Source organism: Bos javanicus, chromosome X (genome assembly GCF_032452875.1).
Source record: "Bos javanicus breed banteng chromosome X, ARS-OSU_banteng_1.0, whole genome shotgun sequence".
NCBI lineage: Eukaryota > Metazoa > Chordata > Mammalia > Artiodactyla > Bovidae > Bos > Bos javanicus.
The window spans coordinates 131,009,729-131,081,817 of NC_083897.1; the positions used below are offsets into that span (position 1 = coordinate 131,009,729).

At 41.3% G+C, this 72,089-nt stretch overlaps 1 non-coding gene and 1 pseudogene across 1 annotated transcript; both read left to right on the forward strand.

Moving 5' to 3' along the window:
- Window positions 1-32,673: 32,673 nt before the first annotated feature.
- On the forward strand, window positions 32,674-49,439 carry LOC133242905 (ARL14 effector protein-like; annotated as a pseudogene).
- TRNAG-UCC (transfer RNA glycine (anticodon UCC)) lies at window positions 43,482-43,554 on the forward strand. Its single transcript has one exon. It is a non-coding gene; the product is annotated as a tRNA-Gly (tRNA).
- Window positions 49,440-72,089: the final 22,650 nt, after the last annotated feature.

Below are 72,089 nucleotides of genomic sequence, written 5' to 3' on the forward strand. Positions count from 1 at the left end.
CCCCCTGGGAGGAGAGGGCCCTGGCTCTAAGAGAAACATTTCACTGGCTTAGTCTTCTCAGCTGTCATAGCACAGGTCTGCACCCCCATGTTATGCTCAGTGCCATTAGGGGTGAACCCATTAGGTCTTTCAAAATAAAAACCAGTTAATCCCATTATTTCCAGTAGTCATGTACAGATGTGAGAGTTGGACTATAAAGGAAGCTGAGCACCAAAGAATCGATGCTTTTGAAATGTGGTGTTGGAGAAGACTCTGGAGAGTTCCTTGGACAGCAAGGAGATCCAACCAGTCCATCCTAATGGAAATCAGTCGTGAATATTCATTGCAAGGACTGATGCTGAAGCTGAAACTCCAATGCTTTGGCCTCCTGATGCAAAGAACTGACTCATTGGAAAAGACCCTGATGCTGGGAAAGATCAAAGGCAGGAGGAGAAGGGGGTGACAGAAGATGAGATGGTTGGATGGACATGAGTTTGAGTAGGCTCCAGGAGTTGCTGATGGACAGGGACGCCTGGTGTGCTGCAGTCCATGGGTCTGCAAAGAGTCAGACACGACTGAGCAACTGAACTGAATCCCATTAGTTGGAACTGTGTATCCAGAAGCCAGCCTATTCCACTCCACACAACAGAGCCCAGGGGGCTCATGGGTGTCAGTTGTACAGTGACATTTACCTACAGGGTCCTTCTGATGTATTGGCACATGGAGCCAGAAAACGGTGAGTCTCCCCCTCCCCTCCACTTTCAGTAGTTCCTACATTGTCACATCAGCCACGTCAATGTTCCACGGAAGTCCTGAGGAGGACAACAGCAGCATCTCATTGCTCACCCACAATCAGACATATCTTACAGTAAGGCCAGTGGTGGTGCTCAGAAAAGGGAGAAAATGTAAGACATCTAACAGGCACAACACAGGGGAGATGATGACCAGAAAGCAAAATACAAGCAGTAAGCACATTCTAAGATAAACCACACCTGCCTGTGAATTTTGTCCTCATCTGCAATACAGTTCAGAAAACTCAACTGTTCAATGATAGAAGAACATGTCTAAAATCACACATACAATGGTCACCTAGTTCTACGTTGGATGTATAAATGACAACTACTCCATTTTGACTTTCAAAATGATTCCCTTCCTCAATGGCCAAAGCAGATGTACAATGCATATCTGAACGTTGACAGAACGGTTGCTCTGGTCAGTAAAATTTAAGTGAAACCATGTGTAAATCAGAATGACTGCCCCCACCTCAATATGTGCAGATTTTTCAATCAGTTCCCCTTTTGATGTCACATCTTCCAAATCAGAAAGCAGTGATGATCAAAATACCCATCCCTTGATGCTGGGGAGCTGGCTCCTACCCCAGGTTCAGATTATGTCCCTCAATGGGAGGTCTCCTCTGTATTTTGCTAGTTATTCATGTTGCAGGAAAATTAATCAGATCTCGTGAGCAGGCTCAGAGGTATGTTGATGAGTAAACACTTTATTTTTATCACTGAGAGCCAATATGTTATCACTTATACCCAACTGTCACACAAGCATGTACATGTGCTTTTAGCAGAAGACTTAAAGCAATGTCGCACGTAATGAGCAGTTACACTCTGTGACAATTTCAGTAGATCATTTTCTTTTCAGAACATCAGGGCAAAAGTATGGCTAACACAATAAACTTCAAAAACACAGACCTCAATTAACAGAACTAGAATTTAACATCCACTAAAACATAATATTCAGAGAAGGCAATGGCAACCCACTCCAGGACTCTTGCCTGGAAAATCCTATGGACAAAGGAGCCTGGTGGGCTGCAGTCCATGGGGTCGCTAAGAGACGGGCACGACTGAGCGACTTCACTTTCACTTTTCACTTTCATCCATTGGAGAAGGAAATGGCAACCCATTCCAGTGTTCTTGCCTGGAGAATCCCAGGGACAGCAAAGCCTGGTGGGCTGCCGTCTATGGGGTTGCACAGAGTCGGACACGACTGAAGTGACTTAGCAGCAGCAGCAAAATATAATATTGCTCTAAAATTACCCTCATCTCCACCAAACAGCCAAATCAAGACTAATTTGCAAAATAAGTCTGGTCAACTGACCATATATGCGCCTCCAAAATGGACAGAGGAGCCTGGTGGGCTACAGTCCATGGGGTCAGAAAGAGTGAGACACGACTAAGCGACTAACACACAGGCATTAGGCCTGCATAATTCCCATGTTACTTTTAGGTAGGGCTTCCCTGATGGCTCAGATGGTAAATAATTTGCACGTAACACAGGAGTTCCCTGGGTCAGGAAGATTCCCTGGAAAAGGGAATGGCAACTCACTCCAGTATTCTTGCCTGGAGATAAATGGAAAGAGGAGCCTGGTGGGCTACAGTCCATTGGGTCACAAAAAGTCAGACACAACTGAGTGACTAAGCACACAGGACACAAAGTGGCTGTGGTGGAACTCTTCAGAAGTCTCAGACCAAATTCCCCAAAAGCCTCTCAAAGCCAGGAAAGCCATGCCAAAACCTGCTCTCACGCTCCACCTCAGTGAACTTCTCTCTTCTAGAGGTCCCCAAAATATCACAATTCCTGCACATGACAGGAGACAGTCTTTCCCATTCATCTGCTAAGGCTGCTCAGAACCCAAGAGTGTCCAGTATCTGGAGGGACCAGGCAGAGAGAAAGAAAAAAGTTTACCAAAGTGCTATAAATCAAAACCAACTTGAGGGGAAAGGCTTCCTTAATCTGAAAAACACAGATCAAAACCAGCAATATTCTAGACAAAACTAGTAAAAGTTATAACCATATTCACCAGTTCACTCAGTAACCAACCCTTTTGTTAGTTTTTTATGAAGCCATTAGGTCTTCCATTAAGATTCTTTAAGTTCTTAGCCAGTTTAGAAATATTAATACAACTTTAAATTTATCAGAGGCCTGTCATTATCAAAAGGTCCTTCCTATTAATCTTCTTGAAGGTGAAGCACTTTTTGCAAAAGCATCAGATAAAACAACAATTGTCTATAAAAGACAAAAGACGTAAAAAGACAAGCCTAAGCACCTGATTACAATGTAAGCAATAAAAAAAAACTTGGCTACAATAACTAGATTTATAACCAATGACATTGTGCAGGAGACAGAGATCAAGACCATCCCCAAGAAAAAGAAATGCAGAAAAGCAAAATGGCTGTCTGAGGAGGCCTTACAAACAGCTATGAAAAGAAGAGAAGTGAAAAGCAAAGGAGAAAAGGAAAGATTTACCCATTTGAATGCAGAGTTCCAAAGAATAGCAAGGAGAGGTAAGATAAGCTTTCCTCAGTGATCAATGCAAAGAAAAAGAGGAAAACAATAGAATGGGAAAGGCTAGAGATCTCTTCAAGAAAATGAGAGATACCAAGGGAACATTTCATGTAAAGATGGGCTCAATAAAGGACAGAATGCTTCCTAACAGAAACAGACGATATTAAGAAGAGGTGGTGAGAATACACAGAAGAACTGTCCAAAAAAGATCTTCATGACACAGATAATCACAGTGGTGTGATCCCGCACCTAGAGCCATACATCCTGGACTGTGAAGTCAAGTGGGCCTTAGGAAGAAACACTACGAACAAAGCTAGTGGTTGTGATGGAATTCCAGTTGAGCTATTTCAAATCCTGAAAGATGATGCCGTGAAAGTGCTGCACTCAATATGCCAGCAAATTTGGAAAACTCAGCAGTGGTCACAGGGCTGGAAAAGGTTAGTTTTCATTCCAATTCCCAAAGAAAGGCAATGCCAAAGAATGCTCGAACTACCACACAATTGCAGTCATTTCACATGCTAGTAAATTAATGCTCAAAATTCTCCAAGCCAGGCTTCAGGAATACATGAACCAGGAACTTCCAGATGTTCAAGCTGGTTTTATAAAAGGGAGAGGAACCAGAAATCAAACTGCCAACATCCACTGGATCATCGAATAAGCAAGACATTTCTAGAAAAACATCTATTTCTGCTATATTGACTATACCAAAGACTTTGACTATGTGGATCACAATAAACTGTGGAAAATTCTGAAAGAGATGGGAACACCAGACCACCTGACCTGTCTCTTGAGAAACCTGTATGCAGGTCAGGAAGCAACAGTTAAAACTGGACATGGAATACACTGGTTCCAAATAGGAAAAGGAGTATGTCAAGGCTGTATATTGTCACCCTGCTTATTTAACTTATATGCAGAGTATATCATGAGAAATGCTGGGCTGGATGAAGCATAAGCTGGAATCAAGATTGCCAGGAGAAATATCAATAACCTCAGATATGCAGATGACACCACTCTTATGGCAGAAAGTGAAGAAGAACTAAAGAGCTTCTTGATGAAAGTAAAAGGGGAGAGCAAAAAGGTTGGATTAAAACTCAACATTCAGAAAACCAAGATCATGGCATCTGGTCCCATCACTTCATGGCAAATAGATGGGGAAACAGTGGAAACAGTGGCTGATTTTATTTGGGGGGGGGGGGCTCCAAAATCACTGCAGATGGTGACTACAGCCATGAAATTAAAAGATGCTTGTTCCTTAGAAGAAAAGTTATGACCAACCTAGACAGCATATTAAAAAGCAGAGACATTACTTTGCCAACAAAGGTCCGTCTAGTCAAGGCTATGGTTTTTCCAGTAGTCATGTATGGATGTAAGAGTTGGACTATAAAGAAAGCTGAGTGCCAAAGAATTGATGCTTTTCAACTGTGGGGTTGGGGAAGACTCTTGAGAGTCCCTTGGACTGCAAGCAGATCCAAACATTTCATCCTAAAAGAGATCAGTCCTGGGTGTTCGTTGGAAGAACTGATGTTGAGGCTGAAACTCCAATACTTTGGCCACCTGATGTGAAGAGCTGACTCATTGGAAAAGACAGTGATGCTGGGAAAGATTGAGGGCAGGAGGAGAAGGGGACAACAGAGGATGTGATGGTTGGATGGCATCACCGTCTCAACGGACATGATTTTGGGTAAACTCTGGGAGTTCGTGATGGACAGGGAGGCCTGGCGTGCTGCAGTACATGGGCTCACAAAGAGTCAGACACGACTGAGAGACTGAACTGAACTGAATAATCTTAACCCTTAAAAACCTTAATGTCTGGCAAAAACCAAGAAGCAAGTAATTATGCATTTCCTGCTTGGAAAACTTAAGCTTTGGTCTTCTCTCCACAGCAGGCAAAGATAGGTACACAGATGCACCCAGCCAATTAATGTTCTAATAGTTTATCCTATTTGAAATGACCCAGATTGTCCAGGAATTCTCTTCATTTGAATTAGTTTAGTTTCAAGTAACCAAAATCTGGAGAGACTACCATAGAGAGACATTCACAAAATATAATTATTCCTAATAGAGTTTACTTGAAAGGTCTTTTTGTTTCCCCTTTACACTTACAGCTCATACAAGATCGAAGTTCCAGAGAGCCCAGGTAGGTTATTTATATCTAAAGGCATCAGAGAAATACCAATTCCTTCTAGAAAGCTAGCTTAATCAATTGCAAGAGGCTCGCTTTGATAAACAGCAGAGCCATTAGAGGCCATTGTTGCCCAGAGGCACCTCCATTGAGCAAGGACAGCAACCACAGGGCCCCACAGGCTAGTAAACAGTCACCTTGGGGTTTCCCAGTAACTTGCAGGGTCACTCCTGGAAATTTTGGGCCCCACAAGTGAGCTGGCACCCCGCAAATTTCCATTCTCTGTCCTGTATTTCCCAACGACTCAGTGCTCACGGGAGTTTCTTCAGTCTCCAAGATGCTGGCCCACCAATTTGGGGGCTGCACCCCTGAACTTGCCCAGCTTCACAACCAAAGAAAGAGATCGGAGTCGGCGACAGAGATGACATGGTTGAATGGCTGGGGGAGCCTACCTGTCTGAAGCAAGGGCCTGGAACAACACCCCACCTTGTGCAGTGACAGACAGTGGGCAGAACATGGCAGCGGGCAGGGCGTGGGGTGTGTGGTGGGGGTGGGGCGTAGTGAGGTGGGCGGGGAGGTTACAGGTTATAAGGGCATTGACTTCAGGTGGGCTCATCAGTCACCAGGGAAGCTAGCAAAGATGCACGCCCCTCATTGCACCTTGGAAGAGAACAGTCACCAGCTGGGGCCTGGGGCAAATGGGTAGGGAGTTCAGACCTCTGCCTGAGATACAGGTGAAGCAGGCCCTGGTTGGGCAGGGGATGGACAGAGAGCAAGGGCACAGCCATCTTGAGGGGCCTGACCATACAGGTGAACAGAGGGCTGGATGCCTCGTGGTTGCCTTGGATTCTACCCACGACCCCCAGTTAGTAGCACTAGGCAAGGATTTAGGAGGAAGCTTTAGAGGCACCACCCACTAGTGCTCCCAAGTTTGTTAGAGCTGGACAGTGTCCTAGAGATCAGTGACAACAGCTGGCTTCTCAGGGCCTATTGACAGATACAAGAACTGACGTGCAGATATGTGAAGTGTCTGAGGTCAGACAGCTGGTGGGGCAGAGCTGGGCCCAGGATCGAGGACATCATTTCTTAAAGCAGTGGTTCTCAACCTTGGCTGCACATTAAAATCGCCTGGGGAGCTTTAATATGTACATTTGCCCAAGCGCCACTCCAGACCAATTAAATCAGAACGTCTCAGAGGTAAGACCTGGCATTTTTTCCCAAAATGCCCCTATGGTACAAGCCTAATCTGCCAATAGTTGACAACTACTGTCCAAAAACAGTATCAGAATCACCTGGAGGACTGATTAAATCGAAGACCACCTGACTCCAACCCCAGAGGGTCTGATACAGTAGGTCTGGGGTGAGGCACAAGAATTTGCATTCCTAACAAACTCCCAAGAGATGCTGATGCTGGTGCTGCTGGTCTGGCCTGGAGACTATCCCTGTGGTCAGTCCCTTTACTGAGTCCCAAAGGCAAAGGCCTGTGGTTGTCACCACTTTTGTGTTTTTTTTTTTTTTTTGGCTGTGCCATGAAGCATGTGGGATTCTAGTTCCATGATCAGGGATTGAATCCATGACCCCTGAGGTGGAAGCAGGAAGTCTTAACCACTGGACTGCCAGGGAAGTCCCCTGTCCCCACTTTTGATACTTACACCTTTTCATGCTGTTCTTGACTTTCTCTCCTAAGGCTAATTTCCATGATCACTTGTTGCAGATTTTGATCTATTTTTACCCATTTATAAAAGGTTGGGGTATGAGTGGAGGTTACACATTGTGTTTGCTCTAAGCACCCCATCATTCTATGAAGTGGAAGAAGAATGACCTTGCTTATTCTGAACACAGTATACCAATTCTAAGACTTCCATCAAGCCGCTCCACACACACACATTTTCCTGAGTTCTGTGTGTGTATATGAATCAGAACATGACAATTTCATTTTCCTGAAAACACTCCATTCCCAACTGATGACTAGGTTCTAGGTTATACCAACCTCAAAGAGTTGAAAGGTCTCCTAGGTGGTTGCCAAGCCAAATACAGAGGCATGGCAACCTCACCATGTTCCTCCAGTGGATGGATTTTCCAGTTCAAGGAATGACAATCTGTCTGTGAGGAATCTTCCCCAGCTACAATTCAAACTGAGAACCTGAGAATGCAACCCCCAGAGCTTTAGACACTGGAGCTATGAATAGAGATGTGGCTAGGGTAGAGGCAAAGGGCAGGATGACTTCTCCCATCCTTGCAATGAGGGCTGTGAGAACTAGAAGATCATGTCCACAGCAAGGGGGTGAAGGGGGTTGGCAACCTTCAGAAGAGGGGGGCTGTCATGGAGAAATGCTCCCAAGCATAAGGAAGAGCCATGGTGGCAGTGACTGGGTCACATGATGCTGGAAGATCATTCCTCCATTTTGGTGCACTGTTAGAACCTCCAGCCCTTGCCTCAGCACCATGAGTAGACAAGACATCCTGTCTTTGAGGACTAGGCCATGTTGGGAAAGACATGGCCTAGGAGCCAGACCCTAGTTCAAAGCCCCTCCTGGACACTTATCATTTGTGAACTTGAAGATGGTCCTACTCCTCTCATCTTTAAAATGGACATAATATTTACACATTTGTTGTAAGTTGTACACAGTACAGTGCCTGGTACATAGTAGGCACTCAGTAAGTGGTACCTTCTATTGCCTCAAAATCAAATGTGGGTTGAGGTTTGGTACACCAGATACCACTCTGACAGATTTTTTCCCCCACATAATTCAGACAGCCTGAAGAACACACATAAATACAGTGTAAAGAATAAAAATAGAACATCTGGAGACAGATTCTAGTTCCAGCTCTGACTGCAACAGACCATGTGACTTGGCAAATCAATTACTTCTGTTCTCTCATCAGTAAAAGGGGGAAATTGTGCCATATGACCTCCAAAGCCTCTTCCCCTCCAACATTACGTAAGTGTCTGTGAGGCCACCAAAATGGCTAAAAACTCACTGTTTAGTGTCTACCATTCCCTGAAGCAGCATTTTCCAGACTTTCTTGATAAGAATCACTGAGGATGCTTTTAAACATACAGATTTCTAGGGCCTTCTGATAAAATATAACTGTCCAAAACAGTAGCCACTAGACATGTGGCACTATCAGCCCTTAAACATAACTAGTCCAAATTTAGATGTCCCATAAGTATAAAATGCACAAAAAAATTTAAAATTTAACATGAAAAAAGATTATAAAACATTTCAATAATGTTTTATTGCTCACATGTAAAATGATAGTATTCTGGATATGTAAGTAAAATATATTGTTTATAAAATATATCATTAAAGTTAATGAAATATACTTAAGTAAAATAGAGGAAAAGAACAGAATGAGAAAGACTAGAGAGCTCTTCAAGAATATTAGAGATACCAAGGGAACATTTCATGCAAGGATGAGCACAATAAAGGACAGAAATAGTATGGACCTATCAGAAGCAGAAGATATTAAGAAGAGGTGGCAAGAATACACAGAAGAACTATACAAAAAAGATCTTAATGATCCAGATAACCACTATGATGTGATCAATCACCTAGAACTAGACATCTTGGAATGCGAAGTCAGGTGGGCCTTAGGAAGCATCACTATGAACAAAGCTAGTGAAGGTGATGGAATTGCATCTGAGCTATTTCAAATCCTAAATGATGCTGTGAAAGTGCTACACTCAATATGCCAGCAAATTTGGGAAACTCAGCAGTGGCCACAGGACTGGAAAAGGTCAGTTTTCATTCCAATCTCAAAGAAAGGCAATGCCAAAGAATTTTCAAACTACCGCACAATTGTACTCTTTTCACATGCCGGCAAAGTAACGCTCAAAACTCTCCAAGCTAGGCTTCAACAGTACGTGAACCAAGAACTTCCATATGTTCAAGCTGGATTCAGAAAAGGCAGAGGAACCAGAGATCAAATTGCCAACATCCATTGTATCATAGAAAAGGCAGGGAATTCCAGAAAAATATCTACTGGAATCAAAATTGCCAAGAGAAACATCAATAACCTCAGATATGCAGATGACACCACCCTTATGGCAGAAAGTGAAGAAGAACTAAAGAGCCACTTGATGAAAGTGAAAGAGGAGAGCAAAAAGGTTGGATTAAAACTCAACATTCAGAAAACCAAGATCATGGCATCTGGTCCCATCACTTCATGGCAAATAGATGGGGAAACAGTGGAAACAGTGGCTGATTTTATTTGGGGGGGGCTCCAAATCACTGAAGATGGTGACTGCAGCCATGAGATTAAAGATACTCACTCCTTGGAAGAAAACTTATGACCAACCTAGACAGCATATTAAAAAGCAGAGACATTACTTTGCTGACAAAAGTCCATCTAGTCAAAGCTATGGTTTTTCCAGTGGTCATGTATGGATGTGAGAGTTGGACCAGAAAGAAAGCCAAGCGCCAAAGAATTGATGCTTTTGAATTATGGTGTTGGAGAAGACTCTGGAGAGTCCCTTGGATTGTAAGGTGATCAAACCAGTCAGTCCTAAAGGAAATCAGTCTGGAACATTCATTGGAAGGACTGATGCTGAAGATGAAGCTCCAATACTTTGGCCACTTGATTCGAAGAGTCGACTCATTAGAAAACACCCTGATGCTGGGAAATATAGAAGGCAGGAGGAGAAGAGGATGACAGAGGATGAGATGGTTGGACGGCATTATTGCCTCAATGGACATGAGTTTGGGCAAGCTCCGAAGTTGGTGACAGACAGGGAAGTCTGGCATGCTGCAGTCCATGGGGTCACAAAGAGTTGGACATGACTGAGTTACTGAACTGAACTGAAGTAAAATAGTCTATTTTAAATACATTAAAAATATATTAAAATTAAATATGTTCTTTAAATAATACAAATGTATGATTAAAATTAATTTCACATGTCTCTCTTTATTTTTTAATATGTGATAAGTAGAAAATTTAAAATCATGTATGTGGCTTGCATAATATTTCTGTTGGATAGCACTGCCCCAGAGGTAAGAATTAAGAATATATACTCAAGTTGACATAATCTTTAGTTTTAACACTTGCCCCAGGTCACTACTAGGAAAACACTCAGCGAACCAAAACAAACCTCACAGCTTTCATTAGAAACTCATAGACATTAGATGGTTGAAGAAATTATTTTGGAACAGGATCAAACTGGCTAAACCTCACCTTTTCCCCCTATGATTTTAAGAACACTGCTAGTGCCCTGATTTGGCACAGAAATTCCTATTTATAGATTCCTGATAATGGAGGAGAGTCAGGCTGAAGGGGTTAGAAAAAGGTGGCTTTTGCTCTTTCTATGGTCTTACTGCTCCTGGCTGTTGCAAGGAGCTTTCTTTAGGCCAACAGGACGTGGTCTTTGAATATGTATCTGGTTAAAGCTAGGTGGCAGCAGTACCATAAGATGGCAGGATGAGAAGCCCATCTCAGTTCAGTTCAGTCGCTCAGTCGTGTCCAACTCTTTGCGACCCCATGAATCGCAGCACGCCAGGCCTCCCTGTCCATCACGAAATCCTGGAGTTCACTCAGACTCACGTCCATCAAGTCAGTGATGCCATCCAGCCATCTCATCCTCTGTTGTCCCTTTCTCCTCCTGCCCCCAGTCCCTCCCAGCATCAGAGTCTTTTCCAATGAGTCAACTCTTCGCATGAGGTGGTCAAAGTACTGCAGTTTCAGCTTTAGCATCAATCCTTCCAAAGAACACCCAGGACTGATCTCCGTCAGAATGGACTGGTTGGATCTCCTTGCAGTCCAAGGGACTCTCAAGAGCCTTCTCCAACACCACAGTTCAAAAGCATCAATTCTTCAGCACTCAGCTTTCTTCACAGTCCAACTCTCACATCCATACATGACCACTGGAAAAACCATAGCCTTGACTAGACGGACCTTTGTTGGCAAAGTAATGTCTCTGCTTTTCAATATGCTATCTAGGTTGGTCATAACTTTTCTTCCAAGGAGCAAGAATCTTTTAATTTCATGGCTGCAGTCACCATCTGCAGTGATTTTGGAGCCCAAAAAAATAAAGTCTGACACTGTTTCCCCATCTATTTCCCATGAAGTGATGGGACCAGATGCCATGATCTGAGTTTTCTGAATGTTGAGTTTTAAGCCAACTTTTTTACTCTCCTCTTTCACCTTCATCAAGAGGCTTTTTAGTTCCTCTTCACTTTCTGCCATAAGGGTGGTGTCATCTGCATATCTGAGGTTATTGATATTTCTCCCAGCAATCTTGATTCCAGCTTGTGCTTCTTCCAGCCCAGTGTTTCTCATGATGTACTCTGCATATAAGTTAAATAAGCAGGGTGGCAATATACAGCCTTGACGTATTCCTTTTCCTATTTGGAACCAGTCTGTTGTTCCATGTCCAGTTCTAACTGTTGTTTCCTGACCTGCATACAGATTTCTCAAGAGGCAGGTCAGGTGGTCTGGTATTCCCATCTCTTTCAGAATTTTCCACAGTTTATTGTGATCCACACAGTCAAAGGCTTTTGCATAGTCAATAAAGCAGAAATAGATGTTTTTCTGGAACTCTCTTGCTTTTTCCATGATCCAGCAGATGTTGGCAATTTGATCTCTGGTTCCTCTGCCTTTTCGAAAACCAGCTTGAACAACTGGAATTTCACGGTTCACGTATTGCTGAAGACTGGCTTGGAGAATTTTGAGCATTACTTCATTAGCGTGTGAGATGAGTGCAATTGTGTGGTAGTTTGAGCATTCTTTGGCATTGCCCTTCTTTGGGATTGGAATGAAAACTGACCTTTTCCAGTCCTGTGGCCACTGCTGAGTTTTCCAAATTTGCTGGCATATTGAGTGCAGCACTTTCACAGCATCATCTTTAGGACATTATAAAAAAAGAAGTCTCACATCTCCAAACTTTGACCACGAGCTCTTGTCAGCCATGGCTCAGTGCCTAGAAGTCTGGCCACTAAGCAGATAAAGTAGAGACACAAAAGTCATGCAATACTGAAGCCCCACCAGAGCTTGGCAGGAAACTCCTATTTCTTCCTTTCCAGGTGAAGCAAAATACGGTTCTTTCCCACTCCCAGATGACTGGGTCACCTGGTTCAGCACAGTAGTCTTGTTCCCAACTACACCAGGTTCCCAGCTTGTCGTGGAGGAATCTGAGGGGTGCTGTCACATTTCTCCTGCTGCCTGCCATAGGCAGAGTCAAAAGAGCACTCTGACAAGTCTCCACTTCACTCTGCTTTCAGCTGCTTTGTTGCTGGAGGATGTATTAATCAAGGTCTCACTTTATCCTGATTTTGTTTCATTTGATTTCAAGGTGAACTTTTAACACTGTGAGTAACTGAACTCCTCCCCCTACCCTGCCCTGGCTCTGCCTAAAAAAATGACTGGAGGACAAATAAAGATATTTCTAAACACCAAAACTCTGGGACTTCCCTGGTGGTCCAGTAGCTAAGACTCTGTGCTCCCAATGCAGGGGGCTTAGGTTCCATCCCTGGTCAGGGAACTAGATCCCACATGCTGCAACTAAGGCCCAGCACAGCCAAATAAATAAGTATTTTTAAAATCTTTTGAACTGTGGTGTTCAAGAAGACTCTTGAGAGTCTCTTGGACTGCAAGGAAATCAACCCTGAATATTGATTGGAAGGACTAATGCTGAAGCTGAAGTTCCAATACTTTGGCCACCTGATATGAAGAGCCAACTCACTGGAAAAGACCCTGATGCTGGGAAAGACTGAAGGCAGAAGAAGGGGACGACAGAGGATGAGATGGCTAGATGCAATCACTGACTCGATGGACATGAGTTTGAGTGAACTCAGAGAGGTGATGGACAGAGAAGCCTGGCATGCTGCAGTCCATGGGGTTGCAAAAAGTCAGACATGACTGAGTGACTGAATGAGTGAGTCAGCGAGTGAAAGTCACTCAGTTGTGTCTGACTCTTTGCGACCCCATGGGCTATACAGTCCATGGAATTCTCTAGGCCAGAATACTGAAGCAGGTAGTCTTTCCCTTCTCCAGGGGATCTTCCCAAGACTGAACTGAACTGAAAAGTATATGGAGTATCAGAAACCAATAGAAGTCCCCATAAAATTCTATACTGTGTATAGAATGTATTGAATATACTCTATAGCAATAAAAGTGATCTCACATGGAAGGTTAGGGATATAAGAAGATGTGCAAATAAAGTAGTAAATATGTGGGTAATCTAAAACATACTAGAGTACAAAAACAATAATGTCTTATATGGTTTAAAAATAGAACAATAATATCAATAACAATAGCACATAAATTAAGTAGAGGGTGATTAAAGTCAAAATACTCTAAAGTTCTTGTGTTTTAAAACAGACATCTTAATTTAAATATTAATGCTATTTTCAAATATCAAAATTTACACAGTGACTATTAAAGCAATAGAAGTTTTATGAAAATAGGCCAACTGCTTGACAAAATAGGTCCAAAACCATAAAAGGGCCAAAACACAATGGAAATGTATTTAGTGCTCATGTGACAGTACTGGGCAGGCAAACAAGGTCTTTGGAGTGGTTCTTCCTCCACAGAGATCTACTCTCTGTTGTTTTCCACTGGTGTATACCACATCCTCCTAATGACTATAGATTTCAAACAGTTCTTGATAAAGGCAAGATGATTTCCTCCATTTACTTCTTCTTCATTAGGAGTGTCTTGGCTATTCTTGCTTCTCTGATCATTAACAAATATTTTAATCAGTTTGTAACGCTCCACAAGCAACATCTTTTTGGGATTTTCATTGGAATTGTATCCACTTATGTATCAACATCTTTACAATACTGAATTTGCTTCTCTATGTTTAGAGAAGTATTTAGACCTCCCTTGCTTATTTATAATGCAGAATTTTTACTTTCTCACTGAGGTCTGACATATCTTTCATCATGTTTATTTTATACTGTGTTATGCTTTTAGGAACTATTATTGTTTAATTTTTTTTGATTCTTGTATATAAATGCAATTGCTTTTTGTATGTTGATTTTTTTCATATACAGAAAAACTACTAAATTCCCTTATTAACTGTAGATTTTTTGGAGTTTTCTGTGTAGATCCTAACATCATCTGTGAATGATAAATTTTGAGATTTTTCTTTTCAATTCTTATAACTTTTGTTTCTCTCTTCTTTTTCTTACTGCACTGGCTAAGCTATGCCAGTGAGAGTAGCCACTTTTTGTTGCTCCTAATCTTAAAGGAAATATTTTCAATGTTTTACTATTAATTATGATATTTTCTGTGTATTTTTGGTAGAAAGTGTCTCAGATGGTAAAGAATTTGCCTGCAATGCAGCAGACTTGGGTTTGATCCCCAGATCGGGAAGTTCCCCTGGAGAAGGGAATGGCAACCCACTCCAGTACTCTTGCCTGGAGAACTCCATGGACAGAGGAGCCTGGTGGGCTACAGTCCATAGGGTTGAAAAGAGTCAGACAGGACTGAGTGACGAACACTTTCACTTTCCATATAAAGTAAATTTCTTTCTACTCTTAATAATGCTAAGAATTTTTTAAATTAATGGATATTGTCCTCAACAAATGCTTTTCTGCAACTACTGAGATTACCATATGCCTTTTTTTAAACCATATGGCTTTTTGTTTAACCATATGCCTTTTCTTCTTATTTTAGTTTTATGGAGAATTGTATTAACTGATTTTCTAATCCATGAAACCCTGCAGTATTGAGGAAAACTCATCTTTGTCAATTTTCATATGCTGATAAGATTTTTTTTAAGATTTTTGTACCTATGTAAGATAACTAGGCCTGTAATGTTCCTTTGTCATATTTTCTCTTGGTCAAGTTTTAATATCAAAGTTACGCTAACTTCATAAACTGGGTTGGCAAGTATTCCCTCTCTTACTATAATCTAGAGTAGTTTGTGCATGATTACCATTGATTGTTCCTTGACTATTTAGTAGAATTAACTTGTAAAATAAAGAGCTGAGTAATCAACTTAAGTAATGAGAAAAGAAAAGAATATACCAAAAGAAGGTAAAAAGAAGAAAGACTAAATATAATAGCAAAATGATTAAGCTAAAAATGAAAAATAGGGACTTTTGACAAAGCCAAAATTTAGTTCCTTGAAAAAACTAATAAAATAGACAAACATGCAGCAAGAAGGCAGATAAAAATGGCAAGAATGAGCCATAATAGGAGTGTAATCATAGATGATATGGAATTTTAAAAGGTTTAACAAAAGGATATTATACATTACTTTAAGGTGATAAATTTTTAATGTTGAAAAGGACAAAATTTTAGAAATATTTAATTTACCAAACCTGACCCAAGAAGAAATAGAAAACCTGAGGGGTCTCATAACCATTAAATGAGTTGAATCATCAGTCAAATTTTTCCACAAACAAAACACACCAGGTCCAGATGGTTTTCCATATGGGAAAAATTAAAATAAATTCTGGATGGATTAAAAAGTTAAATGCAAAAGGTGATATCCAAAATCTCTTAGGAGATATTATAGAAAACATCTAAATATCTGTATGACTTGAGAATAGAAACAGATTTCTTAAATAAGACCAAAATGACATTAAGATCAATATTTTTATTCAATAAAAGATACTTTTTAAAAAACAATAAAACAAAAGCCACAAACTCTTTTAAGAAGATATTTGCAACATAAGTAACAGGGAAACAAAAGGCTAGTATTCAGAATATACGAAGTTCTGGATGTAGATAAGAAATAAGACAAAGAACTAACCAAAAAAATGGGCAAAAGACCTGATCAGGCATTTCATAGAATATAAATTTTCAGTTAACATGAAAAGATTGCTTGGCTTCATTAACAATAGAGCAATGCAAAATTAAAACCACAATGTGATACTCACACACCACCCTAATAAACAATAAATTGTTAATCTTCATAAATTACATTTGATAATAATACTTTAAAAAATATTTAATATGCAATAAAACACACTTTATATGAGAGAAAAGATAAAACTGGAGGCTCAAATCAGAAGTGAAACATTCAACTAATGACAATTAGAGAAAGAGAACAGACAAAATATTCCCTCAGAGGAAATTATCAAGGAAATTCCACAAGGAATAAAGGATGTGAGTTTCTAGATTGAAAGAACATGGCAAGGCATATAAATACAAAATTTCAGAACACTTGGGTACAGAGAATGCTTCAAAAATATATTTAAAGTATTAGAAAACAGATGGCCTCAGACAACAATACTGAAGGCTAGAAGACAGTAGAAAAACATCTTCAAATTTCTGAGGGGAAATGTTGTCCAATTTACAATGCTGTATAGACAAACACCACCTGACCTGCCTCTTGAGAAACCTACATGCAGGTCAGGAAGCAACAGTTAGAACTGGACATGGAACAACAGACTGGTTCCAAATAGGAAAAGGAATACGTCAAGGCTGTATATTGTCACCCTGCTTATTTAACTTATATGCAGAGTGCATCATGAAAAACACTGGGCTGGATGAAGCACAAGCTGGAGTCAAGATTGCTGGGAGAAATATCAATAACCTCAGATATGCAGATGACACCACCCTTATGGCAGAAAGTGAAGAACTAAAAAGCCTCTTGATGAGTGAAAGAGGAAGTGAAAAAGTTGGCTTAAAGCTCACCAGTCAGAAAACTAAGATCATGGCATCTGGTCCCATCACTTTATGGGAAATAGATGGGGAAATAGTGGAAACAGTGTCAGACTTTATTTTGGGGGGCTCCAAAATCACTGCAGATGGTGACTGCAGCCATGAAATTAAAAGACGCTTACTCCTTGGAAGGAAACTTATGAGCAACCTAGATAGCATATTAAAAATCAGAGACATTACTTTGCCAACAAAGGTCTATCTAGTCAAGGTTATGGTTTTTCCAGTGGTCATGTATGGATGTGAGAGTTGGACCTTAAAGAGGGCTGAGCAATGAAGAATTGATGCTTTTGAACTGTGGTGTTGCAGAAGACTCTTGAGAGTCCCTTGGACTGCAAGGAGGTCTAACTAGTCCATCCTAAAGGAGATCAGTCCTGGGTGTTCATTGGAAGGACTGATGCTAAAGCTGAAACTCCAATACTTAGGCCACCTCATGCGAAGAGTTAACTTATTGGAAAAGACTCTGATGCTGGGAGGGATTGGGAGCAGGAGGAGAAGGGGACGACAGAGGATGAGATGGCTAGATGGCATCACTGACTCGATGGACATGAGTTTGAGTGAACTCCAGGAGTTGGTGGACAGGAAGGCCTGGCATACTGCGATTCATGGGGTCGCAAAGAGTTGGACATGACAGAGTGACTGAACTGAACTGAATTGTTCTGTTAGACAGACAAATGATCACCTGAATATGATGCTAGAATAAAAACACTTTTAGATCCATTAAAGCAGAAGTTGCTCAGTCATGTCCAACTTCTTGTGACCCCATGGACTGTACAGTCCATGGAATTCTCCAGGCCAGAATACTGGAGTGGGTAGCCTTGCCCGTCTGCAGGGGATCTTCCTGACCCAGGAACTGAACCGGGGTCTCCAGCATTGCAGGCAGATTCGTTACCAACTGAGCTATCAGAAAAACCCCACTTTTCCATAGGCGAGCTATAAAAAGACTTGACTTTCAGAGTTTACCTGTTCAAGAAACTACTGCAGGATGTGTTTCATCAAAAGGAGGGATGAAACCATGAAGAAGATGTAGGATCCAGAAATAAGAAATCCAACACAGGCCAGAGGAGGTGAAGAAGGGTCCTGAGGGCAGCCCTCAGGGCCTAGGGAACAAATAGTAAAGATTGGAGTGATGCCTCCAAGAGAAAATGGAACTGGTGCACTATTTAATGTGTAAAACCACATTGAAAAGATTTTGAAAGTTTTCTTAGAGAGCTTAGAGATGAACTGATGAGAGACACATTCCAGATGTACAAGCTGGATTTAGAAAAGGCAGAGAGGAACCAGAGATCACATTGCCAATATCATAGAAAAAGCAAGGGAATTGTAAAGAAACATCTACTTCATTGACAACAAAAAAGCTTTTGACTGTGTGGATCAAAACAAACTATGGAAAATTCTTAAAGAGATGGAAATACCAGACCACCTTACCCGCTTCCTGAGAAACCTGTATGCAGGCCAAGAAGCAATAGTTAGAACTGGACATGGAACAACAGACTGGTTCAAAATTGGGAAAGGAGTACAACAATGCTGTATATTGTCACCCTGCTTATTTAACTTCTACACAGAACACATCATGCGAAATGCCAGGCTAGATGATTCACAAGCTGGAGTCAAGATTGCCAGGAGAAATATCAACAACCTCAGATATGGAGATAATACTGCTCTAATGGCAGAAAGTGAAGAGGAACTAAAGAGCCTCTTGATGAGGGTGAAAGAGGAGACCGAAAAAGTTGGCTTCAGACTCAACCTTAAAAAAACAAAGATCATGGCATCTGGTCCCATCACTTTGTGGCAAATAAATGGGGGAAAAGTGGAACAATGATAGATGTTTTATTTTCTTGGGCTCCCAAAAAGTCACTATGGATGGTGACTGCAGCCATGAAATTAAAAGAGGCTTGCTCCTTGGAAGGAAAGCTATGACAAACCTAGACACTCAAACAGTATTAAAACGCAAAGACATCACTTTGCCAACAAAGGTCCATACAGTGAAAGCTATGGTTTTTCCAGTAGTCATGTACAGATGTGAGAGTCGAACTATAAAGACGGCTGAGCGCAGAAGAATGGATGCTTTTGAACTGTGGTGCTGGAGAAGACTCTTGAGAGTCCCTTGGACTGCAAGATCAAACCAGTCAATCCTAAAGGAAATCAACTCAATATTCATTGGAAGGACTAATGCTGAAGCTCCAATACAATGCGAAGAGCCAACTCATTGAAAAGACCCTGATGCTGGGAAAGATTGAAAGAAGGAGGAGAAGGGGACGACAGAGGATAAAATGGTTGGATGGTATCATCAACTCAATGTTAATGAATTGAACAAACTCTGGGAGATAACGAAGGATGGGGAAGCCTGGAGTGCTGCAGTCCATGGGGTCACAGAGGGTCAGACATGACTTAGTGATGGAACAACAACAACAACAATATTTTAAAAGCAACCAACAAAACAGGTGATTAGTAACTTAGGAAAAACCAAAGTTTGGATATAGAATGTGATCATATCTACTGTCTACTATGAACAATATTTACATAGTTGAAATAATATAAACACTGCATATTAATTTAACCAAATACATGCTATTAATATATTGGGGGTGGAGGGAAGAAAAAGTATATGTTTAAGGAATTGTTTGAGGTAGCTAAATCCTATTCTTCCATAGTAGCTAACCAAGATATAATTCTAAAACTGAAAACTTAAGAAATAGAAGTAACAACATTCTATACAGGGATATAGAAAGAATTTCCAGAAGTAGGTAAAAGATTTGAAAGTAGTTGCCTTTGAGAAGCAGAAAGAGGAAATTGAGAGGAAGGGGCAGGTGACTGTAGTCTTTCAGTTTAACTAGTCATGTGATCACATTTTTGAGAACAACATATTTACAATAAAAATTAAATAAAAAAACAAATGCTACATTATCTGCTTTGATAAGATTTTGAATTAACCAGTTGTGTGCAGCTGTCAAAACTCAATGAATGCATACTTTAAGATTTACATATTTCACTGCATATACATTTTACATCAAAAGAAAAACTGATAAACAAAGCCTAAAATTCTAATGACATGCATAAGGACATCTGTAATTTACTTCAAAATCCTTCCGAGAAAAAAGATGGATTAATGAATGGATAGAAGGATGGATAAATATATAATAAAACAAGTACAGTAAAATGTTGACAGTAGATCCTTGGAGGTAGGTATATAGAGGTTTACTGTAAAATTCTTTCCATTTTGCTGTGTGTTTGAAAAGTTTTATAATAAACGTTTGGAACAAATAAAAACAAATTGAGCATGAAAATTCAAGAGAGAACGTTCTGTCTGGTGTACCAGCTAGGTAAGCTTTAATTTTAAAATGCCACTTGCTTTCCAGAAGCATTCTGTAGCCATTTGACCCACAGATGACTGGTCAAATCAAAGAGGGCAGTGACACGTGAAGACGAGGGCAGACTGATATTTCTTTTGGCACTTTTACCAGTTTCTCTACAGGGTACGTATGTTGTGCAACAATGAATATTTAATCCCTCTTAACAAGATTTGTCCTCTGGTTATAAATATCCCTGTTGTCACATGCTCACCTATTTCTTAGCTCCAATTGAATTGTAAACTCATCCAAGCTATAGTCTATAACGTCCAGAATCACACACCCAGTGGTTCATCAATATCAGTTTTACTCTAATATACCACAGAGAAAAAGTAGCTCCCTGGAATAACAGATTAAGGAACAAATAAGCCAGAATGTCTGGGGAATAGAGTCATACAATTTTCATTACAATGACTCTTAGGGCTTGGATCCAGTCTCATTGTGGAGAAACTAAGTGTAAGAGAGATTAAGTGACATATCCAGAGTGATATAGCTATTTAGTGTGATTATCTTTGGGTATTTTCTTCTTTATGTCCATTTAAACTATTAAATAAGTCTATGGGATATGGCACACATATACTTGAATAAACAGCCACCCTTTCCCCAAAGAGCACTTGATTAAAAAAAAAAAAAAAGAACAAAACTATGGGACAGGACTTAAGAGATGGTTACTGAGCCAAACCTGGGTTTGCTTGCCTGACTTGCAGCAAAATCAATCTACTGACATGGGGTTGGGTGAAGGAAAGGACAGTGTTTATTGCAGGGCCAAGCAAGGAGAATGGGTAGCTCATGCTCAAAAGACCTGAACCCCCTGATGGCTTTCAGGGAAGGGTTTTTAAAGGCAACATTATTAGGTTTGAAGGTTGTAGGGTGCATGATCAGCTCGTGGACATTCTTCGAATTGGTTGTGGTGAGGTCACTGGGTGGTATATTGGAAGTTAACATCATCAACCTTCTGGTTCCTACCAATCTGGGGTCTACATGCTTGTGGTCAGCATGCAGTTACTTTCTGACACTTGGTAGGGTTTTAGTATCCTCAAAAACAATTCAAGGTATGGCTCAGGATATTATCTATAACCCTTAAGGAGGAACTAAAGGTCTTCGATTTTATTTTATTGTTAAACTACTGTAATTTTGTCTTGCTTGACTGCTACTGTTGTTTCTGTATTTTCTCACTTCTCTGATTAAATATACTCTTTGGAATGTGGAGAAGGTCTAAGAGGCTAAATCCTTTTTACAAACAAGAGGTAGGAGACATGGAGGGTATGTTGCCAGGAAGGCCCCACAGAGTCTGGCTCAGTTTCAAGACCACAAGTTCCTATCCAGTCAGTTTGTAGGGTGAAGTGGGAGCAGGAGGATGTTAAGTGAGTGAAAAGTGTCTGTGGTAAAATTAGTGATACACACTACCTTGTGGATGAAGCCCAAGCATGTTACACTGAGAAGCCAAACACAAAAAGGTCACATATTATATGATTCCCATTTATATGAAATATCCAAAACAGGCAAATCCATAGAGACAGAAAGCAGACTCATGGTTGCCAGGGGCTGGGCAGAAGGCAAATGAGGAGTAACTGCTTACTGGATATGGGTTTTATTTTGAGGTAAATAAAATGCTTTGGACCTAAATGTAAATGAGTATATTATGAATGTACCAAATGCTACTGAATTGTTCCCTTCAGAATGGTTAATTTTATATTATGTACATTTCACTTCAATAAAGAAAATACACGTTGAATGAGAGCAAAAGCAAACATAGCAACATGTTAACAACTGGTGGATCTAGGTACCGGCCATCAGGAATTCATCGTACTTACTCTAGCAACATTTCTGTTAGGTTTAAAATTTTTCAAAAGAAAAAGTTAATAAAATATCTCTAGAAAACAAAGAAATCATTTACTGATATTGCAAAATTGAGGTCACCAATTGCAATCTAAAATTCATACAGTTTCATATCTATCATTTGATCACTGGCATGTCAAAAATAGGAACAACTCTTACTTCATTGGCTGGTAAGTTTTCTAACAATGAAAATTACTTTCCAGGGGAGTCACAAGCCAACACTCTTTAACTTCAGAACCTATTAACATGCAGATTTCTGAACATTAGCACCTAAAAATACATGCATTGGGTCCTTTTGAACAGGTGGTAGTAAGATGTGGTTTAGCTGAAGGGTCTGAGCTTTGGAAATTACATGTGTATATTCTGGCTTTGTCACCCGCAGATGAGTCTTACCAATCCACTGATGGATAAAAGCAAAAGGGTGCAAGGTGATGGAGAGTTTCACAGGAGTAACACTAGGGGCACAAGTGACCATTTTGACCCTTGCACAGAGTGTCCTGAAACTCAAGCAGTGATATAGCAAAGATGATACCCCATCCTGTAACCTCATAACAACCAGAAAATGGCATGTCTGCCTCTAATGCACAGTGGGTCCAACGGAGTTAATGCCTCCCTGGTTTCTTACAGGTCCAACACCTAATTCTAAATTCCCCATTCAACCATGTCTGAGGCCTGAGACAACAGATCAAGCCTGTCTACACAGGGCGAGAGGCTACTTGCTTCTCTGACCAAGATGTAGACACACAAAAAAGTACATAAGGATGTGAAAGGTTATATCGTAATGTGATCATGCTTTACACTACTGAAGCTGTGCATTTAAAAATAGTTAAGATGGTGGACTTAATGTTATGTGTTTTCTACCATAATAATTTAAAAATACATAAGACCCAAGTTTTAGTTTTCACACAGCAGACATGAGAATGGCTTCCTTTGTGTCCAAAATGAAGGTACACTGCCAATCTTTAAAGCCTGATGCAACTTAACACACTTCAGATGAAATACAATCTGTTCCTATGGAGGAAAAAAAATAACCTAGAAAAACACTCAAGCCTCTGCACAAATCTATGTTCAGTAATAAAAATGGACATAAGAACAGGTTAATGGCAGAAGAACATTAAAAATAGAAAAGAACTATTGATTTGAAGGTGTTACCTCAAGAGATAAGTACCAATAAATACTGTAGAGTAGCTGTCTCCATATATCAGATGATGATATGAAGGGATCCATTCCCGTTTAGGGTTTACTCATTGCTTCTGAGATGCAATTTATTGTTTATCTTGACACTGCTTTGGGATTTACCAAATCACTAAAGGGAATGGGAAGTTCAGTTCATAAATATAACCTTTGTAGGATGACAAATACAACGATGTTCCACTTCAATAACTGAGTTTTCATTTTTTCCTGCAAAATTTTAAATTTTCCCAGAATTTTGATCATGCCTATAAAAACAAATCTATGTTCAATCAACAGGGCCTCTTCATTCATACTTTAACACCCAAGGGGTAATAGTTTCAAAAGACTAAAATGCTATTCTTCTCTAAGTATTATCTATATTGCAGTGAGTATTGTCTAAAGATTTGGTAGAAGCCTTCACTGGAGGGATTTCAAGTATGGAAACAGATGAAGGAGGAAATATCTGGAGTGGTGGATCCTGCCAGGTAAGTAGAGGCCAGCTCTGACTTTCATTCTATTTCTCTTTTTTCCTTCCTTTCACCTTATGCCCAGAAGTTTGTGTAAGTAGACCTTTTCTTGATATAAAAACAATGTTTAATTTTGGACCTAATAACACTTCAGAATAAATGCAGGGAGTTCCCTGGTGGTTCAGTAGTTAGAACTTCAAGCTCTCACTGCCAAGGGCCTGTGTTTGATCCTGCTCAGGGAACTAAAATCCCACAAGTGACACAGTGCAGACAAAAAGCAAAGAAGAATCCAAGTTTTCACAGAAGTCAGAATTTGGGAGAGCATGTTTTCCAAATATGCTTACATAGGCATTACTTTTTCATTCATCAGTTCAGGGCTAACCTTGTTGTGGACGTTTGAAAAGATGGACACAAATTCTCTGACACTCCTCCCATAAATCGGCAGGGTCTAATTCTCCCCTTCTACTGCCTTGAACCTGGGCTAGCCTTATTTGGAAGAAATAGAATTTAGGAGAAGTGATGCTACGTGACTTCCAAGGCCTGGCAGCTTCTGCTTAGTTCTCTCTGAATACCTGCTCTCTGGATAGCTCTCTCTTGGGACCCAGCCACCATGTTCTAAGAAGCCCAGGACACGTGCAGAGGCCAGGTGTAGGTACTCCGGTGGACAACCCAAACTGCAGTCCTACCTGACAGCCGGATTAGCTGCCAGGCTTGTGCAAGCCATCATGGATGTCCAGTGCAGCTGAGATTCTGATGACTGTAGGCACAGCAGACACTTGACTGCAACTGTGTGAGATACCCCAGTGAGACCTGCTCAGCTGAAACTTCCTTGAATGTCTGACCCACACATTGGTGAGCAAGGTTAAATTTTAGTATATATAAATTTACCCTGAATTTGGGGGTAATTTATTATACAGCAGTAGATAGCTCAACAAAAGAAAATAACAGAATATGAAACTTTATAGCAACAGAAATTTTCAAGCAAGAAAATAAAATTAAGATAATTTGGCCATGACATAGCCCATTTATTTTTATTTTTTTCTCATTTAAACATGAGCATTTAAAAGTTAAGAGATATGTGTTTTCATGTTGCTCACAGTAGAAAGACATAGATTCAGAAATGTAATTTTAACAATTAAAACTATAGATGTAGTCATGTAATCAAAATATATTGTCAGACACTGTACTAGAGATCAGCACAAATTCTGTCCTCAAGGAACAAACAGTCTAGTGGGATAAATGGCATGTTAAAAAAATTTCAATGAGTTTCATGTGTATAAAATCCTTACAATATCTTCTGGCACATCCTAAGTGTCATGTACCTGCAAACAAACTAAATAAATATACATTCACTTATTTATTCGACAAATACTTATCACCTTCTACATGGCAGGCCCCATGTGAGGTGCTCAATCTTCAGAAAACTCAACATTAAGAAAACTAAGATCATGGCATCTGATCCCATCACTTCATGGCAAATGGATGGGGAAAGAGTGACAGATTTTTTTGGGGGTGGCCTCCAAAATCACTGCAGATGGTGACTGCAGCCATGAAATTAAAGGTGCTTGATCGTTGGAAGAAAGTTATGACCAACCTAGAAAGCATATTAAAAAGCAGAGACATTACTTTCCCAACAAAGGTCCGTCTAGTCAAAGCTACGGTTTTTCCACTAGTCAAGTATGGATGTGAGAGTTGGACTGTAAAGAAAGCTGAGCCCCGAAGAATTGATGCTTTTGAACTGTGGCGCTGGAGAAGATGCTTGAGAGTCCCTGGGACTGCAAGGAGATCCAACCAGTCCATCCTAAAGGAAATCAGTCCTGAATATGCAGTCCTCAATAAGGACTGATGCTGAAGCTGAAACTCTAATACTTTGGCCACCTGATGCAAAGAACTGACTCATTGGAAAAGACCCTGATGCTGGGAAACATTGAAGGTGGGACGAGAAGGGGACAACAGAGGATGAGATGGTTGGATTGTATCACTGGCTCAATGGACAGGAGTTTGAGTAAACTTCGGGAGTTGGTGATGGACAGGGAGGCCTGACATGCTGCAATGCATGGGGTCACAAAGAGTTGGACTTGACTGAGCTACTAAACTGAACTGAACATGGCAGGGCCCGTGTGAAGTGTTAGAGAAAGAGTGCTGAATAAAGAGTTTACATTCAGAGGACAGGACAGATACTGAACATTCAACAAGCAGGGGTATCCCGGAAGCATTCCTGGGATGCTTGGGAAGCCAGAGAAGGCTGCTGATCCCAGGAAGGCCAAAGGCTAGGCTAGACCAGGCCAAGGCTAGAGAGATTTAGCAGCACGTCTGATAGCCAAATAACAAGAAGAGAAAAGTAGTTTACCCCAAGCCCAAATGGAAATCTAATATGTAAAGTGAAATTTGGGAGAGTCCTGAAGGCCAGTGAGGCAATCAAGATCTGTTCCACAAATTCCACACTGGATCAGAAGGAAAGTCCAAGTGCAGAGACAAGCACTGGACTGCATGCATTGGACCACACATGAGAGCTCAAGAAGACAATGTTGTTGGAATAGACGACTGGGAGCAGGGCTCAAGCCTCTGGTACTCTGGCACTAGAAATAGAGTAGAACACCCATTGCACAAACAGGTCTGGACCAAGATATGTTGCAGCTGAGGCAACCTAAGAATTACATATGTGCTTCTGATGCTGTCCTTCCAATCTTAATGCAACAGTTTCTTACTGAGGGAGTAGAACTGGCATCAGGATGGTTTTTGTCATTTCTACTGTCTACTTCACTAAAGTAGGACTGATTTGTAAGTTGATGGTTATAGAAGTAGTCACACATGTAGATCTGAGTTAAATGGTACCATATTCCTGATTTCCATTAGAAATGGTATTACCTTTACAGATTGGTGCTCAGAGCAATTATACACTTGGTCTGTCTTTTAACTTGGCTCTGAGCCTGAAGGATCCCAGAATACGAGTGTCTGCTAATTGCCCTGGTGTGAATGGCCAAGGGCTGGTGTGTGTGTATGTGCATATAAATAAAAGTGTATCTGTGTGTTATATTTTGTATGTATGTGTGCATGTGTGTGTGTATGTGCATGCATGTGTCCCTCCTCCTGAACAAGGTGGATTCTACCAGGGTTAGAAGTATGTCAGTAGTATTGAATCATCTAAATTTTATCACTTGAGAGTTTAGAACTCAACACTTTTTATATAGCCTTTTCCCTTTTTCTTCAAACCCCAGAGCTTGGATTCAGGAGTCTGCAAGCATGGAGTCCACCCAAAGATGGGCACAATAAAGGATAAACATGGTAGAGACCGAGTAGATGCTGAAGAGATCAAGAAGAGATGGAAAGAATACACGGAAGAATGGTATAAAAAAGATCTTAATGAACCGGATCACTACAATGGTGTGGTTAGTCACCCAAACCCAGACATTCTGGAGTGCGAAGCCAAGTGGGCCTTAAGAAGCACTGCTGTTAATAAAGCTAGTGGATGCGATGGAATTCCAAAAGAACTATTCAAATATCTAAAGGAGGATGCCATCAAAATGTTGCATTCATTATGTCAACAAATCTGGAAGACCCAGCAGTGGCCATATGACTGGAAATGGTCAATCCTCAACCCAATTCCCAAGAAAGGTGGTACTAAAGAATGTTCTAACCATCAGACAATTGCACTCATTTCCCATGCTAGTAAGGTCATGCTTAAAATCTTGCATGCTAGGCTTCAGAATTAGGTGAATCACAAACTTCCAGATGTCCAAGCTGGGTTTAGAAAAACAAGAGGAACTAGAGATCGAATTGCCAACATTTGCTGGAGTATATAAAATGCAAGGGAATTTCAGAAAAATAGCTATCTCTGTTTCATCAGCTACACAAAAGCGTTTGACTGTATGAGTGAAGTGAGTGAGTGAAGTTGCTCAGTCGTGTCCGACTCTTTGCGACCCCATGGACTATAGCCCACCAGGCTCCTCCGTCCATGGGATTTTCCAGGCAAGAATACTGGAGTGGGTTGCCATTTCCTTCTCCAGGGGATCTTCCCAACCCAGGGATCGAACCCATGTCTCCTGAATTGCAGGCAGACGCTTTAACCTCTGAGCCATCTGGGAAGCCCTGATGTATAGATCATGTATAGATCATTTGACTGTATAGATCATGACAAACTATGGAAAGCTCTTAGAGAGATGGGAATACCAGACCATCTTACCTGTCTCTTGAGAAACCTGTATGCAGGTCAAGAAGCAACAGTTAAAACCCTGTATGGAACAACTGATTGGTTTAAGATTGAGAAAGGAGTATGACAGGGCTGTCTGTTGTCACTCTGTCTAACCTATATGCAGAGCACATCAGGAGAAATGCCAGGCTGGATGAAATGCCAGTCTGAATCAAGATAGGCAGGAGAAACATCAACAGCCTCAGATATGCAGATGATATCACTCTAATGGCAGAAAGCAAAGAGGAACTAAAGAGCCTCTTGATGAGGGTGAGGGAGGAGAGTGAAAGAGCGGGCTTAAAACTAAATATTCAGAAAACTAAGGTCATGCCTTCCAGCCCAATTACTGCATGGCCAATAGAGGGGGAAAAGGTGGAAGTAGTGACAGATTTCCTCTTCTTGGGCTCCAAAATCACTGCCGATAGTGACTGCAGCCATGAATTCAGAAGACAATTGCTTCTTGGCAGGAAAGCAATGAAAAACTTAGTGCGTTGAAAAGCAGAGACATTACTCTGCCAACAGAGGTCCATATAGTCAGGGCTATGGTCTTCCCAGTCATCATGTATGGTTGTGAGATTGGAACGCCGGAGAATTAATGCCTTCGAACTGTGGAGCTGGAGAAGACTCCTGAAAGTCCCTTGGACAGCAAGGGGTCGAACCAGTCAATCTTAAGGGAGATTAAGCCTGAATATTCACTGGAAGGATTGATGCTGAAGCTGAAGCTCCAGTATTTTGGTCATCTGATGCAAACAGAAAACTCATTGGAAAAGTCCCTGATGCTGGGAAAGATCGAGGGCAGGAGAAGAGGGTGTCAGAGGATGAGATGCCTGAAGGGCATCACTGATGCACTGAACGTGAACTTGGGCAAACTCCAGAAGATGGTGAGGGACAGGGAGGCCTGGCATGCTGCAGTCCGTGGGGTCACAAAGAGTGGGATATGACTGGGCAACTGAACTACAAACATGGTAAAGCCATGCCTGTGATCCTTAATGGCTGTAAGACCCTGGGCAGGTTCTCAACCCCATTAAATGGTAGTTTCCTGGGCTTTAAAATGGGGATAATAATATTTCGCTCCTAAGATTGTTGTGAAGAAAAATAGCATACTGAAAGCATTGAATGTGATTCCTGGATCATCATAAGCACTAAGTACAAGCTCTTATGGTTAGAATTGTAGGTACTAAACAAGGGCTAGAAACATCCAGATACCACCCAAACTAGGGTTTATACTCATTTCCCAACATTACGGCGTGCCTTATAAATAGTTAAAATACTAAACAAACTGTAGATATAACTAAAGCAACCCACTTAAAATGGTTCATCATTTGCCACTTCAGAAGGTACTCAAAAGCTAGGTAATTCTCTTCCAGACAAACAAAAGGCCTTTCCTCACCTTAATATAGGTAGAATGATTTTGTGAACACAAGCTGATCTGGCTTAAAAATCCAAGCATTCTTTATCTCTTCATAAATTAACAATTCAAAACAAAATTTTTAAAGAACAAACTTCCATTTTGCTAAAAACCAGAGTCCATTAATGGATGCCTCTAAACTTAGCAAGCTCTCCAGCCATCTGATCGGTGGGTTTTTGTTGTCTCCCTCAAATGCACACTGATGGCCAGGCCTCAGCAGCATCAGATGGAATGAGATGCAGCTAGCCAACAGTCCAGGACCACCTTCTTCCTGGGCTAGATTTTAACACTGCTATGCTGCTAAGTCGCTTCAGTCATGTCAAACTCTGTGCGACCCCATGGACTGCAGCCTACCAGGCTTCTCCGTCCATGGGATTCTCCAGGCAAGAACACTGGAGTGGGTTGCCATTTCCTTCTCCAGTGCATGAAAGTGAAAGTGAAGTCGCTCAGTCATGTCTGACTCTTTGCAACCCCATGGACTGCAGCCTACCAGGCTCCTCCATCCATGGGATTTTCCAGGCAAGAGTACTGGAGTGGGGTGCCATTGCCTTCTCCATTAACACTGCTATAGTGGACTTTTAACACATTAATTAACGATGAAAAAGGAAGGGATAAGAGTGCTATATTCTGACATCAATAGTTTCAAACAGCTTAATGAGACTGTTTGGAAGGCATACTAGGATGTCTTCCAAAACTGATGAGCTCAACCATTGACGGGAGTAACTGAAGAAAACATTCAGCACAGTTTGATTCAACAGTTCTTTTCTGAACTTCCCATGAATCCTGAAACTGAAGCTCATTTGGAGTTTATTTATACCATGTTTACAGAGATCCTGAAACATGAAAAAGAACAGCTCCTTATCACCTACTGCTCCATCTGTTCATCTATTCATCCATCACTCTATTCATCCATTCATCCATCACCCATCCATCCATCCAGCTGCCACACAAATACTTACTGAATGTTTTTCCTCTCATGGAGCTTACCAAAAATGATGAGATATAATATGCAGCTATTATTCTAGAGATAACAATAAATAAAATAAATTGGGGGTGAAGGAATACAGTGCAGTATATGTGTGCAAATTTAAATAGGAGACAAGGGATGGTCTCAGTAAGTAGGCAATATTTGGGCAACGCCTGAAGGAGGTGAGGGAATAAACCATGCATATGTCTGAAAGAAGAATGTTCCATACAGAGAAACAGCATGTACAAAGCTGAGTGTGTACTTTGTGAGATGGAGAAATACCAAGGAGGCCTAACATAGCACAATTCCACTGGTCTATGAGACCAGAAAGCCCTGGTATTTTCCCACACTGTGTTATCCTGGGTTCCCTGGAAAACAGAGCCTGAAGAAAGGTTTAAATGCTAAAGCTTTCATGGGAGGTATAATCCATGGTAGCTAAAGTGAGGAGAAAAGAGGGAGATTCAAATACAAGGTGAGGGGCTTCCCTGGTGGTCCATTGGCTAAGACTCCACACTCCCAAAGCAGGGGGCCTGGGTTCAGTCCCTGGTCTGGGAACTAGATCCTACATGCCGCAAAGAAGAGTTCACACGCCACAACTAAAGATCCCATGAGCCACAACAAAGACTCCGAGCAGCCAAATAAATGAATCAATATTCAAATACAAGATGATGTCCTATGATACTGGTCACTGCTTCCCAACAAACTTTCCATCAAACTTTATGAGAGAAACCGCTGATTCTCTCAGGTGTGTCCACCTGGTACCAAGATAAAAAGAAAGAACTGTGCCCCATTACAGCCCATCAGAGAGGGAACGCATAGGAAACTTAGCTGCTGACTCTCTGCTGTCTCCTGTCTACACTGATTAGAGTTTGTCCCGCGGGCATTAACTTCCCTGAACTTCTACATAGAAAATCATAAGACTTGCGCACTTTATTCTGTGTAAAAATAAAGGTAAATTTCTCTTGAATACTAACAAATGCCAAATAGTCTGTTGCTTCAGCCTAGGTCCCAAAGAGAAGATGATGTGTGGCAGGACTAGTGAAATAAACCTTTGTTGATATACGCCACTGAAATTTTAGAGTCAATTTTTGTTGCAGCATAACCTAGCATATCCTGATTGACACAAGGATTCACTGCCCCATTAGCACATTAATGACATGAGGTTTTCAGTAAAGACATCTACTTAATGTTATTTAATCCAGTATTCTCAAACGGTTTTGATTATTGACTATTCTTTCCACAGAGCACCTTAATATAATGGAAGTAGTTTGACAAAACATCATCTGTATAATCTTCTCTAAGGAGATTGGGCAACACACCCTACTCTGGAATAATTAAAATATTCCCAGATCTTGACAGCTTGGGTATGAATGATGTCACATTTTTATGCCCAAACTGGACTTCCCGGGTGACATAGTGGGAAAGAACCCATCTGTCAATGCAGGTACACTGGTTCAATCCCTCCCGGTCCGTATGCCCTGGAGCAACTAAGCCGGTGCACCACAACTACTCAGCCCACGTGCCCTAGAGCCAGTGCTCTGCAAGAGAAGCCACTGCAGTGAGAAGCCCCGGCTCTCCCCAACTAGAGAAAGCCCCTGAGCAGCAACAAAAATCCAGCACAACCAAAAACTAAATAAAATTTAAAAAACACACACATTTATGCCCAAATTAGGGATTCCTAGCCCAAGACTACTGTTCTGCTGCATCCCACAGGCAAGCAAGGCCTGACTCGCCTAGTTTCACCACCAAAGAAAGGGCCCTAAGTCAGCGACAGAGACGAAGACATCATGGTTTACCCGATGGAGCACCCTGCCTGTCTCAAGCAAGGTCCTGGAACAACATCCCATCGTGTGCAACGCTGGAGCAAGCAGGCAGGACGGACACGTTGGCAGGTTTCACTCCTGGGGCTGGGGGAAGCCAGGATTACCAACTGTACGGGAATTGACCTCAGGTGATCCTGCCAGGCAGACGCCCTGGAGAAGGAAATGGCTATGCTCGTCTGGAGAATGCTTGGCAGGCTACAGTCAAAGACTGGGACATGGCTGAACATGCACGCATGCAGTAACGCAGGCACCCACGCACACAGGCACCCATGCACGCACGGACTCAGGCACCCGCTTACGCATGCATGCGGCCAACCACGCAGCTATGCACTCACGCACGCAGGCACGCACACACGCACGCACGCATGCACGCAAGCACATACGTAGACACGCACCCATGCACGCACTCGGGCACCTGCACATGCACGCGGACGCCCACGCAAGCACACATGCGCACATCACTCACGCACACATGCGCGCACGCACTACGCATGCATGCGCACATAAGAACTCATACTCATGGCACCCAAGTCTACCAATGGGCAGAAATGGCTGATCGCGGAAAGCAGTGGAGGGGCCGACTCCTCATCAGCCGTTTGGTAAGCTATAGTTAGCTGGGCTGTGGGGCAAGGAGGTGGGATGGTTTGTACTGCACATAGGGTGTAGGTGGAGTAGGCACTAGTCAGGGGAGAGACAGAGAGCAAGAACATAACCATTTTGAGTGGCTTGCTCTTCCAACTGCCACTAGAAATTCCTTGATGCCCCTGGTACTTCACAGGGCAAGTATCTTACAGGTAGTTAGGAAAACGCTTGCCCATGTTCTTCTGAGCTGTGTTTGTTGTCACGTACCTATTGGTACTTCGTGGTTGCCAGGTAGGCACCTATTTCTATTTCTCTTCTATGACTTGCCATTCTCCAGCACTCACTTTAAGGTCCTGTAGCCCCAGTGCTATGTGATGGTCTCAGGAAGAGTAGGTCTGGGGAGCATAACCCTCCTCGCCCTTTTTTACTTTATCTTGAGAAATTTTCTTTTCATGTTGTATCTCCTCTGCACAATAATCACGTAACCCCTTCTTGGGCCCAACATGTCAGAACCTCTGATGAACACAGCACCTTCAGCCATTAGGCACTGACCCCTCCCTCTAGGGGGCCCCAGAATTCTCATCAGATCAGGCACAGGGCAGACACCAGGTTAAGAATTTGTCTTCCGTCACCCCTCTATCCAGAGATCTTTCCTCTTTTGCCTGCCAGATGAAAGGGACCTTAAATCAACTCAGGTAAGGCCAGGACAGGCTTCCCTTATGGCTCAGTGGTAAAGAATCTGCCTGCCAATGCAGGAGATGCAAGAGACACAGGTTCGATCCCTGGCTTGGAAAGATCTCCTGGAGAAGGAAATGGTAACCCACTCCAGTATTTTTGCCTGGTAAATTCCATAGGCAGAGGAGCTTGGCGGGCTAAAGTCCATGGGGTCGCAAAGAGTTGGACACTTCTCCTCCTCCCTCCGTCCCTCATCACTTCTCACCGGAAGTCTTTCTTTCCCACAAGGGCTTAGTGGGACTAAGGAAAACTAAGGGTAAATCCAGCATGGCTTCTGTGGTGGGAGAGGTGATGAGGAGAGGGACAGGGGAATAAATCTGATCCTGAAAATAGATTGAAATTTAAAATGCAACTGGAAATAAGACCTGGAGCAAATTCACTAAATGATTGATGACTAAACTTAGTAATTAAGTCAACCTAGTTTCTTTATATATGACTTTCCCCCTGGGAATAATCAGCAGAAATCTAAGAAAAGTATTTGCCAAAGTTATCTTATATTTAATTATCCATAATTCTGTGCAGTGCACAGAGGAAGAAAAAGAAAACCTGGTAAGATGGCCAGGTTCATGTCTTGCCTGATAATAGAGGTGAATTTTATGGCTGTTTTGATTATAATTTTGAGCTAGAATCAAAAGTTCTTCTCTGTAGAACTTATCAGAAAGAACCGGCTGACAGCATCTATAGTGATAAAAGATTTTGTAGGCATAATTTTTAGGCAAACAGAAGGTAGCGCTTTCACTGGTAAAGCATTGCCTTTGTGACAGTTAATGAAGTCTTTCTCTCCAAGGCAGAAGCGGGATAAACAGGCCATGGTGGCTTGGGCTCTACCCCTCAAATATAAAGGGGTGGCTGATGAGTCGCTTACACAGATGAGCAGGAGTAGTGAGAATTCCTACTGTGAGCTGGTCCACCTGCTTCCAGTGACTCTCTCCTCAGAGGGGATTGCCCTTAGGCAGAGTGTCATGTGGAGTCAGTCACTTCTTACCCGAAACCTCAGTTTCTTCATTCTTGAAGATTTCTACAAAAGAAAGCTATTTCCACACCCTCGTGAGTGCTCCAGGAGATGCAAAGGGAGTGAGCCAGGGACCCTTTGTTTTGATACCGCCTACCAACCATCAGAGATCAGATCAGATCATTCACTCAGTTGTGTCCGACTCTTTGCGACCCCATGAATCGCGGCACACCAGGCTTCCCTGTCCATCACCAACTCCTGGAGTTCACCCAGACTCACGTCCATTGAGTCAGTGATGCCATCCAGACATCTCATCCTCTGTTGTCCCCTTCTCCTCCTGCCCACAATCCCTCCCAGCATCAGAGTCCTTTCCAATGAGTTAACTCTTCACATGAGGTTGCCAAAGTACTGGAGTTTCAGCTTTAGCATCATTCCTTCCAAAGAAATCCCAGGGCTTATCTCCTTCAGAATGGACTGGTTGGGTCTCCTTGCAGTCCAAGGGACTCCCAAGAGTCTTCTCCAACACCACAGTTCAAAAGCATCAATTCTTCAGCTCTCAGCCTTCTTCACAGTCCAACTCTCACATCCATACATGACCACAGGAAAAACCATAGCCTTGACTAGATGGACCTTTGTTGGCAAAGTAATGTCTCTGCCTTTGAAATGCTATCTAGGTTGGTCATAACTTTCCTTCCAAGGAGTAAGCGTCTTTTAATTTCATGGCTGCAGTCACCATCTGCAGTGATTTTGGAGCCCAGAAAAATAAAGTCTGACACTGTTTCCACTGTTTTCCCATGTATTTCCCATGAAGTGATGGGACCGGATGCCATGATGTTCATTTTCTGAATGTTGAGCTTTAAGCCAACTTTTTCACTCTCCACTTTCACTTTCATCAAGAGGCTTTTTAGTTCTTCTTCACTTTCTGCCATAAGGGTGGTGTCATCTGCATATCTGAGGTTATTGATATTTCTCCTGGCAATCTTAATTCCAGCTTGTGTTTCTTCCAGTCCAGTGTTTCTCATGATGTACTCTGCATGTAAGTTAAATAAACAGGGCGACAAAATAAACGGCCTTGACTAACTCCTTTTCCTATTTCGAACCAGTCTGTTGTTCCATGTCCAGTTCTAACTGTTGCTTCCTGACCTGCATACAAATTTATCAAGAGGCAGGTCAGGTGGTCTGGTATTCCTATCTCTTTGAGAATTTTCCACAGTTTATTGTGATCCACACAGTCAAAGGCTTTGGCATAGTCAATAAAGCAGAAATAGATGTTTTTCTGGAACTCTCTTGCTTTTTCAATGATCCAGCGGATGTTGGCAATTTGATCTCTGGTTCCTCTGCCTTTTCTAAAACCAGCTTGAACATCAGGAAGTTCACGGTTCACGTATTGCTGAAGCCTGGCTTGGAGAATTTTGAGCATTACTTTACTAGCGTGTGAGATGAGTGCAATTGTGTGGTAGTTTGAGCATTCTTTGGCATTGCCTTTCTTTGGGATTAGAATGAAAACTGACCTTTTCCAGTCCTGTGGCCACTGCTGAGTTTTCCAAATTTGCTGGCATATTGAGTGCAGCACTTTCACAGCATCATCTTTCAGGATTTGGAATAGCTCAACTGGAATTCCATCACCTCCACTAGCTTTGTTCGTAGTGATGCTTCCCAAGGCCCACTTGAATTCACATTCCAGGATGTCTGGCTCTAGGTCAGTGATCACACCATCGTGATTATCTGGGTCATGAAGATCTTTTTTGTATAGTTCTTCTGTGTATTCTTGCCACCTCTTCTTAATATCTTCTGCTTCTGTTAGGTCCATACCGTTTCTGTCCTTTATCGAGCCCATCTTTGCATGAAATGTTCCTTTGATATCTCTGATTTTCTTGAAGAGATCTCTAGTCTTTCCCATTCTGTTGTTTTCCTCTATTTCTTTGCATTGATCGCTGAAGAAGGCTTTCTTACCTCTTCTTGCTATTCTTTGGAACTCTGCATTCAGATGTTTATATCTTTCCTTTTCTCCTTTGCTTTTCACTTCTCTTCTTTTCACAGCTATTTGTAAGGCCTCCCCAGACAGCCACTTTGCTCTTTTGCATTTCTTTTCCATGGGGATGGTCTTGATCCCTATCTCCTGTACAATGTCACAAACCTCAGTCCATAGTTCATCAGGCATTCTATCAGATCGAGGCCCTTAAATCTATTTCTCACTTCCACTGTATAATAATAAGGGATTTGATTTAGGTCATACCTGAATGGTCTAGTGGTTTTCCATACTTTCTTCAATTTCAGTCTGAATTTGGCAATAAGGAGTTCATGGTCTGAGCCACAGTCAGCTCCTGGTCTTGTTTTTGGTGACTGTATAGAGCTTCTCCATCTTTGGCTGCAAAGAATATAATCAATCTGATTTCAGTGTTGACCATCTGGTGATGTCCATATGTAGAGTCTTTTCGTGTGTTGTTGGAAGAGGGTGTTTGTTATGACCAGTGCATTTTCTTGGCAAAACTCTATTAGTCTTTGCCCTGCTTCATTCTGTATTCCAAGGCCAAATTTGCCTGTTACTTCAGGTGTTTCTTGACTTCCTACTTTTGCATTCCAGTCCCCTATAATGAAAAGGACATCTTTTTTGTGTGTTAGTTCTAAAAGGTCTTGTAGGTCTTCATAGAACTGTTCAACTTCAGCTTCTTCAGCATTACTGTTTGGGGCATAGACTTGGATTACTGTGATATTGAATGGTTTGCCTTGGAAACGAACAGAGATCATTCTGTCATTTTTGAGATTGCATTGAAGTACCGCATTTCGGACTCTTTTGTTGACCATGATGGCTATTCCATTTCTTCTGAGGGATTCCTGTCCGCAGTAGTAGATACAATGGTCATCTGAGTTAAATTCAGCCATTCCAGTCCATTTCAGTTCGCTGATTCCTAGAATGTCGACATTCACTCTTACCATCTCTTGTTTGACCACTTTCAATTTGCCTTGATTCATGGACCTGACATTCCAGGTTCCTATGCAATATTGCTCTTTACAGCATTGGACCTTGCTTCTATCACCAGTCACATCCACAAATGGGTATTCTTTTTGCTTTGGCTCCATCCCTTCATTCTTTCTGGAGTTATTTCTCCACTGATCTCCAGTAGCAAATTGGGCTCCTACTGACCTGGGGAGTTTCTCTTTCAGTATCCTATCATTTTGCCTTTTCATACTGTTCATGGGGTTCTCAAGGCAAGAATACTGAAGTGGTTTGCCATTCCCTTCTCCAGTGGACCACATTCTGTCGGATCTCTCCACCATGATCTGCCCATCTTGGGTTGCCCCACGGGCATGGCTTAGTTTCATTGAGTTAGAAAAGGCTGTGGTCCTAGTGTGATTAGATTGACTAGTTTTCTGTGAGTATGGTTTCAGTACCTTCATACAACTCTCATTAGTTACCCTGCCTTTGAACTCCTGTCTGGAGGCAAACACACTGAACCCGTTCCATATACCTGACCCAGTTGAACATTTTCTCTTGTTATTATTAAATCATCAGGTTGGCATTTGTGATAAAAAGCAGGAAAGTGGGGGAAGAACTAGAGATAGCAGAAACTTACTCTTTGATTGCCTGGAATGACTACTTTCCTTAAATATACATTGTTTATTTGAAAATATTTAATGAAATCTATCTCTAGGTAATATTTGATCACAGGTAGTACCCTTGCAAAGTTTTTATTGATAGATAGTGTACATACAGAAGAGTGCATGTAACCTAAATGTAAAGCTCCCTGAACTTTCAGAACTTTAAACATGCTGTGGCCAATAACCAGATCAATAAAGAGGACTTGGGATTTCCCTAGCAGTCCAGTGATTAGGACTCCGTGTTTCTACTGCAGGGGGCATGGTTTCAATCCCTGATCTGGGAACTAGATCCCACAAGCCACATAGCCCAAATAAGTAAATAAATCTTTACCCACAACCCCAGAAGCCCCCTCCCGCAAATATTCATTCCAGACACACCTTCACCCCCTTGGGGTAACCAATAGCCTGACCCCTAATAGCAGAGATTCCTTTTGCCTGCCTCTGTACTCTATATAAATAGAGACATATAGCCTCTGCTCTTTTTTCCTGACTTCTCTCAGTCAGCATTCTGTTTGTGAGAGCCTTCCTTATTACTCTGTGTAGTGATACATTGTTTCTTCTCATTGCTGCACAGCGGTATAAATACACTAGAATGTGTTTATCCGCTTTCCTGTTGATGGACCTTTGGGTAGTTTCCAGTTCAGTGCTGTTGCAAACACCCAAATTCATGTCCTTTCATCAACACACGTATGCTCTGCTTTGGGATATGTACCCAGGAATTACTGGGTCATAGGGTAAGCAGGTGTTCAGCTTTAGTAGGTATCAACTGTTAGCAAACAGTTTCTTTGTGGTTGTACCAGTTTGCACTTCCACTAGCAGTGACGAGACTACTGGTTGCTCTACAGCCTCTCCTAAAACGTACTCAGATCACTCCCCTACCTACTAAGGGATGTGGTATTTCTAGTGGCTCAAAATCCAGATTCTGGAACTAGACTTTCTGGGTTCAAATTCCAGCTTTATCCTTTAATAAGTGTGTGACCTTAGACGCCTTACTTAATTTTTCTGTGCCTCAGTTTTTTTCTTCTGTAGAATGAGGACAATAACTAGATCATCTACCTCGTAGAGTTAAGGATTAAATGAGTTAATGCATGTAGAACACTAAGGATAGTGCCTGGCACATAGACAATACTCCATAAGTCTTAGATATTACTTTCATTCAAATGCATCGAAAAAAATCAGTTGCCACCAGTGCAGTAAGAGAGTTGTGTATCTTACTGTAAAAGAAATAGAAAGTTTCCAACATACCCAGGGAGGCAGTCAGATAAGTGCCACAAGGGGTCTCTGTATGCAGGAGCAAGATAGCATGCATGTCTGAATCTCGGGCTATGCCAGTCACAGCTAATCCTTGGGAACTTGTATGTGCAAATTAAACTAGAATGTCAGTGCTCCAAAATATTCATAGGAGAGTATGAACCATGTATACAATCACTATAAATGATAGTCTGGGCTTTATTTATTTGGCCAATGAAGCCACTGACATCTCTCCTCTTTAAGTTAACAGATAACAGTTTTAGTGAATTCTTTACAAACTCTATAAATGTTTACAGTCTAGCCCTTGGCAAACTCCACTTTAGGAATTAACATAGGTGTGTATTTCAGTAAATAACTATAGATTCAGTAAATATTCCACAGAGGAAAGAGAAATGGTAAAGGAGAGTAAAGGTAAATGATGATAGGAGAGTAGGTAGGAAGTTCAAAGACATGCAAAGCTGACACTCCAGTCTCCATGAGTGAGTCATTGGCTAGAATTGGCTTTTAATGTTAAATATCAGCAAATCAGCAAATACATTTTTTGTGTCCATCTTCTAGCTTTTGTTGTTGTTGTTGAGTCGCTCCGTCGTGTCTCTTTGCAAGCCCGTGGACTGTAGCCCACCAGGCTCCTCTGTCCATGGGATTCTCCAGGCAAGAATACTGGAGTGGATTGCCATGCCCTCCTCCAGGGGATCTTCCCCACCCAGGGATGGAACCCACATGTCCTGCATTAGCAGGTGGATTCTTTACCACTGAGCCACCAGGGAAGCCCATCTTCTATTACAGCTTGCACTGTGTTTGGCCACTCAGTTGTGTCCAACTCTTTGCGACCCCAGGGACTGTAGCCCACTAACTCCTCTATCCATGGAATACTCCAGACAAGAACACTGCAGTGGGTTACCACACTCTGCTCCAGGGGATCTTCTCAGCCCAGGGATTGAACCCAGGTCTCTGGCATCACAGGCAGATTCTTTACCATCTGAGCCACTAGTGTAGCTTAGTGGGTCGCAACTCTGGCTGCCTGTTAGAGTCACCTGGGGGGACTTCCCTGGTGGTCCAATGGTTGGGACTCTACACTTCCACTGTAGATGGGTGTGGAGGAGTGACCAGGGTTTGTTCCCTGATCTGGGAACTAGTATCCTGCACACTACTCAGTGTAGTCAAAGAAAATAGAATTACCTGGGGAACTTTAAAAAATTCACATCCGCCCCCCCCCCAAAAAAAAGAAACAAACATGCTCAGCTTCTCACCCAGAAATGTCGATTGAGTTTGTTTGTCAGCACGGCCCAGATTTTTTTTTTTCCCTCAAGGTCTCCAAGTGATTCTAATGGGCAGCCAGAGATGGGAAATATTTCCTTCTCAGTGTCACTGCAACAATCCTGGCGGTGCTTTCTGAATGGCTGTCTCTTGCAGTGGGGTCACAGGGAGGATCCTGAGTAATTTCTGTGGAGTCTGTCTGGTTTAGTCAAGAAAAGCTCAAAACACTGGCTCAACTGGCTTTTATCTGGTACATTTTCTCTCCTACCTATAACCTCAGAATATTCCAATCTATTTTAAGCCTTCCTGTGGTTTCTAAAGCACAATACTTTCCGAACTGAAGACTTACCATTTCAAATCTCATGGGCTATGATTCAATCCAGAGCAGAACTAAACAGAACTTAAGTATCCCAATTAGGAATTGGATTGAAAAAAGACCCGGGAAAGTGCCCTTCATAAAAGAGTGAAAATGTGCTTTATGTGCTGGTCGTTGCTATCACCTGTGGTTTCAACTGCAGGAAAAATAGGAAAAAGCCATGGAACAATCATTGTATTGGGTCGGCCAAAAAGTTCATTCAGGTTTTTCCATGAAATGTCACAGGAAACCCAAATGAACTTTTTGGCCAATGCAATATTTGAATGTGGGTACATGTGAATTTGAGTTTCTGGCTCAGCCACTTGTTAGCTATGAGTCCTTGCCTTCTCTGAGCAGATGTTTCATGAAAGATGGAAGCATTAGCAGATCTCAGAAGGAAATTTTATAGATTAAAGGAGCTAATGTTAGTGGTACTTGGCAAGGAGTGAGTCCCAAGTAAATGGCAGTTACCCTCATGTGTTATTTGGCTAAGGCTATGATGCTGCTGAATAGCAAACACCCCACCCCTAAATCTTAGTGGTTGACTAAGATACCATTGATGTTCTTACTCATGTGTCTGTGGGTCACTTATGGCAGCTCCGCTTAAGGCTGTGAATCAGATTGAGATCTGTTCATATGTGTCTCATTTTGCAGTCAGCAGCTTTCTGGGGTATGCACTTCTCATGGCAGATGACAGAAATACACGAAGAACTTGGCAGAAATTTGCAATGCCCTTTAATATCACACCGCAGAACTCATTAATGATCACTTGTGCCCATTTTCCCTTAGCCCGAGCAAGTCATATGGCGAATTTCAAGGTCAATGGGATGGAGAAGTATAATCTACCTCATGAAACTATGGCACAATACAGAGAATAGAAAGAAAAATTATGAACAAATAATACATTCTTCCACACTTCCCTTCTGCAGAGTGTCAACAGAGGAGACAAGAAGGGTGGGTAAGGAGGAAAGAAATAAATAGTTGGATCCCGTAGGAACTCTACCTTGTGCCTCATTTGTAAGCGCTTGTCTGGCCTCCTTTGTAGAACTGCTCCAGCACTCGTTGCAGGCACAGAAACGCAGTTCTGTGGGCGTGGCAGCTTTCTGGATCCTCCCCCACTCCAGGTATTTGTGATGAGGGACACACTACTCAGAGACAGTCTAGAATTCACCAGAAGCCTTCTTACATTCTGCTTGCAGGAACACATCTAATTTTATTTAGGAAGACAAACAGAAGCAAGAGCTGGTGAAATTCAGCAAAACAGACTATACTATATACCAGTTGTCAAAATAACCAGATCTTTGTCTAAATTCAACCCATTCTCTTTACCCTTTCAACATCTTTTTAATGTATGGGCACTGTCTCTTATGATTTGCTCCAAATGACATCATCTCTTCTCCACTATATAATAAACCACTGAAGTGGTTCAGTCGCGTCTGACTCTTTGCGACCCCGTGAACTGTAGCCTACCAGGCTCCTCCATCCATTGGATTCTCCAGGCAAGAGTACTAGAGTGGGTTGCCATTTCCTTCTGCAGGAGATCTTCCCGGCCCAGGGATCGAACCCGGGTCTCCCGCATTGCAGGCAGATGCTTTAACCTCTGAGCCACCAGGGAAGACCCCAGTATATAATGGTGGTAGGCTAAGAGTCCTTCATTTGAATTCTAATATTTCATTTGTATTTCAAATCTAGGTGAATAGGCAGCCCCACCTCTATTTAACCAGAGGGTTCTGGCCAAATATGTAGTGTGGTTGTAGACAGTTACCAGATACACCCTCGTATATTCACTAATTTCAGGAGGAGTATAGTGAATTAATCAAAGGTGTTTAACTGTCATAACTGAGGATCACTCAGAATGTATCTCAAGATATCAAACTGTATGAAAGTCATCTCCCTAAAGATCTTTGTTGAAGGATATTTAGCAACAGCTGTGCGAGCAAACGATGGCAAGCAGAGCTGGGCTCTGTTACAATCTTAGAAGGGTTACACAACCAGCCTTCTCCAGGTGTGGTCCCTGGAAAACCAACATCAGAATCACCAGGGCTGTTTGTTAAAAATACAGAGTCACAGGCAACCCCCCAGACTTAATGAATTGGAATTTCTGGGTGCAGGACCTAAGAATTTCCATTTCTGTATACATCAAGGCTTTTGTATAACCTCAAATATAGACAAAGTTCCCATACATCTTTGATTCCCAGTATCAGTTATGGAAAATGTGAAGTGTTTCTAATGGCAAATTAATCATTCTCACTGTTAAACGAAAAGGATCTCTTTCTTTATTACTATTACTGAAGGTTTTTTTAAAAGACTAAATTTGTTGAAACTTTCAGCCAGGGTACTACTGTAATAAGATTTCTTTTGCCACCTTTGCTTTTTTTTTTTTAACATAATTTGAACATTTGAAACTATTTTTCATTAAGACTATTTCAGTAATAACCATTTTCCTTCCATTTTCTCAAATACCACTGGCCTACAAAACTTGTATAAACATTTTTAGATGAAAGTTAAGAGACACAATTATTGGGACTTCCGTGGTGGTCCAGTGGCTAAGACTCTGCACTTCCAATGCAGGGGGCCCAGGTTCGCTCCCTGGTCAGGGAATTAGATCCCACATGTTGCAACTAAGACCCAATGCAGCCAAATAAAATTTAAAATAATAATAAAAAATTTTTAAAAAGACACAATTATTGGGAAGGACAGGAGATTTTATTCGTATGTTCCATTTAACACATTTTCCCCCTAATGAATAGATGATAAGCTGTCTTTTTATGGTGTTTTAGGTAAAAGGACTGTCTGCGGTGAAAGTAGTGTAACCACCTAAATAAGGATTATCTTTCATCTTCCACTTAGTAAGTATATTTTAATATTTTTAATCTGTGTGCATGGGATAATAAAAAGCATCAACTGATTCAATAAGTGAATTAAACAAAAAGACAGTTTTGAGAGCTGAGAGAAGTATAAAAAACATCAACCAAGAACAAGTCTAATGGACTCCTCTCTCCCTTTTCTACCTTCTTTCACCTCCTATTATTACATGCAAGTTTAAGGGGTTCATCTTAATGGCTTCCTGCTTCCAACTATGTGGAAAGCGAATTGGAATCATTTGGAATATTCTGAAACCTTACTGTAATCGTGAACACAAAGATGCAAAAACATGTTGAAACATCTGTTTTCCAGATTAAGAGTATCACCCAGATAGTTGGGGAAACAAAGTCTTCCATTATCTCACCTTTAATCCAATTAGCAAATACATGTCATTCTAAAAGATTCTGGTAACCATTGCTCAGAGGGAGAACAATCCAGAAAAGAAACACAAAAAGGATATTTTCAGCACCATGAAATTTAAGGACTAACAGAACTATGGTAAGAAAGATAATGATAAAGCTCATGCATTTAAGACGTTTATGTGGTTGGGCTCAGAGTTTTTTCACTTTGTTTTATGACAAGTAAATAAATTGAGTGACAAGAAGAAAATAATGTTACCTTCAAAGTGATTTCAACAGAAAAAATATTTCCCTGTGAAAATACCAAGATCTTTCCTGACCAACAGGATTGGAATGCCAAGGGTTCAAATGCATTCACTGAGCATTTATTTCTATTTTGAATTTTCCTAAACTGTTTGCCTCAACATATTCTCCCAACATTTTTGAGAGAGGTCAAGGGTTTAAGAGGCCCTGGGGTTTAAGCTAACAATTCTGGTTCACAAACATATCTCATGTTAAAGGTTGAGTGTGCTATAGCTGAACATAAAATGGCCACATCTCTTCAGCTGCCTGGTGATTTTACTTGCAGTATCCAGCACATTGGGCTATTACAGTGTTTCTGCAGTAAAAGGTCTCATTGTAACCTGATTCTGTTTTCTTTTAATAACTGTTTATATTCTAAAAATAAAAGGAATATCAGTGGAACAACATTGGAACATTCAGACAGGCAACAAACTCTGCTTTTACTACAAAGGTATTGAGAATCAGTTTTGTGTTTGGTTCACAGCTATTCATAACTAAACGTTGAATTTCTCCACCACAGTCTTGATGCCTGTTTCTAAAACAAATATTGTGCCTTAAAATTGGCCTACACAGATATTTTGCTTAACTGAAGAGTGAAAGATTTTTACCCCAATTTATTCATATTTGTAAAGGCCACTGCTTGAAGGACTCTGGACTTGTGTATGCATTGTGACTGCAATAAATAGGGCACAAGTCCTAGCATATATGATAGACTCCAGATCAATATTTGTTGAATGAATGAAAAAAAAATAGTGGCTTTAGACTGAATTATGGTGGCAAATTTGCACATGCACACACACACACACTCTTTTTTTTTTACCATTATGGGGATGAACTGGAATTCTTTAAGATGTAAAGCTTAGTTCTGGAAAAGGGAATGGCAACCCACTCCAATATTCTTGCCTGGAAAATGGAATGAGGAGCCTGGAGGGCTATAGTCCATGGGGTTGCAAAGAGTTGGACACAACTGAGTGACTGAGCACCTCACTAAACTGGCGGGGGCAGTGCAGAAAAAAGATTTAAAGCTTAGTTCTAAATAGGGATGCCTCTATTGATATTTGATTATTACGAACCCCACCCCCATCCCCCATAGGGTTCTCTGAATCTGAACTGGAGCACCTTTCCCTGTCCTTGCAGTGAGCTGCAGACACTTGATCTCTCCAGTGGAGATTGACAACCTTTGCGGGCAGAAACCTGGTCTTATATCATCTTTGAAGTTCTCACTGCACCTAATTGAGGGCATACCCATAGAGAAGGTACTATTAGTATCCCCATTTTCAGATGAGGAAACTGAGGTTAAGCAACTGAAGTCATCTTAAGTTAAAGTCAAATAGTTAGTGGTGAAGACAGTGCTAGTGTCTGATCCCTGGCAGTGTGATGCCTGAGGCGCCTCTGCCTAGGGTAATGTATCAGAAAGGTAGCTGCTACCCTTTTTTTCCCCCAAAAAAAGTAAGGTAAGTAGTCAACTATGAAATTACAACTCAAAGAATAAGAGTAATGAAAAAATTAAATGTTCTAGACCTGCCAAGACATTGGAGTAACTTAGAAACTATGAAACTGTATTATTTCTGTCCTGGGTATTTACTCAACAAGATCCTGGCAAATAAATCCAATTCAAGAGACAGATTCAGGGGAATCAGTTGCTTTTCCCTCTCTGTAGACACTACATCGTTCAAGTGACAAGGAAGACCTAAAAGGGAACCTGTTGTGTGAAATTAGTAGTATGGATCAAACAGAGTGTAGCCAGTCCTCTGGAATTGCCTGAAACTCTCCAGTGAGAAGCAAAAGGAATTTTTCTCTAGTATGGTGATCTTCTCACAGCTGATGTCCCATCCTCTGTCTCTCTTCCTTCTGGCCAGTTTGCTTCTTGAAGCTAGGCAGAAATCCTTAAAGAAATGGGCGTCCTCTGCCTCTCTGCTTTAAATTATCAGTAGTTTGGGAAGCTTTGTGGAGTCTGCAGGACATGGGCCAATTAGGAGAGAAAGAGAGGGATGGGGGCAGTGGTGAGGGAAGAGACATACACACGGAGACAGTGAGACATGGAGAGAGGTGAAACGACACTGAAAGTCCTTGAGAATGTACTGACTTTAGAAAGCCTTTTAAAAACCAATCACTAATTCAATATGATGAATTACCTTAAAGTAGCTTGTGAGTGTTTCCTGAGAAGAATTGGAGGTCACTTCAAGCGAAATAAATAAACCACAGCTAATGTGCTGACATTTTAAAGAGAAAAGGCAATTGCTAAAAATGACCATCCAATTTCCGTTACTTACTACAGTCATTAGAAACAAGGAATATGTTTATTGATCTGAAGTCGTTTAAACAGTATTTTCTTTGTTCAAACCAATTTAGCTGGAGGAAAAGTCAAGAGTTTGCCTTCTGTGGGGGCAGTGGGGGGGACATAGTGGAGAGAAAGAGATTCTTTACATAAAAACCTGTTGTTTTTCTATCCTAGGGCCACTCAGATAAGAATAACTGGGTTTCTATTAAAGCAAAGCAATTTTTGACCCTGATCAAGCAATTTTTGCCCTTGATCACTACTGGTTTAGCTCTAGGCCCTTGAGACTCAAAATAGGCTTGGAATTAGCAATATCAGTATAATCTGGGCATACATTAGAAAGGTAGACTCTGGCCCCACCCCAGTCCTAACTGAATCATAATCTAGTTTTTAACAAGATGTTTCATGATTCATATGCACAGTAATGTTTGAGAAGTACTAGTCTAGACAAGGGAGAAAGCAATGGCACCCCACTCCAGTACTCTTGCCTGGAAAATCCCATGGACAGAGGAGCCTGGTTAGCTGCAGTCCATGGGGTCGTTAGGAGTTGGACATGACTGAGCGACTTCACTTTCACTTTTCACTTTCATGCATTGGAGAAGGAAATGGCAACCCACCCCAGTGTTCTTGCCTGGAGAATCCCAGGGACAGGGAAGCCTAGTGGGCTGCCGTCTATGGGGTTGCACAGAGTCGGACACAACTGAAGCAACTTAGCAGCAGTCTAGACAAACATGAATGGTTATTTAAACATTTGATAGACAAAAGAGATGGTTAAATAAAGGAGGAAATACTATCTGATAAAAGCACTTTTGTCCCGATTTGTTGGTGTTGATAAACTTGCTCCTATCCACTTAAGCCAGGTTTGAAGTAAAAACTTAATAGGCCCATTCTGAAATGACTTTTAACAGCTCCAGTGTCCTCATGGTTGACTGAGCTCCCACAAATGGTTGCTGACTTTGTTTGTGTCCCCAGGTGAGCAGAAATGAGTGAACAAGCAGAAAAGAGCAGTTCCGTGCGAGAGAGACCTGCACGTCAAAGTTCTCCTGAGAAACCAAGTGAGAAGGAACTGAAGCAAAAGAAGCGGGTGGAGCGACAGTTAAAACGGTTGTCATTTCAAAATCCCGGGCCTCAGGTAGCCAACTTTAATCCTGAAATAAGGCAGCAGATAAAGAAAAGGCAAATGGCAAAGAAGAATGAGTTTGTTTCTGTAAGACTCGAAGGCAACAAGTATGACAAAAAGGGCAGGCTCACCTTCACCTGTGTGACTGCCTTGATGAAGGCTGCCTGGGTTGCTTCTACGCATACCCCAAGCGTAACTCCACCAAGTGCGGGCCCATTTGCCGCTGCAACCGCCGCTGGGCCTACAACACCATAGTCAATGAGAATGGGGAGGTCATCAGCAAGATGCCATTCGACCTCTCCGAATAGGACCAGCCCTCCAGGCTGATCAATTTTCTCTGCTTTGCAATTAAACCAGCCTCTTTCTTCTGGATGAATTTTAGGACTGGGGGAAAAAAGTTTTAAAAATATAGTTTAGACTAGTGTTCTCTGAAGCCATAGAACCCTGTGTAATGCACTGTCCTTTAACCTTCCTGCTGTGATGACTCAGATTCCTCCCCTGGTATCCAGCAACTCCATTGCTACTCTGCTCTCAGATTAAAAATCCCTTTCCTCTTTGCTGGTACCTTAGGAGATGGAGTTTTAGGATTTTTAGAATTCTGTAGCTGAGAGCTTGTCTTGACATAGAACATACGTTTATAATAGCTAGTTACCATTAGGATCTTACACTTTATCAATTCTAAATCAGAATTGCTATTTGGATTGACTTGGCACTACATACTCATAGTCTCATTTTTTAGTGTTACTGTTTTAACAATACTAAAATGAAACTTGTTTGTTTTTTTTTTTTAAAGCCTTTAATAGGCCCCATGGCCACGTGGCCCAACATATGAGCACAAAAGCAGAGATTCAATTTAAGTAATATCTAAAATGCCAACTGGAAGCAGACTTCAAAGAAGAAATTTTAATCTAATTATTACATAGAAATCATTTTAAAGCTTTTTATTTTTGGTGGCTAAGGTTACCAGCCACACAGAACTGGCCAAGGTGGTACAAAATTCCTAAGGCCTAAGTTGCATTTGGTCTTGGAGGTATAAGATTTAAGGCAATTCAGCTAGAGTTTCTGCTGACCTCAGTGAAGATACCATCTCAGAAGACTGATTTGAAACATCTGGGCCAGGTTTGGCAGCTATTGTGCAAAACTGTTTTTAGGGAAAATCTCTATGAAAATGTTCACACCCACAGCGTCATTGGGAAGGTTTCTCTTCAGTTATCTTTGATACCAAGTTTTATTCAGATGATCTGCAAGAAGAAAATTGTTTTTTCCACTTTTCCATGTTTACTTCTCATGAACATTTAATTACTTCTTCCGAAGCTTTGGATTCGGCACAAAGAGACTTTCCACTGAACACAGTTGTGCAGGCACTGGCTGAGGCTGCAGACGTAATGGGCTAAAAATAGACCGAAGGCCCCTATCTCCATCCCACCAAATGGCTATGTATGTTTACCCACTAGAAAATATTCACCTGAGACCACTTTTGCCTCTGACTAACTCACCCAATATCTCTGTGTGGCAAATTCATTAATAAAAAGCATTTAATTTTCCTTACTTTGATGTTTTTGTGTGTGAGAAAGTGTGTGTGATTTAGACCCAAGAGGAAAAAAAAAACTTTTCCCCCCTTCCCTGAAGCAAATCCATGTTTTGTTGTTTGGCAAACACCAATCACTTTCCATCAGAAATTCCTGATAATAGTGATATTAGGTTGGTGCAAAAGTTTTCCCTCATCTGCCATATTCACCTGACCTCTTGCCAATTGCCCTCCACTTCTTCAAGCATCTTGATAACTTTTTGTGGGGAAAGGCTTCAACAACTAGCAGGAGGCAGAAAATGCTTTCCAAGAATTTAATCAAATCCTGAAGCACAGATTTTTTTTAATTCATTTATTTTTAAATTTATTTTTTAATTAATAATTGCTTTACAGAATTTTGTTGTTTTCTATCAAACATCAACATGAATCAGCCATAACTATACGTATGTCCCCTCCCTCTTGAACCTCCCTCTCATCTTCCTCCCCATCCCACCCCTCTAGGTTGGTACAGAGACCCTGTTTGAGATCCCTGAGATATACAGCAAATTCCCTTCGGCTATCTGTTTCACATATGGTAATGTAAGTTTCCATGTTACTCTCGCCATACATCTCACCCTCTCCTGCCTTCTCCCCATGTCCATGAGTCTGTTCTCTCTGTCTGTTTCTCCATTGCTGCCCTGCAAACAAGTTCTTTGGTACCATCTTTCTAGATTCCATATATATGCATTAGCATACGACATTTATCTTTCTCTTTCTGACTTACTTCACTCTATAATAGGATCTAGGTTCATCCACCTCATTGGAACTGACTCAAATGTGTTCCTTTCTATGGCTGAGTAATATTCCATTGTTTATGTGTACCACAACTTCTTTATCCATTCATCTGTCAATGGACATCTAGGTTGCTTCCATGTCCTAGCTGTTGTAAATAGTGCTGCAGTGAATATTGGGGTACATGTGTCTTTTTCAATTTTGGTTTCCTCAGCGTATATGCCTAGGAGTGAGATTGCTGGGTTATATGGTGGTTTTATTCCTAGTTTTTTAAGGAATCACCATACCATCTTCCATAGTGACTGTATCAATTTACATTCCCACCAACAGTGCAAGTGTTTATCCACACCCTCTCCTGTGTGTAGACATTTTGATGAGGGCCATTCTGACTGGTGTGAGGTGATACTTCACTGTAGTTTTGTTTTGCATTTCTCTAATAATGAGTGATATTGAGCATATTTTCATGTCTTTCTTAGCCATCTGTATGACTACTTTGGAGAAATGTCTGTTTAGATCTTTTTCCCACATTGTAATTGGGTTGTTTTTCTGGTATTGATTTGTATAAGCTGCTTGTATGTTTTGGAAATTAATCCTTTGTCAGTTAATTGATTTGCTATTATTTTCTCCTGTTCTGAGGGTTGTCTTTTCACCTTTCTTATAGTTTCCTTTGCTCTGAAAAAGCTTTTAAGTTTAATCAGGTCCCACTTGTTTACTTTTGTTTTTATTTCCATTACTCTAGGAGGTGGGTCATAGAGGATCTTGCTTTGATTTATGATATCGAGTGTTCTGCCTATGTTTTCCTCTAAGAGTTTTATAGTTTCTGGTCTTACATTTAGATCTTTAATCCGTATTGAGTAGGGGACTGGAATGCAAAAGTAGGAAGTCAAGAAACACCTGAAGTAACAGGCAAATTTGGCCTTGGAATATGGAATGAAGCAGGGCAAAGACTAATAGAGTTTTGCCAAGAAAATGCACTGGTCATAGCAAACACCCTCTTCCAACAACACAAGAGAAGACTCTACACATGGACATCACCAGATGGTCAACACCAAAATCAGATTGATTGTATTCTTTGCAGCCAAAGATGGAGAAGCTCTATACAGTCAACAAAAACAATACCAGGAGCTGACTGTGGCTCAGACCATGAACTCCTTATTGCCAAATTCAGACTTAAATTGAAGAAAGTATGGAAAACCACTAGACCATTCAGGTATGACCTAAATCAAATCTCTTAAGATTATACAGTAGAAGTGAGAAATAGATTTAAGGGCCTAGATCTGATAGATGGAGTGCCTGATGAACTATGGAATGAGGTTTGTGACATTGTACAGGAGACAGGGATCAAGACCATCCCCATGGAAAAGAAATACAAAAGAGCAAAGTGGCTGTCTGGGGAGGCCTTACAAATAGCTGTGAAAAGAAGAGAAGCAAAAAGCAAAGGAGAAAAAGATATAAGCATCTGAATGCAGAGTTCCAAAGAATAGCAGGGAGAGATAAGAAAGCCTTCCTCAGCGATCAATGCAAAGAAATAGAGGAAAACAACAGAATGGGAAAGACTAGAGCTCTCTTCAAGAAAATGAGAGATACCAAGGGAATATTTCATGCAAAGATGGGCTCGATAAAGGACAGAAACAGTATGGACCTAACAGAAGCAGAAGCTATTAAGAAGAGGTGGCAAGAATACACAGAAGAACTGTACAAAAAGATCTTCATGATCCAGATAATCATGATGGTGTAATCACTGACCTAGAGCCAGACATCCTGGAATGTGAATTCAAGTGGGCCTTGGGAAGCATCACTACGAACAAAGCTAGTGGAGGTGATGGAATTCCAGTTGAGCTATTTCAAATCCTGAAAGATGATGCTGTGAAAGTGCTGCACTCAATATGCCAGCAAATTTGGAAAACTCAGCAGTGGCCACAGGACTGGAAAAGGTCAGTTTTCATTCCAGTCCCAAAGAAAGGCAATGCCAAAGGATGCTCAAACTACTGCACAATTGCACTCATCTCACACGCTAGTAAAGTAATACTCAAAATTCTCCAAGCCAGGCTTCAGCAATACATGAACTGTGAACTTCCATATGTTCAAGCTGGTTTTAGAAAAGGCAGAGGAACCAGAGATCAAATTGCCAACATCTGCTGGATCATCGAAAAAGCAAGAGAGTTTCAGAAAAACATCTATTTCTGCTTTATTGACTATGCCAAAGCCTTTGACTGTGTGGATCACAATAAACTGTGGAAAATTCTGAAAGAGATGGGAATACCAGACCACCTGACCTGCCTCTTGATAAACCTGTATGCAGGTCAGGAAGCAACAGTTAGAACTGGACATAGAACAACAGACTGGTTCCAAATAGGAAAAGCAGTACATCAAGGCTATATATTGTCACCTTGCTTATTTAACTTATATGCAGAGTACATCATGAGAAACGCTGGACTGGAAGAAACACAAGCTGGAATCAAGATTGCTGGGAGAAATATCAGTCACCTCAGATATGCAGATGACACCACCCTTATGGAAGAAAGTGAAGAAGAACTAAAAAGCCTCTTGATGAAAGTGAAAGTGGAGAGTGAAAAAGTTGGCTTAAAGCTCAACATTCAGAAAATGAACATCATGGCATCTGGTCCCATCACTTAATGGGAAATAGATGGGGAAACAGTGGAAACAGTGTCAGACTTTATTTTTCTGGGCTCCAAAATCACTGCAGATGGTGACTGCAGCCATGAAATTAAAAGACGCTTACTCCTTGGAAGGAAAGTTATGACCAACCTAGATAGCATATTCAAAAGCAGAGACATTACTTTGCCAACAAAGGTCCGTCTAGTCAAGGCTATGGTTTTTCCTGTGGTCATGTATGGATGTGAGAGTTGGACTATGAAGAAGGCTGAGAGCTGAAGAATTGATGCTTTTGAACTGTGGTGTTGAAGAAGACTCCTGAGAGTCCCTTGGACTGCAAGGAGATCCAACCAGTCCATTCTAAAGGAGATCAGCCCTGGGATTTCTTTGGAAGGAATGATGCTAAAGCTGAAACTGCAGTACTTTGGCCACCTCATGCGAAGAGTTGACTCATTGGAAAAGACTGTGATGCTGGGAGGGATTGGAAGTAGAAGGAGAAGGGTCCGACAGAGGATGAGATGTCTGGATGGCATCCCTGACTCAATGGACGTGAGTCTGGGTGAACTCCAGGAGTTGGTGATGGACAGGGAGGCCTGGCGTGCTGCGATTCATGGGGTCACAAAGAGTCGGACATGACTGAGCGACTGAACTGAACTGAACTGATGGTGTTAAGAAGTGTTCTAATTTCATTCTTTTACATGTAGCTGTCCAGTTTTCCCATCACCTGTTGGGAGCTGTGTTAGGCATTACTGACAAAATGGAGGCACGGCCCCAACCCCCTCTCCTAATCTCGCAGGCATGGCCCTGGGATGAAGGAGTTAGGCTTATGATTTTGACTTGTTGTTTCCTTTCTTCGGTTCAGTTGGTTGGAAAGAATGTTAAGGTGCTTGAGAGAAGCATGAGAAAACACAAAGCCTTCTACAGTTGTGCCCAGAAAATAATCTATAAAATAACCATTGACATTTGTTCAAGGATCTTTACAAAGAATGTCCCAGAATGAGCACATAGGCCGCAGCTTGAGGCCTTGGGAAGGATTGTTGTCTGAGACCTGTTTGTGAGGAAAATACTTATGGCAAAAGAAGATTGCTGAGTTTAGGGTTTAGGAATAACTAAGAATAGCTAGAAGGCTTTTTAGGAGATAGTGATCTTAAGATGCTAGGGGCAAACAGGATTTAGAAAGATAAGAAATAAACTGAGGAATGTAGCATGAGTTACAATGTCATCACAAGTTAAGTACAGTAAATCTGGGTGGGGGAAACTAAAAACTTCAAACCTCTTGACCTAATGCTTTCGTCAAAGTATAAAAGAGAACCTGAAGCTTAAAATAAAGATGTAGTCCCGTACTTGGAGTCAGAGGCTACATCAAGATGTAGTTCCGTACTATGTGTACTATGAGTCAGAGGCTACATCATCGTCCGCCGACACCGCTCACCCCTTCAGGCTGATTCCCTGGCTGCTGGAGCTGGACTCCAGCAATCACCGCTTATTGAAGAGGTTGTCTTTGCCCCATTGTATATTCTTGCCTCCTGTCTTGTTCCATTGGTCTATATTTCTGTTTTTGCGAAGCACAGATTTTTATGCTACAGGAATAAATAAACATTTCTCGTTGGCAAAAATCTGTTGATTGTACTGGTTCCTATTTTGATTCATAAAGATGTGTTTGAGTCTAGTTATAATGATTTAAAAGTCGTGGTCTGAAACTGCAATTATGTTTGCAGCAACGTAATACTTTGCTTGTTTTTACAGGTCATCTTAGACCAATAGTTTAAATAAAATGGGCTATCAGAATTAGTAGTTTTTCTTTTTAATGCTCAAACTGGTATCTAGCTTTGCTGAATTGGTGAAGATGGGCTTGAGAAGTACAAACTGAACTTTCATTCTAATCAAAGAACAATATTGTGCTTCAAAGATAGGAACCCAGGGACTTCCCTGGCAGTCCAGTGGTTAAGACTCTGTGCTTCCAGCACAGAGGATGTGAGTTCAATCCCTGGTCAGGGAACTAAGATTCCACATGCTGTGCAGCCAAAAAAAGATTTGTTTTTATTTAAAAAAAGATGGGAAACAAAGCTTACTCAAAGCAATTCATCTGAACCTACCTGGAATCTTCGCAGTGCAAAAGTATTTGTTATCCCTGTCCATTTACCTGATGAAGTGCCCTTTGCATTTGAAAAGCAAAGAGGTAATAGTGTTACCATGTTCACAAAACTATGAGAGAAAGGTTGATAAACAATTTATAACCACTTTCACAGCAAAGAATACATTTGTCTGAGCATTTGGAGGCTGCTATTTGCAGTCAGTTAACAATTCCCAAGGTGTGGTAGGTAACCCTCCAGGATGGTCCCCAGTGATCCTCTGATATTTTGTAATGCTTTTCCCTGAAGTGGTGGCTGAACTTAGTGACTTGGTTCTAATGAACAGAATAAGGCCCAAGTGATGGTGACTGGAGACTTGGTCATAAAGGGCAATGTGGCCTTTCTTTTGCATCATCATGATCATCTGCTCTAGAGCAGGCCGGCTGCCCTGTGTGAGCACCCTATGAGGAAGCCAACATGACAAAGAATTGGCAACTCTGGCCAACAACCTCATGAGTATTTTTAGAAGGGGGTCTTCTTGCCTCATCAAGCTTTGAATGACTGTAGTCCTAGCTGACACCTTGACTGCAACCTTGTGAGAGACCTTGAGCCAGAACCACCCAGCCACGCTGCTTCCTGACTTTTCCCTCACAGAAACTGTGAGATAAGACATGGTCATTGTTTTAAGATGCTAATGTCTGGGGTAATTTGCTATGCAGCAATGGCTAGCTAACACAGAGGGGTATTATGCTTCTTCTAGGTTTATGCCTTTATTTGTTCAGCAGGTATTTATTGAGAAACTACCACATGCCAGGCATTGTGTTTATGGGATTCTCCAGACGAGAGTCTTGGAGTGGGTTGCCATTCCCTTCTCAAAGGCAATGTGTATGTAGAGGTTAATCATCTACTGAGCATAAGAAACATATTTAAGGGACCCCTGGTTTCTGGGCACTATATGCATAGCATACAGCAAAAAATTTTACCCTTGGAAAACTGTGGTGGTTATCTTTGGAAATACCATCTACCACCTAGAGTTACTACTATACATTTGCTATTTATATATTAATGGCCCAACAAATATTTATAGATTGAATACTTCTCTGTGAATTGTGCTCACCTGTTGAAACTAGAGATGACACTATAAACCTCTGTCCCTACTATGTCCCCTCAAAATTTGTGTATTGAAATCTAACTCCCAAGGTGATGGTAGTAGGAGGTGGGACCTTTGGGAGGTGATTAGGTCATTAGGGTAAAGCCCTGAGGAATGAATCTCTTATAGAAGAGACCCAAGAGACCTCCCTTACTTCTGTGAGGACTGTTAGGCCAGTATAATCTTTCTAGCATGCTATATATATATATATCAAATACCAGTCATTTCAGCAATGAAAAAGTATCTCTAACATATTTATTGACATCCTCTGGGTATAGATTTAGATAATGTCATTTGTAGTGCTTAAACTTCTCTGGAATGTGGGTTCAAATGCTATCTAACCACCTCTAAGGATTAATCTAAGGATTGATTAATCTAAGGATGAGCTTTAAGGATAAAGTTCATTCATACATGTTTACACATTTACACCACACTGTTTACACCATACATACAATATGTGGGCATGTATTGTCTAAACCCTAACTTTCTGAGTAAAAGCTGCCCCAGTGAGCCACCATTGCCTTGAGTGCTCCAGGGGCAGGCTCTGTCCCTGGATGCTGGGTGGGTGGATCTGTCTAATTATGATTGGGAAGCTCCCTTGTTGGCATATGAAACTGAAAAAAAATGAAAGTCACACAGTTGTGTCCCGACTCCTTGCAGTTCCATGGACTGCAGCCTGTCCTCGTCTATCCATGAAATTCTTCAAGCAAGAGTATTGGAGTGGGTTGCCATTTCTTTCTCCCAGGGATCTTCCCAAACCGGGGATCGAACCCAGGTCTCCTGCATTGCAGGCAGATTCTTTACCACCTGAGCCACTATGTTCTCCAGTATCAGCTCTCAAGGGTGCAGTTAACATTTTTCTCTCTACCTGCCAACTTCCTTTGTTTTATCTTTGTAAGTTATTCACATTTCAGGTTGGCCAGAGTTATCTATTGGATACTTTCAAACACCCCAGCTGCAACCTGGCATGCTCCTGGCCCTTCTGAGAGGTCTTCCAAGAATCCTCTTGACAGACCTTGGAACTCTTGCCTGTTGACCTTCTCCCACTTACACCATGCTTCAAAGCAGGCATTGACTCCACATCTCTGTATCCCCAGCATCTAACACACAACCTGGTACACAGTAGGTGCTCAGTGAATGTTTGTTTAATGATGAGTCATTGATAGCAGGACATGCTTTTTGAGGGGCTTTTTAGGAGTGTTGGTCAATAGCTCATTAAAAACCTGCTTGAAATGACTGAGATAAGCAACCTTAGATGACTGGAGCAAACAAAGAATTTCCTACAAACAATGTCTCTTTTTTTCTTTTAACATATGCTCCTGTTTTTGTCTTTTCTATTACGCATTGAAAATAGCAACTACCCTTTGCTGTCCACTTGAAACTATCACAACATTGTTAACTGGCTATCAGTCAGTTCAGTTCAGTTGCTCAGTCGTGTCCAACTCTTTGCGACCCCATGAATTGCAGCAGGCCAGACCGCCCCGTCCATCACCAACTCGCGGAGTTCACTCAAATTCACGTCCATCGAGTCAGTGATGCCATCCAGCCATCTCATCCTCTGGCGTCCCCTTCTCCTCCTGCCCCCAATCCCTCCCAGCATCAGAGTCTTTTCCAGTGAGTCAACTCTTAGCATGATGTGGCCAAAGTACTGGAGTTTCAGCTTTAGCATCATTCCTTCCAAAGAACACCCAGGACTGATACAAAATAAAGTTTAATTAAAAAAAAAAAAGTGGAAAAAAATAGAACTGAAAAAAAAGAAAGTAGCAACTATACAATTCCCTGGTGGTCCAGTGGTTAAGACTCAGGAACATGTGTTCATATATGTGTGTGTATATATATGTATGCATGTATATATATATATGGGGCTTCCCTGGTGGCTCAGACAGTAGACTCTGCTTTGAAAACATATTCATTTCATTTAATTCTATTTTATCCAGAGGCTAATCTAACAAATTAATTGATTGCCTATGTTTTGAGGTCATCTTATGGCCTACTGTGTGTTCTATTAAATAAAAAAGAAACAACAAAGTCCTACTGTATAGCACAGGGAACTATATTCAATATTTACCCTGTGTTAAACCATAATGGAAAAGAATATAGAAAAGAATGTCTATATGTATATAACTGAGTCACTTTGTTGTAAAGCAGAGATTGGCACAACATTGTAAATCAACTGCACTTCAACAAAAAAATTAAATATAAAATTTAAGTAAATAACAGAGGAAAAGCTCCATGGTAAGTACTGAATAAATGTTTACTGAGTTAAGTAATTATTATAAAATGTTTTAAAATGATGGCAATAGAGGCATGTTTTTTCAGTATTATCATATGTAAGTAGTTGATAATGCATAGTTTAGTGCAACCTCTAAAACCATTGGCCCACATTTTTGTCCTACCTGTGAATTTAATTTATTTGTGTTATTAATCATTCTTAGCTAACGCATAAATTCCTTTTTTAAGATACTAAGTTTGAGATACCAAAAGTTCCAAAATCTGACACCACTTAGTTGTGTGGCCTTGAATAAAGTTTTCTACTTCTCCGCACCTTGATTTCAGTTTTCCCTTCTGTCAAATGTAGATACTGGAGTGTGAAGTCAACTAGGATGAGGCAAGTGAACCGCTCACCTTGGGAGTAAAATTTAAGGGGGATTGGGTGGGGTCGCCAAAAAACCGCAATAATCAAGAAAAGTAATATTTCAATGCAGTATTTTAAAGAAATCAAAGTTAACACAAAATATGTATTATGACCAAAATATCAACATTTTAAAGATGGGGTCACTGTAGCTGATTTTTCCTTTGGCCTCTGAGTCCAGTGTGGTTTAGCATGGCACTGTAACTGATTCGGATTTTTATTTTTCTTTCCTTCTTTTTTTTTCTTTTCCGGTGCTGCACAGCTTGGGGGATCTTAGTTCCCTGACCAGGGGCCAAACTTGTGCCCCCTGGAAGTGGAAGGGTAGAGTCCTAACCACTGCATCACCGGGGGAGTCCCTGAGTTTTCAATAAACATTTCATTAAACCATCATTCATCTTATTGGCCTCTTAAATTTTGCACTGGGATTGAGTCCTGGTTCTGTTACATACATTTAATGAATGCCTGCCATTTACTGAGCACTGTTGGGGGACATAGCAGCCCTTGGTTTCAAGGAGCTCACAACTTTATTAGGAAAAACAGGAGAGTCAGCAGAGAGTAAGTAGGACAATGGGAGACGTTTTGGGACAGAGTTAAGAAATGGAAGGAATGATATCAGATGAGCCCATGTGGACTAGAAAACAGCATTTCATGCCAAGGTGGTATGTATCACAGAGCGGTGATGACTGCAGGCTGGAGATGGAGGCCTTGGAGTCAAGCCCTACCTCTTCCAATTCTAACTGGCTTTGTAATCTTGTGCAGTGTATCCTTTTAACTTCCCTGCACTTCTGTTTCTTTCCTCATTAGTAAAAGTCAGAAGAATAATTACATCAACCTAAGAGGGTTGTGAGGGTGACTTGAGCTCAAATAGTGAGTCCTGAGAATAGAGCCGGCACTTATGAAAAATTGTTAAATGTTACTTTTAACGAGAAAACACTCATTTTGAGCAAGGAGAAGCTCTATTAGATAAAATTAAACCCAGCTCTTTTCTAGGCAAGCTGCTAAGAGTTGCGGTGATTTTTATCTTTCCCTGACTTGTCACTCTGTGTCCCAAACCACTTTCCCTTAGTTCCAGTTGAGCAGGAAAAGCTGTTTCATCTTTGGCAGTTCTTCCAAATTCAGTAGACTGTGACTGGTCATTTAGAAAGTTAATGAACAATTGATGGCTCATGTACAAATGTACAAAACCTCATCATTTTTTCTCGCAACCTTTGATATAAACAAGTGGACACCATAATGTTCCCCCTTAGAATGTACATGGAGTCTCTTATTTACCACGTTTTAGAGGGAGACTGATATGAGCCCTTGGAGGTGGGTAGAAGCAACCTTCCAGTGCCTTACAAAATCTTGTGAATAGGAGCACAGGGCTGAACTGGGAAGAGCACTTTTACTGGACTGAAGGAGTAGAAATTTTGCTTTTTCAGCTCAACAAGATTCCACCACCTTAGTTTGAATCAATTGCATATTTGGAGAGGGTCCAAGAGGGTACCATCTCTGCTCCCCTAATTTATTCTTGTAACTCTGTCAGCTCTGATGTTGTAAAAAAAAAAAAAAAAAAAGTCCCACTATTTAAAAAGTACTCCTCAGTTTTCCAAATTGTCTCAAAATTTAAACATGGACTAAGTGATAGATGGTATTTATGAATTGTTCATTATTTTCTCAACTGTAATAATAGCACTGTGGTCATATGAGGAAAACATTTTCCTTCCTTCTGTCCTTCCTTTTGAGAAGCATATTAAAAGTAAAAAGCTGCCTGTTTTGTGCTCTTCCCAGGTCCGAGCGCCAATTTGCTCTTCCTAGGCGAGCGCCAATGCTGCGACTTATCGCCTCCCCGCCACTCGGTTATCTGGATGTAAAACCGGCGCACCTTCTCAGGCAGATGTTGACCGTCCAGACCCCCAAGAAGTTTTAGTTAGCAAAGAAGCCTGCTTACAATTTTATAGATAATGTCTCTCTGGGGCTGCGATTGCCCCCTTCCGGCTCTGGCTGCCTGTCACCGGAGGGGGAAGGTCTGCAGCCGGCTATCTCTGTTCAGTCCTTTGTTCCGTGCGCGGGCCTGGCGGTCTTAGGTTAGGGCTGGCTTTTCGCGTGGTAGGTACCCACAGTCTGGTTTGCTAGCCCAAATTATTTCGCTCAGATAGCGCTCAGGGTATTCAGGCCAGATTCTTACTCTCAGCGATGCAGCCCACGCCGCGCCTCCCTGCCCAGCCCCGGTTTGCTAATGGCGGATGCAGGCGTCTGCGCTGCTTCTCTGCTGGGGGAGTTACCGTAGGAGAGGGAGAGGGTGGGAAGATTTGGGAGAATGACATTGTAACATGTAAAATATCATGTAAGAAACGAGTTGCCAGTCCAGGTTCGATGCACGATACTGGATGCTTGGGGCTAGTGCACTGGGACGACCCAGAGGGATGGTATGGGGAGGGAGGAGGGAGGAGGGTTCAGGATGGGGAACACATGTATACCTGTGGTGGATTCATTTTGATGTTTGGCAAAACTAATACAATTATGTAAAGTTTAAAAATAAAATAAAATTTAAAAAAAAAATAAAAAAATAAAAGTAAAAAGGACATAATAACTGAGATTTGCTTTACATAAAACTTGAACCCCCTCAAAAAAACTGTAGGGGGTACCTGATAAAACAAGAATGGCAAGGCATTGGTTGTTGGATCTGGATAAGTCCAGAGTGGTTACTTGTAGTCTCTGCTTTTATGTAATTTGGAAATTTTCCCAACAACAAAACACGTCTTGGGAACTTCTCTTGCTTCTATTGCAGAGGTTTCAGGTTTGATCATTGGTTGGAAAAATAAGATCCCACAGGCCATGCAGTGACTCCAAAAAGAAAAAATCAGGATTTTCTATTTTTAGGCACTGTTTCTCAATCTTGCCTTGGCACCCCTACCTGGGCAACAGGCTGGCATTATCCTTTCCTCAATCCTGTAAAGTGGCTTCTCTACCTGTGTGCAGGTGTGGATTGCAGGTGCAGTTGAAATAGAGACCCTCTCAGCCCTTGGAGCAGTCATAGGACCTAAGGCAGAGGGTGGGGCTCTTGGAGCAGTCAGAATTTCTGCCCTGGTAGCCTGGGGCCATAAGTAGCCTCAACCATCTACCCTAGGTTGCTGTTCTGATAATCACTGTCTTTGAGCCAAGGGGTGAAAAAACACTGACTCAAGACTGTTCCTGCTAAAAAAGTAAATATTCCTTGGGAGGAGTTGACTCAGCAAGCTATTATCAACTCTTAACACCTCAAGTGCTTCAGCTATCAACTCTCCTGATCCTGACAGCTGAGTGACACCTCCCCTGGATAATGGGTGAGTTTTGGACTATGGCCAAGATTGGGTGGGATAAGACCCTGGGGAAAACAGTGAGCTGGGCTCCACAAGGATGTTGGCCTGAGGCGAAATGGGGAGGAAAGATTTTGAGAAGTTAGATTCGGGTGGTGGTGGTATTGGGAAGAATTGTGGGCAGGGGTGTCCCAGGGAACCCCAGAAGGAAGAAGTCACATACTGATTCTTCTCAGAACAGAGCTCCTTCTAGGCTGCTTCATAGCAGTGTCATGTAATAGTTCCACATGGAGAAGTAACTCACCAAGAAACTTCCCAGGCCTCTACCCCCCACAGATTTATGTACACCTTAAATTTTACCAAGTCGTTAAAGGACTTTGCTCAGGGGAATTCTTAAGTTCAGTTCAGTCACTCAGTCGTGTCCGACTCTTTGTGACCCCATGGACTGCAGCACACCAGGCTTTCCTGTCCATCACCAACTCCCGGAGCTTACTCAAACTCATGTCCATTGAGTTGGTGATGCAATCCAACCATCTCACCCTCTGCTGTCCCCTTCTCCTCCCACCTTCAATCTTTCCCAGCATCAGGGTCTTTTCAAATGAGCCAGTTCTTTGCATCAGGTGGCCAAAGTATTGGAGCTTCAGCTTCAGCATCAGTCCTTCCAATGAATATTGAGGACTAATTTCCTTAGGATGGACTGGTTGGATCTCCTTGCAGTCCAAGGGACTCTCAAGAGTCTTCTCCAACACCACAGTTCAAAAGCATCAATTCTTTGGCGCTCAGCTTTATAGTCCAATTCTCAGATCCATACATGACTACTGGAAAAAACATAGCTTTGACTAGACAGACCTTTGTCGGCAAAATAATGTCTCTGCTCTTTAGGTTGCTGTCTAGATTTGTCATAGCTTTTCTCCCAAGGAGCAAGCATCTTTTAATTTCATGGCTGCAGTCACCATCTGCAGTGATTTTGGAGCCCCCAAAAATAAAGTCTCTCAACTGTTTCCATTGTTTCCTAGTCTATTTGCCATGAAATGATGGTACTGGATGCCATGATCTTCGTTTTCTGAATGTTGAGTTTTAAGCCAACTTTTTCACTCTCCTCTTTCACTTTCATCAAGAGGCTCTTTAGTTCTTCTTCGCTTTCTGACATAAGGTGTCACCTGCATATCTCAATCAAATGCTCCAAGTGAGTTTTTATCCTTTTGTTTTCATTTGGGTTCCCTCAGAAGCAGAAACTGAAACACTATTTTGGGGGGAGTAGGGGTGGGAAACCAGCCCTGGACTGATTACCTTTGAAGATTTTCTTCTAATATAAGAAATTAATACTCCTATAGCTTATTTAAGGCCCAGTTATTCTGGATTTTGATAATTCACAACCAAACTTCAGTTCAGTTCAGTTGCTCAGTCGTGTCCGACTCTTTGCGACCCCATGAACCACAGCACACCAGGCCTCCCTGGAGTGTAAGTGGTTTATTTGCAAGGAGATCCCAGGAAATACAGGTAAAGGAGTGAAGAAGTGAGAAGGCAAGGGAAGAAAGTCACCAACTCCCGGAGTCCACCCAAACCAAACTTAATCCCAACCAATTCAGAATCCTACCAAGAGTGGGAAGATCCTCGGGATAAGTTCAACTCAAAGGCTACAGCAAACACTTTGAGGTGATCCAGGGAAGCTGAGGTCTTTCCAAACCAAAGAGGCAGGAATGAAGTCAACAAAGATTCAGGGGCTGCAATGAGCCCAAATGGAGCCAACAGAATGTTGGGGAGAGAGCTGGAAGTCCCTTCTATACCTAGACTGTGGTGCTTAAAGGTAGAGAGCACAGAAAAGAGACGATTAGAAGTTAGGATGGCTAAGACTTTGTGATCAGTTAGGCATCAGGGGTGAGGAAAGGGAAGAGTGAAGGAAGGATGGTCCCAGGTCTGTGGCTTGGGAAACTGGATAGACAGTGCTGCCATTTTGAGCGAGGGCACTCAGGGGAGAGAGAGATTTAGAGAGACGATCAGATTTGGAGAGGTGAGTTTTGGACCCATTGTGGTTAAGGTGCTCATGGGAGATCCGAGTGGAGATATTTTTAAGCTGCTGGATGTGGACTCTACAAGGAGAGCAGGGCTAGAAATATTCATCTAGACCAGTCAGTCTATAGATGGGCTTCATGGCAAGGATATGTTGAGGACGGTGAGGAAATTGTGTGGGATGAGAAGACAACAGTTGGCTTGTTACCAGCACCTAAGCATAGGGAAAAAGGCCAAGTAACCTATGAAAAAGAATGGGAGGAAGTGGCAAGAGAAGAGGGCAGAAAAGAAGTGGGGTGGTGTATTCCAGTATCCAAGTGAAGGAGGAGTTTCAAGAGGGGTCATGAGCAATGTGAAACAACACACAGAAATGTCTAATAAATGCTGTCAGTGCCGAGCCTGAATTTCCTCAGCTCTTATCAGTGTAGGCAGCCAGGTTTCCAACTGCCAGAACCTGCATCTCTTTGATTCTGGACTTTCTCTGGTTTCCAAAACCTACTCTGTCCATCGACATGGAGGGCTGGAAGTGCCAGGGAATTAAGGTACACCACTTCCCCTCAAATAGCCATCAGCTGATGGTTGCCGAAAGCTGGTGTACAACTATTTCAGCTACCTTGCCCCTTGAGCAATGTAACTCTGAGATTCAGATTCTACACTACTTCCCAGAGTTCCCTGGAACAGGATTAAGTTCTGGTTGCACACCACACTGACTTGTTTAATAACACACTCTGTGTTGACTTTCTTCCCTTGCCTTCTCATTTCTTCACTCCTTTACCTGTATTTCCTGGGATCTCCTTGCAAACAAACCACTTACACTCGAATTCTTGCCTCAGGTTCTACTTTTAGGGGAACTCAGATTATCTAGAAAGATAAGGCCTGGGAACCATCCATGGGAATGGGTTTCTGATAGCTAGCTCCATTGGGGATTTGAGTGAGAAAGTTGGGAATGGAAGGAGAGAGGCTTCATTTCAGAGAGATAAATGAATAAGAGAGGAATGATGGAGAAGATACTTCAGAAGCAAAGTTATCAAGACTTACCCGGTGGTCCAGTGGTTAAGACTCTGCCTTCCAATGCAGGGAGGCTTTGGTTCAATTCCTGTCTGGGTAACTAAGGTCCTAAATACTGCAGAGTGTGGCCAAAAATTAAAAAACTAAAAAAGCAAAGTTACCAACTGAAGAGACAGAATGGTGACCTCACATTTCGGGTCAATAGGATTTAATCCCTCTTGCTAATCGCACCCTAACTACTGTGAGGGCTCACATTTCTCCAACGATGCCCTGTCTTGGAGAAATGTGGTATTGCCTCTGGTGGAAGTTAATGGGCCTGCTCCCTCACCCTGATGTGGGCAGGTGACCTAGGCTAGACCATGGGACGCCCTCTCCCAAGTGTTTGAATCCTAAGTGATATAAGACTATGAAGACTAGTGAGGTCATTTATCACAGCACTCTGGTGCTAAAGAGACTTTTCCAAGTATTTTTGTCTCAAAAAACCTTGCAACAAATTAACTTTTGCTCCAGGTTGCCAGTGGCAGTTTGTGCGCCAAGAATCCTGATTAATAAAACAGGGCTAGAACAAAGGATTTCACAGAATAAGAATGATTTGTTTCTACTCAGAATTTTTGCTTTTCTGTAAAATCTCTTTAATAATCTAAAGCTTGTTTTATTGTACTTTTTGCATCTTTCTCCACCCCCCCCCCAGTTTTATTGAGCTATAATTGACCTGTAACCTTGTGTGTGTTTAGGGCAGCAGTCCCCAACCTTTTTGGCACCAAGGACTGGTTTCATGGAAAACAAATTTTCCATGGACCAGAGTGGGGGTGAGGGGATGGTTTCAGGATGATTCAAATACATACATTTATTGTGCACTTTATTTCTGTTATTATTACATCAGTTCTACCTCATACCTTCAGGCATTAGATGCTGGGGATTGGGGACCCCGGATTAAGGTGTACAATGTGATTTTGTACATGTAGATATTGTAAAATGATTACCACCATAAGGATAGTTAACACACATATCCCCTCACATAGTTAACTTTTGTGTGTGTATGTTTGTTTGTGGTGAGAAACATTTAAGCTTTACTCTTCTAGCAACTTTCTAGTATATAATACAGTATTGTTAACTACAGTCAGCATGCTCTATGTCTCCCTATTTCTCCTCCTGCCACCCCTCTCCTAAAAGCTCCTGGCAACCACCATTCTGCTCTCTGTTTCTCTGCAGTCAACTTTTTTGTTAGATTCTAATGTAAGATGATACAGTATTTCTCTTTATCTGACTTATTTCACTTAGCGTAGTGCTGTCAAGGTTGTCACAAATGGCAGGATTTCCTACTCTTTTATGGCTATGAATTGCGTATACCTGGAGAAGGCAATGGCACCCCACTCCAGTACTCTTGCCTAGAAAATCCCATGGATGGAGGAGCCTGGTAGGCTGCAGTCCATGGGGTCGCACAGAGTCGGACACGACTGAAGTGACTTAGCACCACTGTGTATACCAAATCTTCTGTCTCCATTTATCTGTGGATGGACACTTAGGTTATTCCCATCTCTGTTTGTTGTGAATTACAATGCTGCAGTGCACATGGGGGTGAACATATATCTTCAAGATAGTGACTTAATTTCCTTTGGATGTATAAATACAGAAGTGGGATTGCTGGATCATTCAGTTCAGTCACTCAGTTGTGTCCAACCTTTGTGACCCCGTGGACTGCAGCATGCCAGGCTCCCCTGTCTGTCATCAATTCCAATGTCAAAATGTTGAGTTGCATCATTCCTAGTAATTTGAATGATGTACTAGAAAGTCCACCTCCTCAAATGTCTTTTCCTTATGAGACGGATGATAGTTTAAGGTTAAATAATCTCCAGAACGCTTACCCAATTCAACGTCTTATTCTCTGCATCAGTTATGTTCAGTTGCTCGGTTGTGTCTGACTCTTTGCGACCCCATGGACTGCAGCACGCTAGGCCTCCCTGCCCATCACCAACTCCCGGAGTTTACTCAAATGCATATCCATTGAGTTGGTGATGCCATCCAACCATCTCATCCTCTGTCGTCCCCTTCTCCTTCTGCCTTCCATCTTTCCCAGCATCAGGGTCTTTTCCATTGAGTCAGTTCTTTGCATCAGGTGGCCAAAGTACTGGAGTTTCAGCTTCTGCGTCAGTCCTTTCAATGAATATTCAGGACTGATTTCCTTTAGGATTGACTGGTTTGATCTCATAGCGTAGTTCTATTTTTAATTTTTTTGAGGAACCTGCATATTGTTTTCCATAGTGACTGAACCAATTTATATCTCTACCAACAGTTCACAAAGGTTACATTTTCTCTACATCCATCCCAACACAGTTTTCTCATGTCTTGTTGATAATAACCATCCTGCGTGAGATGATACCGCATTGTGCTTTTGATTTGCATTTCCATGATGTTTAGTACATACTTTTCATGTACCTGAGAGGCCATTTGTATATACTCTTTGGAAAAATGTCTATTCAGGACCTTGGCCCATTTTTAAATTAGATTATTTTGGTTTTATGCTATTGAATTGTATGAGGTCCTTACATATTTTGGATATTAACCCCTTATCAGATATATGGTTTGCAAATGTTCTCTCCATTCCATAGGTTGCCTTTTCCTTTTGTTGATTGTTTCCTCTGCTATAGAGAAGCTTTGTGGTTCAATGTATTTTTTAAATTTTTTTATTCGATGTTTCTTTTTGCTTTTGTTGCTTATGCTTTTAGTGTTATATCCAAAAAGTTATTACCAAGACCCATGTCAAGGAGATTTTCCCGTTTTCTTCTAGGAATTTTATGGTTTTGAAGAGGAAAAGTTAAACTTTTACATAACCTCCTTCTCCTTCTGCTTCTGCAACTTGGCTTGCCCCTTGCAAAATCTAGATCATGTAGGTCACATAGTCTCAGAAAGTGGGGACTTGAAATACTAGGAACTAGTATTTATCCTACTCACCCTTGTCCTGCTCTTTGCAATCGCTCAGCCCCTGCAAACCTGCTTAATCATGCCTGTCCAGGCCAGGCACCCCCCCCCATTTTGACTGCTGTTCCCAAGAGCAAAACCCCTTAGTTTAAACCAGCCTATTAACAGCTAGTGTTGCCCACTACAGTCTGTCTATAAAAACTCTGTAACCCCTTTGTTCGGGGTGTTAACTCCTCTGGGCCTGCCGGCATAACAAACCTGAGTTCTCCAACTCTCTGAGTGTGGTGCTTGGTTTCTCGAGTACTGGTTTCTGCAACAGTTTCAAGTCTTATATTTAAGTCTTTAATCCATTTCAAGTTAATGTTTGTAAGTGGTATAAGATATGGGTACAGTTTCATTCTTTGGCATGTCAATGTCCAGTTTTCCCAACATTTATTGAAGAACTACTCAGATTTTTTTTTTTTTCTGATAACCTGTGTTCAATGTGGAAAGTTAAGAAAGTACAGGAAAGTATTCCAAAGAAGGGTGGAAAAACACCTTATAATTCCATTGCTTAAAGGCAAATACTATTGATTTAGTTGAGATGGTACCATGTATGCAATTTAGTATACAGTTTATGGAATATGGCATACTTCTTTTTTAAAAGTTAACATAACATACATCATTTCTTTATTTCAATAACAACTTCTCGAATACAATTTTAATGAGTCAGAATGTTGTCTTATGGATATAACATACTTTTCTAAAATTTTTCCACCATCATTTAACATTCTGTCTCTCTCAAAACTCTTATCATAAAAAATAATTTCCAGAGCAACTTCTTTCATAAATCTTGGCCTGGCAGTTCTGATTCTGTCTTCAGGCTTGATTCCCAGAAGTGGAGTTATTGTTTCAAAAGGAATGAACATTTTAAAAGCTCCAGAGAGCTTGTGCCAGAATCATGTCCAGATAATAAGATACCAATTTATATTTCCACCAGTGCTCTTCATGGGATTTTTTTTAAATGGTTAATGTGACAGAAGCCAGCTATTTCATTTCTTTTTTCTTTGATTTGGATTGATTCAGTTTCCTTCCTTCTGAATTATCTATCTTTGTGCTAATATTTTTCTCAAGGATTTCTATGAACTCTTTATTAAAACTATTACCCTGTTTCATTTCTGAAAACATGTTCCTGTCTCATTGTTTACCTTTTCAGCTGATTATGATGCTTTTAGCCATTCAACCATTTACAGTTTATACAGTTAAGTCCAGGAAACATTTTCCTTATGAAAATATCTTTGAGTTTTTCACTGTTTTAAGCTTGTAAAGTCTCCCTCATCCCAATTTTTAATAAACATTCATTTTGGATAGTGTGTCTTGAATTTTCTGTTTAGTAATATTTTCCACTGATGATGTGTTTTGCCCACTTTTAAAAACCATTAATTTATTTTTTATTGAAGGATAATTGCTTTACAGAATTTTGCTGTTTACTGTCAAGCTTCAACATGAATCAGCCATAGGTATGCGTATATCCCCTCCGTTTTGAACCTCCCTCCCATCACCCTCCCCATCCCACCCCTCTCTGTGTTGATAAAGACCACTGTTTGAGTTTTCTGAGCCATACAGCAAATCCCCATTGGCTATCTATTTTACATATGGTAATGTAAGTTTCCATGTTACTCTTTCCATACATTGCACCCTCTCCTCCTCTCCCCCCATGTCCATAAGTCTATTCTCTATGTCTGTTTCTCCATTGTTGCCCTGTAAGTAAATTCTTCAGTACCATTTTTCTAGATTATGTATATGTATGTTAGAATATGGTATTTATCTTTCTCTTTCTGACTGACTTCACTCTGTATAATAGGTGCTAGGTTCATCCACCATATTAGAACTGACTCAAATTCGTTCCTTTTTATGGCTGAGTAATATTTCATTGTATATATGTACCACAGCTTCTTATCCATTCATCTGTTGATGGACATCTAAGTTGCTTCCATGTTCTAGCTATTGTAAATAGTGGTGTAATGAACAATGGGATACATTTGTCTTTTTCGATTTAGGTTTCCTCAGGGTATATGCCTAGGAGTGGGATTACTAGGTCATATGGTGGTTTTATTCTTAGGTTTTAAGGAATCTCCATACCGTCTTCCATAGTGGCTGTATCAATTTACATTCCCACCAACACTGCAAGAGTGTTCCCTTTTCTCCACACCCTTTCCAGCATTTATTGTTGGTAGACTTTTTGATGATGGCCATTCTGACCGGTGTGAGGTGATATCTCATTGTAGTTTTGATTTGCATTTCTCTAATAATGAGAGATGTTGAGCATCTTTTCATGTGTTTGTTAGCCATCTGTATGTCTTCTTTGGAGAAATGTCTGTTTAGGTCTTTTTCCCACTTTTTGATTGGGTTGTTTGTTTTTCTGGCATTGAGTTGTATGAGCTGCTTGTATGTTTTGGAAATTAATCTTTTGTCAGTTGTTTCACTTGCTATTATTTTCTCCAATTCTGAGGGCTGTCTTTTCACCTTGCTTACAGTTTCCTTTGCTGTGCAAAAGCTTTTAAGTTTAATTAGGTCCCACTTGTTTACTTTCTTTTGCCCACTTTTGATTGATGTCTTTATTAATCCTTTTAATTTTAACCTTGTGTAATTACATTTCAGGTTGTCTTTTATAAGCAGCACATAATCATATTTTGTTTTTAGCCTAGTCTGAGGAAGACTTTATTACAGAGTGTAAACCATTTACAATTAGCATAAGAATTGATGCATTTGCTCCTATTTCTGGAATCTGTTTCATACTCTCCTTTTGGCTCATTTGCTATATTTTCTACATTTTCTTCTCACTTGCATTGTTTTCTTTTCTTTGGTGATAATTTGAAAGGTGGTTCTTCATTCTAGTATTGATTGCCTATAAGTTCATTAGATGTAACCCTTAAACTGTGCTTCTTCAGTTGTCAAAATGAAGAGCAAATGAGTAATTTTTTTATATCATCCATTTAACAATTAATAGGTTTTATTTTTGTTTTTCTTGTTTTGCTTTTACATCCACAAATTCTCATCTTTACTAATGTAATCTAGGGTCATAAAACTTCTCCATCCATGGGATTTTCCAGGCAAGAATACTGGAGTGGGTTGCCATTTCCTTCTCCAGGGGATCTTCCCAAACCAGGGATCAAACCCAGGTCTCCTGCATTGCAGGGAGACTCCATACCCTTTGAGCCATCAGGGAAGTCAATTTATTATATAAATGTTCTTTTTTAAGATTTGGCTTTGGATTTTGCATTCAATTTAGTAATCATATTTCCAACAATTATTTTCATTAAACTAAATATTTAATTGACTTTCTACTTTGCTGCCAACCTTTTTATGGTGTGGTACAATGTCAAATAAGAATTACCTGAAGATTTTTTTTATACATTCACATTCCCTGACTCTACCTCCCATGTAGATATTCTAATTGTATGCATCTAGCACAGCCTTTGCATGACCCTTCTCTGGCTTCAGCCTTATTGTACTCTGACAATTGTAGCTGAATTGCTGCAGGGGAAGTTGTGGGAGAAAGGGTGGGGGAGGAGGGAAAGGGAGGACTTTAAGAAAGGGTTTCCTGGGAGGAGGAAGAATTCCTAGTTTTCCAATAAGTCCAGATGATGCTGAAAGCTTCTGTTTACAGTTGCCACAACCACCCTTATCTCCAATCCCCAGTTAAGAACTGAAGATTGAGAAAAAGGTTTGAGAAGTGATTTTGAAGCAGGAGGGTAGGGGGCAGGGCACAACCTTTAAAAGAATGACAGAGCCCGAGAACATGACATAAACTGATTAAAACCAACTAGGTTCAAGATGGTGGATAAGTTGACTTGCAGTCGAACTTGAGCCTCAGCATAAGCTTGTTGTAACACATCAGCATGCTCAATGACATACCCACAGGCACCATGACAGTTCCAAGGCCCACCAGAAAGACAAAAAGTGAGCAGTGGCCCAATTCCTAGAAATCCCTACCCTTCCCCAAAGTAGCTGGAATACTCCTCCTACTCATTCAGTTCAGTTCAGTGACTCTTTACGACCCCATGGACTGCAGCACACCAGCCTTACCTGTCCATCATATTAGACTATGAAATTCAGTTCAGTTTAGTCACTCAGTCATGTCCAACTCTTTGTGACCCCATGGACTGCGGCACGCCAGGCCTTCCTGTCCATCACCAACTCCTGGAGCTTACTCAAACTCATGTCCATCCAGTAGGTGATGCCATCCAACCATCTCATCCTCTGTTG